General features: G+C 32.1%; 3 protein-coding genes across 3 annotated transcripts; all 3 read left to right on the top strand.

Annotated features, from left to right (window-relative positions):
- The first annotated feature begins 8,535 nt into the window (after positions 1–8,535).
- Positions 8,536–12,084, top strand: LOC122510597. The gene is made up of 5 exons (XM_043625369.1): positions 8,536–9,219; positions 9,293–9,489; positions 10,649–10,933; positions 11,251–11,443; positions 11,900–12,084. The coding sequence occupies exons 3-5, from the start codon at positions 10,857–10,859 to the stop codon at positions 12,038–12,040; spliced, it is 411 nt and encodes a 136-aa protein (XP_043481304.1). The 5' UTR covers positions 8,536–9,219; positions 9,293–9,489; positions 10,649–10,856; the 3' UTR covers positions 12,041–12,084.
- Positions 12,085–38,886: 26,802 nt separating this feature from the next.
- On the top strand, positions 38,887–54,996 carry LOC122510603. The gene is made up of 6 exons (XM_043625375.1): positions 38,887–39,739; positions 39,827–39,992; positions 40,557–41,154; positions 41,314–41,868; positions 42,767–44,542; positions 54,886–54,996. Exons 1-6 carry the CDS (start codon positions 38,887–38,889, stop codon positions 54,994–54,996), a joined length of 4,059 nt encoding a protein of 1,352 aa, XP_043481310.1.
- A 9,886-nt stretch (positions 54,997–64,882) lies between these two features.
- Positions 64,883–66,385, top strand: LOC122510602. Its single transcript, XM_043625374.1, has one exon. It carries the CDS (start codon positions 64,883–64,885, stop codon positions 66,383–66,385), a length of 1,503 nt encoding a protein of 500 aa, XP_043481309.1.
- The last annotated feature ends 5,704 nt before the right edge of the window (positions 66,386–72,089 follow it).

Here is a 72,089-nt window from a genome sequence, read left to right as displayed (position 1 = left end):
TTTTCTGAATTCACGTTCATACTTTTAGAAATGATAAGACTTCTTACAAAGTTTCAAATATTACGGAAGTTTAGAAAAATTATTCCAATTTTAATTTTATAATTAATGGTATTTTTTTATATTAAAAACAGTAATATTTTAAAAAGTAATATTTTTTTCGAAACGTTTAATATATAAAAAAAGCAGGCTTCGCACTGACGTACTAAAATCTATACTATTTACTCCTTTTTTTGTCAAATTTCTGACACTAAAAGCTACTTTTTTACAAATTACATTAGTTTCAATTCTCTAATATTTGAAAAAAAAATTATTCTCAATCAATTTTTTGTGATTCGAAAATGAAAATTTATAATTGTTATTGAAAATTCTTTTAAACAATTGTAAATTGAAGAATGTTCGCAATATTTTTAAAAGATTAAATTACCATGTATTGATGCGCAAAACTCCAAGGATTAATTAAAAAAAAGACAAATCAGTAATCTCCAATATTATAGAAATTGTGTAGAATTTTCTGCCAAAATGCAGCCGAAAATCGACTTTTAATCTGAAAAATCCGCTTGAAAGCGTGAAGTTTCTAACAAAACAAGAGAAGATCTTATTTATATATTCATTTGCAATTTTATTTTTCCTGGAACTCGAGTCGATTTTCGTCTGCATTTTGGCATTAAAATAATTTTTTTGCCAATAAATTTATATTCTTAATTTTATTACAATTTTTATACTCACTTTTTAATTTCTCTATAGTTATTAATATAATCTTTCTACAATTTTTCTATAATTTTTCTATAGAATAATGCAATTTGTAATTGTTTTTGTTTATTATTTTTGAGAGATAGGATAGATATTAATTTCGCAATAATAGAGGGGTAAATAATATTCAATACCATTGTCAAATAACACAGGCACACAAAAAAATAAAAAAGTCAAAACCCAGAGGTTACACCCCCCTATCCCCATGTTTTTGGGCTCGCTGAAACCGAATATGACCATGAAAAATTTTTTTCGTCGGCCATTTTCCCGCTACCACCCCCTTACACCTGCTCCCTGGGGTTGGAATTTCAGTTTTAAAAAAGTGGAGTAGGGTGTCTATTCCTATGTTTTTTGGGTCGCTAACACCAAAAAAGACTACCAAAAACAAATCCTTTACACCCTCAACCCCCTACTACTATCCCCTGCAATAATTTTTTTGAAATAAAGCGGACCGATTTATAGGAAATGGAGAATTAAATATTAATTATCAAAAATTATTGAAGGGGGTTGTAGAGGATTGAGGGTGGAAAGGATTTGGTTTTAGTAGTCTTTTTTGGTTTCAGCGACCCAAAAAACGTAGGTTTAGACACCGCAATCGGCTTTTCGCGAAAATTCGAATTTCGACCCCTCACCCTGGGGTTGTTAAGGGGGTTGTAGGGGGTTAAGGGAGGAAAGAATTTGTTTTTGGTAGTCTTTTTTGGTGTTGGCGACCCAAAAAACATAGGAATAGACACCCTACTCCACTTTTTTAAAACTGAAATTCCAACCCCAGGGAGCAGGTGTAAGGGGGTGGTAGCGGGAAAATGGCCGACGAAAAAAATTTTTCATGGTCATATTCGGTTTCAGCGAGCCCAAAAACATGGGGATAGGGGGGTGTAACCTCTGGGTTTTGACTTTTTTATTTTTTTGTGTGCCTGTGTTATTTGACAATGGTATTGAATATTATTTACCCCTCTATTATTGCGAAATTAATATCTATCCTATCTCTCAAAAATAATAAACAAAAACAATTACAAATTGCATTATTCTATAGAAAAATTATAGAAAAATTGTAGAAAGATTATATTAATAACTATAGAGAAATTAAAAAGTGAGTATAAAAATTGTAATAAAATTAAGAATATAAATTTATTGGCAAAAAAATTATTTTAATGCCAAAATGCAGACGAAAATCGACTCGAGTTCCAGGAAAAATAAAATTGCAAATGAATATATAAATAAGATCTTCTCTTGTTTTGTTAGAAACTTCACGCTTTCAAGCGGATTTTTCAGATTAAAAGTCGATTTTCGGCTGCATTTTGGCAGAAAATTCTACACAATTTCTATAATATTGGAGATTACTGATTTGTCTTTTTTTTAATTAATCCTTGGAGTTTTGCGCATCAATACATGGTAATTTAATCTTTTAAAAATATTGCGAACATTCTTCAATTTACAATTGTTTAAAAGAATTTTCAATAACAATTATAAATTTTCATTTTCGAATCACAAAAAATTGATTGAGAATAATTTTTTTTTCAAATATTAGAGAATTGAAACTAATGTAATTTGTAAAAAAGTAGCTTTTAGTGTCAGAAATTTGACAAAAAAAGGAGTAAATAGTATAGATTTTAGTACGTTAGTGCGAAGCCTGCTTTTTTTATATATTAAACGTTTCGAAAAAAATATTACTTTTTAAAATATTACTGTTTTTAATATAAAAAAATACCATTAATTATAAAATTAAAATTGGAATAATTTTTCTAAACTTCCGTAATATTTGAAACTTTGTAAGATGTCTTATCATTTCTAAAAGTATGAACGTGAATTCAGAAAAACTTTTACGTTATATAATTTAAAAAATTAATTAAACATGAAATTCATATTAGAAAATTATATTCAATATTACAATTGTTAATAAATTATATTTTATTAGTCTTTAAGAAAACTTAAGTACTTTCTAAATTTAAAATAAAGGCAATTAATTTATAATTAGGTAAGTAATATTAACTATAATACAACAAAGAATTCTTAATCTCGTTATTTAATTAAAATACATAATTCTATAAAAATAAAGATCTTTTGAAAATATCAAGAAATCTTATTATTAAATTAAAGCAATTATTAAATTATTCCAAAGAAAAAATATAAATAAAAACGATTTAAAAATAAAATGTTTCATAAATTAGTTATTTAAAAAAATTTCCACATTTCTTTAAACAATAATAATAATATTTATTATTATTATTATTAATATAAAATAAAAACAGCAACTTACTTAAAAAAATGTTATCCGCAATTGATATAGAACAATTAATTAATTTCCATTTAATTAACCATTCACTTAAATTTATTTTCACTATACGGAGCGAAATTGACAATAAATTGAATTCACTTGACAAATTTCTACACCAAGAACACCTAGCTCCATCTCTCGAACAAACTTTTCACTTTCCTCAAATATGACAAATGTGGGGCTTTTGTCCAGTGGCGCATTTGAGAAATTACCTTTAAAGTCTAACGCACAAAAGGTTGGTTCCAAAATGGACTTGATGCAAACGCAACGCAGACGCATTCCCATTTGATTAGCATTGGGATGAGTTGCGCCGACGTTGAGTTTTGCCTCATTCTGATCGTTTTAGAATGTGCCAAGACGCAACAAAGACGCGACGCGTCCCAATGCTAATCAAATGGGGACGCGTCGCATCTGCGTCGAGTCCATTCTGGAACCAACCATGGGGTCGTTCCAGAATGAGCCAACACGCAACGAAGACGCGACGCGTCCCCATTTGATTAGCATTGGGACGCGTCTCGTCTACGTTTGCGCCGAGTCCATTCTGGAACCAACCATAGTTTACGAAAGTCGTTCGTGAATAAGCTGGTGCATGAGATAGAAAATGACACAAATATGTCTCTGTCCTTTTCTAACTCATTGTTTGCTTTCGCGAAGCAGTTGCGCTTAGACCTTAAGGGTACATTTCTACAACTGTCGATAGAAAAAAAAATTTTCCAAAAAAGGTCAATATACATTAAACTGTAAACGTGTCTCTACTATAACTTAAAAATACTTTGTTTTGTCTGATTGTAAGTAATTGAATATTGTACATAGCCCCTCAAATTTCTTATGTAGGGGATAGTGGGGCAAAATGGGGTAGGCGGGTCAAATGGGGTATCTCTGTTTTTCCATGATAGGTACTTTTTTTTAATTTTTTTATCCTCGATATATAGCATTCATATTAATAAGAAAATGTTATTTATTATGAAGACACTCCAACAAAATTTTTTTTTTTGAAAGTTATACTACTTTAAAGTTTTAGGCAAAAAAAATATGAATATTTATCGAAATTAAAGTGCTTAAAAAACCTTTGGGATAATGCATTTAATTTGGCAAGTATGGGGTCTTTTTCAGCACTTATTCTAGAGTAATTTCCAATAGGATAGATTATTAAATTCTTTACTAAAACTTGGAAACATTGCATTTTGTTTTAATAGGCAGTGTGGGGCAAAATGGGGTACCTAAGTGTGGGGCATGCCAGGTGTTACGCCATTTCATTCAACTATTTAAAATAATATATTATGCATATTTAAAGGTTTCCTCTAGTGTTGCCGCGATACGAGACGAGGCGATAATTTCAACTGTCTCGTCTTGTCTCGTTATTATAGGGCAATTTATCGTCTCGTCTCGAGTGTCGAGAATGCTACACATTATCGTCTCGTCTCGAGTGTCGAGAATGCTACACATTCTAGTTTTCTCTCGTCTTTTTCAGCTTTTGTATAGAAGTATTGTAAAAAATTTGACGTGTTAATTTTTTTTAATGTTAATATTTATCTTAGATATACATATATGTCTGTAAAATTTTGTTCGCACATTACGAAAAAATGACTTGACGATTAAGGTGAGACTTGGTAGTCTCTCAGGTATTAGTCTGGTTTAAAATTTTAGCTATTTTATCGCTTGACGCAGCTAGTCAAAACAGTGACAAATATTTAATGATTTGACTCACTTGATAACGTAAAACGTTTGGCAACGCCGAATTATTTCTAACCTGTGATGAAAATTATCATTTAAATTTCGCGCTCAAATTTAATGTGTATAGTGCATGCAACGTCGATTTACAATAAATCAATTTGTAAACAAAATTTACGTTTCATCTGATAATATAAACAACACTTATAACGTTTGGCAAGGTTTCCAAACGTTTGGCAAGGTTTCCAAACGTTTGGCCAAACGTTATAAGTGTTGTTTATATTATCAGATGAAACGTAAATTTTGTTTACAAATTGATTTATTGTAAATCTCACAGGTACCTATTGACAATTGTTTTTACAGATATATAATTATTGCATATCGGTTTAGTATTTATAAAATTTAGAACAATATCTGTTCATTTAATACTTTGCAGTATGTAAATATATATGACAAATTACTCAATTTCCATAAGACTCAATGTTAAATGTTGAAAACCAAAAATGTTTATAACTTTTTTCATAGGTACCTAGAGGTCACAAAAATTTAACTACGCCTTTATATTAACTTTATCTAGCTGCTCATCAAGTTTTATCAAAATCTGTTCATTAAATCAACTATCGATAGAACCTCCTTAAGCTGAATAATAGTTACAATTTATTTTCAAATAATCAAAAATGCAAATTTTTTTATTTTTTGCATTAAAAAAATGTTTTTGTCTCCAATAACTGATTACTTGTTTTGTTTATTATCAAATAAATTTTATTTGATACAAATTCTGAATTCATTGGTTCAAAAATAATTTATTTTAGTAAAATAAAAATTATTTCATTCAAGTTCAAGTGAATATTTTCTTATTTAATTCAAATCAAATAATTTTTAAAAAGATAAATATAAAAGTTGCTAACTTTTTTAGCTAAATATAGAACCCATTTTCACAATAATATTTAAAAATAAGCAAAGAAACTGAATTTATGATCCAAACCCAAATTTTTTTTTCACAATTTTTTTAAATTTATTTTTCCGTTAAATAGGGTAAGTGTACAAATTGCCGAGGGTGTCCCATTTGTCGATGTTACCATGGTAATAACCAAAAAATATTGTCTAAAATGTCTTATTTGTTTGTGGATATAATATTAATATATTTTTTTCACATTTATAACGCATAAGAAAATTAATATTTATCACTTTTTTCCATTTACAATGTGCTCCAATGGTTAAATAAAATTCAAAGTTTGTTTACTCGACAACAGGAACCATCCTCGACAATTGATACGTTTACCCTATTGCTCATTAAAAAAAACACTGAAAAATGAATTAAATTTCAACTTTTAGTTAAAAAAGAATTTATTTACTAAATATTATGTATAAAAAAATATAATTTATATAAAATATTTATAATTTCTTATATTTTGTTTAAAAAGACTATTAAATGCAACGTAAACAATAAAAGATTTTAGTATACATATATCTATCATATTTTATATGTTAACCGTAACTATATATTTTCAGAATAAAACTTTGCAATTTAAAAAAAATTCTCGTCGAGAATTCTCGTCTCTCGTGACACCTCTCTCGTCTTGTATCGTTTTAGCGATAATTAAAAAAATACTGTCTCGTCTCGTCTCGAGTCAAAGTTCTCTCGTCTCGTCTCGCCTCTCGCCATTATCGCCGCAACACTACTATTTATTAAGATAGTCACTTCATAGATTGCCTTACATATCGATGACTGGGACATACTCACAAGGTATGATTGACCTAAAACCCTCTGATATGTCCCAGTGCCATAAAAAATTTATACAGCAAAAATTCGTAGTTCCCGTGGAATTGAGTTCACTTGTAGCCTAATTCTCATGTGTGGCGTTAAAGTTAATATCAAAAACTGAATCATATATTTACTCAATCGAAATAAATCTACGAATCTTTTGTCAGGAAGACTAAATGGATCGCTTTCGTGTCGTAAATGAACATGCAGCAAATGCAATTGGCGGTATTGTTCTCTTCGATTAATATCTTCTTCTTCATTTATTAAATTTAACAGCGCTAAATGAGCCGGAAACATCTGTAAGATAAAATATAGCCAATAAGCCTCAACTATGAGACAAAAATAGTAAAATTTCACTACTTGGATTATTAGTTACTACAAATTTCAGTCATTTTTACGTAACCTAAAAGTGAATTTAACCCTTAAACCGCACCCTGGGTGTGCGACACCCATATTCTAGCTTTTTACTCTAATATTTCGGTTAAATTCGTAAAAATTGAACATGTGTCGTTATTGGACGATACATTTTGTACTTAACTTTATCTTCCGTGAGGGACATATTAGTCTCCCAAGTGTCTTTGTGTATTTGATAACTTTATGAAGTTGTCGGCGAAAAATTTCTGCTTGTTTGACACCCAGTTTTTGGTTTAAGGTAATTTCAGTAGTTTTAAAAAACTCATTTTTAATTATTAAAATTAAATAAATCATTATGAAACCTATTTTCCTTCAAAATAGATGTACTGAGCTATATAAGATAATTTTACCAAAAGATAATATCCTATTCCAGCTTGGAGAACACACTTAAAAGTCCCCGGGTGTCGCACACCCAGTGTGCGGTTTAAGGATGGATTCGGCAGTGTGCGGTTTAAGGGTTAACTAATAATTACTGATTACTTGTTTATTATTAAATAAATATTTACTTCAATAAAGTAATTTTTATCTATAAATCAATTAAGGAAGTTGTTTACAGGTATTTAGATCTTCAGAAAAAATATTGAATTTACATTAAAGAATTTTTAATATTATTATTATTCGTATCTTCTGAAAGAAAAAAAATATCAATTTTTAAGAAAAAAATTTGAAAAGGTTAAAGTTTTTCAAAACAGATTCGATTTAAGTTAATGATATTCTAATTTTGTTGAGTTCAAAATTTCAAGATCTCAATAATTTGAAAACTCGAGTTTTGAAATTATTTATAAACTATAATCTTATAATAGTGACTTTATGAAAAAAAAGATGGAAAAATTATATATAAACTTTCTATTTTTTTAAAAATCTTTTCTACAATTTAATAAATATTTTAACAAGAAATATGAACAATTAATATTAAATAAATCTTACTCAATCACTGTGAAGTAATTGTGCTCTATGAGTTATTAACAGATAATATTTAACGATTTGATTTCAATACTTAGTTCCCTACGACTAATAATAAAAATAATGTATAAAATATAAAAAAAAATATGTTCAATCATTTAATGTAAACTATGTACATTGAACAATAATATTATTGTACGACTCGATCTAATACGATCTAATAACAAATAATAGACCACGAATAATTTTAACTTTTTGCAAAATATTAACAAATAATCATGTACTATGAATAATTAAATTTTTTTTTAACAAATAATATTCTACGAATAATTTAAAAATATTAACAAATATTATTAAACAAATTATTTTTAATTAACAATTACTAAACAACTTTATTTTACATAAAATATTTTTTCAAAAATTGTTCTATGATTTAAAAAAAAAAGTTTTTTTTTTCAAAAAAAATTGTTCTACGATTTAAACTAAATTCTACGATTTATACAAAATTTTTTTTTCAAAATAAAAATTTTTGTTCTACGATTTAAACAAAATTTTTCTTTTTATACAAAATGTTTTCAAAAATTGTTCTACGATTTAAACAAAATTTTTCTTTTAATACAAAATGTTTTCAAAAATTGTTCTACGATTCAAACAAAATTTTTTCTTTTTCTACGATTATTGTTCTACGATTTAAACAAAATTTTTCTTTTATACAAAATTTTTCAAAAATTGTTCTACGATTTATACAAAATTTTTCTATGACTTACTCAAAACTTTTTCAATTAACAAATAATGTTAAAACGATTTTACTCAATAATGTTAAACAAACATATTGTACTACGATTTACTAAAATATTTTGTTCTTCACAATGAACACTAGAATAATGTTTTCTTGGAATTCTTTTTCTACGATTCTTCGATTTAAAAGAAAGTTAATCTTATGCATTACGATATCGAGAATTTTAGACAAATCTTCTGCCGAAGCTTCAATCGCAAATTTTTAATTGTGCGATTGAATTAAGAGGGGAGGTGTCACATGCCACGTGTGTGACCTCTAAGTAACCTTAGACCAGACCTGTTACCAAGCAAACTTGACAAACACCCATCGATGAGCAATCTTTTTACAACCCTATTACGTCGATACACGGATGTGATCTGGGTATATAAGGCCCTAAATTTGGATCCAAAAGTCAGTATCTAGTCAGCATCCAGTCAGTATCTAATTTAAATCAAACCGATCGACATCATCTCTGTACCAGTAGTCAGTGCGAATCTATACTCGTTACCTACGATTATCCCAGTCTAAGTAATACCCATCTCGTGTGTGACCGAGCCATTGTCAAATCTCCAAGCAGTAAAAATTGGAAAGGCGGTGCATCTGAACTGACTGTGGACGCACGAGCGGAGAACGGGTTTTCAGCTTCGAATAGAAGCAATAAAGGTAATTAACTAAATCTTTTCATCATATCCATTCAATACAATTTCTATATCTAATAAACGCCTATTTGTTAAAGGTGTTTATTGGAAAAGGAACTGGTCTTCTCTCGGCAACATACAAATAACGAACTTCAAGAAATCATTATATACAATTTTATAATAAATTTCATTTTAACTAATTCTTAACTTTTATTCATTGATTCTTTTTTCCTCATTCCCAAATAAGATTTCTTCGGAATTTCTTATTTAAAACGAGGATAACAAATGTTAAGAGGTAAGTTACTTTTCATGTAACAGTTGGTTAAAAAATTGTATTCTAATTTTATTGAATTTAGTTAGAATTTTGAATACATACTTAATTGAAAAATCTATATTAATAATTGTGTTCCGGTAATCTGCTTGCAGTGTGAAGTTTGCTGTTATTTACTTTTTTATTTCCTAATCTTTATAATAATTTTTCTTTATCAATATTTTCAATTTAAAATTTAATTTTTTGAAAATCACTACATTCTTGCAAAAAAATTGAGAATAATTGGATTCCTTCAAAGAATTTTATTATTTATAAAAATAATTAAATTCTCGCTAAGAATTATTAGAGAATTTTTGAAAACCTTAATTAATTTTTTTTTGAAAAATTATTTTCAATTTTGGCAATTTTTTTGAATAATTAAGATTCTATAATAATTTTAATCAGAAATTTTGGAAGTAATTAAAATTTTTGAACAATCTCTTTCCACTTTTTAAAATAATTCTAGTTTTTCTAAAATAATATAATTTATTCATAGAATTTTATTAAAATATAAAAAATAATTCAAGTAATCGGATTTGTAAAAGATAGTAACAAAATAAAAAAATATTTAGTTGTGGTTTGGTTTGAATTTAATATTATTGTTGACTAAAATATTAAAAATAATTTAATTAAACAAAAAAATTTAATTTTAGGGGCAAAAAACCGTTTTTGAAAATTCATAAGACAGGAGTTAAAAATAATTGAAAATCCTAATTAATTTTTTTTTTGAAGAATTATTTTCAATTTTGTCAATTTATTTAAATAATTAAAATTCTTTACTAATTTTAATTGAAAATTTTGAAAGTAATTAAAATTTTTGTACAATTTCTTTCAAGTTTTTAAAATAATTCTAGTTTTTCTAAAATAATATAATTTATTCATGGAATTTTATTAAATTATAGAAAATAATTCAAGTAATCGGATTTGTAAAAGATAGTAACAAAATAAAAAAATATTTAGAAAAATAAAGAAAATTACAAGAGAAAAACGAAATAAAGTTTTATATAAATCCCGTAAAAAATTTCCCATTAAATGATTTAAAAGAATTAAGTATAACGTTATCTTGATAAAACAAGATAATTTCCCATAAAACTTTTTGATTTCTTTTTCAAATGAACTTTTCACAACTAATAAATTTTAACAGACCTTATCATCATGGATCGGAAAAACGAAGAAAAAAATTGAGCAGAAGGGAAATTTAAATCCATTTGAGGAGAGAATTTTGGCAATTGATGCCAAGGAAATGGACAAGGATGAAAAGAAATCCGAAACTGATGTATCAACAAAGTCACGTCAAGATCCACCAAAGTATTTGCCAAAATCAAACGATTGTTTTATAATATCCTCAGAAGATGAAGAAGGGGAAGCGGAAGATGATGAGGACGACGACGAATTCGAAATGGAAAATCTTCAATCAAATGAAACAAAGGTCTAAACAAATCTTTTTTTCGTTTTATAATATTCTTTTCCAATATTATTAATAATAAATAACTTGTAATTGAATTTTTATGTCTTAAAATATACAAATATTATTTTGATGCAGATTTTTTAATTGTTTAATTTATATTTTTACTCTTAAAATTATTTTTTTTTCATTGAAGACTATTCTGTAAAACCCTGAAAAAATAGTTTTGTTACTAAAATTTAAATCATTTTGATAAGAAGCAAAAATAAAATCCTTTTCCTTCCTGTTTTTAAACTTGTTCATCTATTTCTATTCTAAAAACCATTTTTGTCCCATTGCAGACTGTTTTGGAAGACCCCAAAAAAAGGTGTACCTGAAGGTAAACCCATTGTTGACGAGAAACCCAAACCAAATCCTTCTCCTTTCGAAGAAAGAAAAAGGAAGACGTCATCAAATCAAACTACGGGACCGCCTGCGAAAAAAATAAATTCCATTTCAATTTTAGAGAAATTCAAGAAATCTGCAAATCCTTTGGTATGCTTTTACATTATTAACTTAATCAAACTAAAAAATCATATTTTCCTATTCATTTTTCAATCTCTATTATTAAAATTCTTTTCTATTTTTCTACACTCCTTTCATTCTTTTAAATTTCCTTAATATTATTGCTAACTTATATAATTCAAGTAAATTTAAATATACAAAAGATGTACATTTTCAATAACATTTTAGTTAACTGTTTTAATTAATTAAATAATTTAACTAATGAATCAATAAAAACTTTAATGTCAGGAAATCAATTTTTGTCACTAAACTCTGTAAAGTCATATTTTTATAAATTTGTTGTCAATTTTCTTAAATTTCAATCAAAATTTTAATGTCAGCACTGGCTTATTCTTACACTACTTATATTATAGACTGCAATTAAAAAAATTAATTAAGAGAATTGTCAGCCTAATATAAAATTCTTTTTTCTATTTTTCTTTCTAGAAGGAGAACGTTGAAACAATGGGCAAACTCTACGAGGAATTAAATGAAGTTTTGCGTAACATAGCAGAAACGCTAGAAAATTTGTTACGTGTAACTATAGAGAGTTACGACTTGTTACACTCCATTATAAACCGCGATTGAATTTTTATAAAAAAATCTTTTTTCCATCTTTTTTTTATTAATTATCAATCAAATGTTTTAATTAAAAAAATCTAAAATTAAAATTTAAAATAAAAATGTTTGTCATGAAGATTTATGTTAAATTTAAAAAACAATTATTTGAATTTCTCTTTATTTACTAAAATCATTAATGTTAATAAGTAAATAAATAATACTGAGATCAGTTTTCTTGAATAAATGTTGTTTTATCTTTTTCTTGTCTAATCTTAATAAAATTCTTATTCAAGTACCCTCTTTTATGATAGACACATTAAATATATATAAAGTTTTTTTCAATAGGTAGTAATTTTTTATTTAATTATAATTCAATTTTCTTGAAGTTTGATATTCGAGGGTTTAAAGGCTCCATTACGTTCTTTATTCGGGGTTTTAATAAGTCAGGGATAAGTTAGATTTTTATTAAAAGCGCTGGAAAAAATTAAAATTTTAGAATTCATAAGAAAATTCTGAATTTTTATCGTCTTTTTTGTTTGCCTCATAAATTATGAATTTACCACGAATTCTAATATAAAACCTTCAACATTTGAATAACTTTGCTAAAGAATAAAATTATCTTTATAAACAACAAAATTCTTCCCATAAAATCAATTATTTAAAGAAATTTTAATAAAATTCTTTTCCAAAATTCAATTAAATTTAATAAATTTTAAAATTCGAATAAATTCAATTATTTTGAAAAATTTTTTAATATAATAAATTTCTGTAAAATTTTACTTAAATTCCTTTAAAAAAATTAATTAGGGGAAGTGCGCCGGTTGTGGGCACCCTCCGGTTGTGGGCACCCCTACGTAAACTTCGACGGCAAGCAGACTTTACTGAACTAAGTATTGCAAGTCGTGTTCGTTGACAATACGGACTTTTCGTATTGATAACGAAACAAATATATGCATTTGTGTAATAGCTGTGAGCATAATAAAGAAAATTTGCATTAAATAAATAAAAAAGTAATTTTGTATTGTTTTCGAAGAGCAACATATGGGTGTAGATTCGTTCAGAAAAAAAGGGTTTAATTTTTTTTTTGCAGTGTTGTCATTATATTTTGTGATTTACCTTCGTGTTTAACCAAAATCCTGCATCACAAAATGTGTTGGTCTTTTTAAAAAATGACTGTCATTCCCGGTTGTGGGCACCTTTATGTTAAGGAGGCTCTACCATCTGACAATGATGAGGACTACTGTCTCATCTATCTAAACTTTCTGCCAAGGAAAGTGACAGCCGCAAACTCCATTAAATGCGATGAATATAGTCGTTCAGTGCATTAGAAGTGCGTTATGGTATGCGTACTAGCTACTTCACATGCAAGCATTATGCTTTTGTTAGCGATGAGCATAGTGTGAAAACGTGTCATCATTTTTGTTCTTTATCCCGGCAAATTCTCTTAAAATAAAGAAACTTTCATTTCTTCTTTATTTGTGTTGGTTTCCTTTAATATTTTTCCATTTTTAGCGGATTTTTCAAGGGTGCCCACAACCGGGTACAAAATTTTTTTTGTCAAAAAATTCCCATTTCACTAAATTTCTAATAAAACTTTTTTATTTAAAGGAATCAATTTAATTCCTTCACTGACAGTCACCTTAGACCTCTAGCTTTAAATTCGTACACATATATTTGTATAATATGCACATGGACAAATGTTATGAGGCAAAAACAAAAGGGTGCCCACAACCGGAACACTTCCCTTATTTTCAAAAGTTGTTATTAAAATTTTTCGTAAAAATTCAATGTTAAGAAACATATATATTGTTTATACTCCTGCCCTATTGGCCTTACGCACTTCGACAAGAGTCCCCGAGAAATACTTTTTTGGATTAAGCATAACCATTCTACTTTAGAAATTTTTCTATATATTAACCTAATTTTGCGTCTACAGCCGACTTTATTAGGAGTACTCGCATTACGCCTGGACCACCCGTCAATGGGTTTTCTCGCCAGAGAAGAGGGAAACTGTAGAAAACCTCTCTGAGTACAACCGGTTTATCGACAGTCGAGTTCTAATGGTGTGTACCGGACAATAATCGACGGTGCACATCATTATACCTCGACGTCAAACCTCCCGCTCACATTGTCTCACGTGCCGGAAAAATACCAAGCCAAGTGGGCGCGAACCAAGGGTACTTATACCCTTGGTCCTTAAACGACCACCAACGCCAGGCATCCATCCGACTAAGCCAATCTGTCGGTTAATGTTAAGAAACATTCAATTATTAAAGAAATTATTAATTTTAATTAATAATTTAATATTAAAAGCATTATTCCATGAACTTTTAGAGATAATTAAATTTAAAAAAATAATAAAAAATAATGAAAATAAATAAAAATAAATAAATAATAATAAATAAATCATGAAAATAATTTCCTCAAAATAAAAATAAATCGTCATTTCTATGGAAAAATAGTAATGATTAAAATAATATTTATTTAAAAATGTAGTTATTGTTCTTTTTGAATAATTTTTCAATTAAAAAAATTCATAAATAAATGAATTGGAACATTTTATCGAATTATTATTTATAGTATCCAATTATTATTTTTAAAATAAATAAGTATATCTTTAGGGTCAAAAAAAGTCAAAATTCTGTCTTTAAATCAGGAAAAAAGAAAGTTGAATTTTTGTGGCAACTCTGTTTATTTTGGATTTTGATTTTTAAAATTAAAATTGTATAAAATATAAAATATGTTAAAAACATTTTTACAAAAGTCTGAAAATTTATTTGTATTTTTAAATTTTTCCAAAATTATGTCTGTATAAAAAATCTCTTATAAAAATATATTAAAGATATATATACAATATATGTAGATGCCAATGCCTCACAGTATTTTACGTTTTTGTAGCTTAATTATAATGTACTATACAAAGGGCATTTATCCCATTTATATTGTTAATAAATAAATTAATTAAAAACATTTTTACAAAAGTCTGCAAAATTTGTTGTATTTTTAAACTTTTTTGAAATTATTTCTATCGAAAAAAATTTCTTTGTACAAAGTTTGTTTTAAATTGATTGTTAAAATTTTTGTATTTAAATGAAAACATGTTTTTGAAAGTTATAAAAACGTTTATGTTCAACGCAAAAATTGAATTATAATAACAATTTATTGCTTGGTTGAAAATAAGTATATTATAAACTCAAAATTATTAACACTTCACAAACTCTTTATTAATATAATTTAATATGTAATGAAAATATTACAATAATAATTTATACAATTTTTTATCAATTCCAATAATTTTTTTTGAAAACATACAATTATACAGTTTAAGTTCTTTGTTAATAGATTTTAATTGATTTGATTTGACAATATTCTTTAGCTGTTACTAATTTTTAAACAAATTAGTTATTAAAAAATATTAAAATAATTTAAAAATTAACGTTAACAACATTTTAAAATTTAGAAAAGAATAAACACTATAAAACGAATAAAAATAAAATAAATGGATTTTATTAAAACATTTCTTATAATTATTAACTAAATAAATCGAAACGTTTACGGTAATTGAATGTTTATATTTCACAAAACCCTTATCACAATGTACGATAGATTATTATTTATCTTTTCAACTCATTCTATCTGATCTAAGTCATCATCTTAAAATATTTTTTATCAATAGTGAGGCCAATGGATTTATTTCAAATAAAGTCAAAGTAAGCACATAGTTTTTCTTGATAAAATCAACATTTTAATAGAAAATAATTTTCTTCAAATTAATTATTTAAGAGACAAAATTATCAACATACATGTATTAATATTTTGCAAATAAGCATTATTTCTAAGACTACCGTGTATATGATTTTCAGAAAAAAGTTTTATTTAAAATTAATCTTTCAATTGTTTTAACCCTGCCGGAAGAATGGACTGAAAAAGTACTGAAATTGTACTGGCCTCCAGTACAATTTCAGTCCGTTTTTTGAAATGTTTCGGTAGACATTTTTAAAGTCCTTTAACAATAGTTTCAAATGTAGGTTATGTCAACAAACCATTGTTAACAGTTTAGAAGTGAAAATAAAAAAAGGTTAACAAAATTTTCAACGAAATTCCCGTTAAATTCTAAACTTATATTGCAACCCCTGCTTTAACAATAGACCCGAAAGCCTATTGTTGTATGGGATTATAATTTTATGGCTTAAAAAGTTCACAATTTAAATAACTCAATTTTCAAAACAAAAAAATTTAAATCTGTGATGTTTTATGATTACAAATATCTAAAATTTATTTTAAAAAATGTTTAATTAAAAAAGTTATAAACTATCTCGCAAACTTTAATTGTTACGTAAAAACGGATATTATTTTTGAATTTAGATTAACATGAATATTTAGCATACATAATAATTACTTGTAAAGAATCTGAGTTCATGAAAAACAAATATAATGTTGAAATATGAATAAAAATTATTTTTAACATTAACAAAGAAAGATTTGTCCTTCAACTTAATGACGGTTAGGCCATAAACATCACCGATAGCGACCCTTTTGCAGGTAATTTTTCCCAGTACAATTTCAGTGCTGAAACGCAGCAAATTTTCACTGAAATAGCACTGATCTCTCAGTACTAATTCCCCAGTACAATTTCAGTCCATTCTTCCGGCAGGGAAATACTATGCAAAAATTAGCTCTATAAAGCGTAGCATTTTGACAAAACTGTCATGTCAAAATGCTAACTATGAGGGTTATATTTATTTTCTTTTTATTATTCCAACTTGTATTTATAATTTTTTTTAGAAAATAGCAAATGAATATGATTATTAATTATATTAGCAACAAAAATTAATATTTAAATTTTAGTTTTAAGCTCTAAATAGTGAAATTCTCTATTTAGTGCCAGTGCTAAGCATAATCCCACTACAGATTTTCAAAACTTAAAATGTTGGATCCAATATGGCGATCGACTTTTAAAAATCGATTCAATTTGCCTGAAACTCGTTACTCGAGGGGTTTCGGGGTCGCTGATTAGGAATCTGTCCACAGATTTTTTTTATTTTGACATCATATTCGCAATCAGCGACCCCGAAACCCCTAAGTAACAAATTTTAAACCAATCCAATCATTTTTTAAAACAGTTGTATTTACAAAAACTAAAAAGTAATTTTTGGGACTTATAGGGGAGAGTGAGGCAAGACGGGGTACCGGCCCTATTTAACAAACGAATTAACCAATCGCGATTATATTTGACATAATACTGCACCGAGACTACAGCTTCTTGTTTACAAAACCTAAAAGCGGTAATATACCGTTTGCACCACTGGACAAATGTACCACCGGAAGTGACGTCATGTTTTTGTCGAGAAAAATGTCTGTTGTTAAATCCTCCGAGAGATGGCGCTAGTGGTTTTTTTTTAGTGGAATTGTTGTATAGAAACTTTATGATTTGTGAAATGTGAAAATAAGAAATGTCATAATGAGTGAAAATAAATTAAACTCAAGTGATAATGAAATGGTAATTAATTAATTAATTAGTTAATTAATTAATTAAATTAATAAATTCCTTGAATTAATTAATAAATTGTTCAGTTGCGGAGATTTTGGATAACATTTTTGAGGTTAGTTGTTTTTATTTTACATTGTGTGTTCCGCGTCGTCTATTTCAGCGCCGCAATACACACATTTCGCCTCTTCTCTGATCTTAAATCTATGAAGGTACTGACCGAAGCAGCCGTGACCAGTCATCGCCTGCGTAAGGTAATAGCCAACCTCACCGTGCTTTCTTTCTAACCAGGTGGCGAGGTGGGGAATCAGGCGGTATGTCCACCTTCCTTTGGATTCCCCATCCCATCTTGCTTGCCAACTATCGACCAGTCTGATTCTTGCCGATTTGCGGATAGCCATCTTTAGGCTACCGCCGCTCTGTTGTTCCTGCGAGACAACTCGTTCTTTATTGAGCTGAAAGACTTCCTGTCTTTCTTTTGCCAACAAATCTGTTGGCGGTGTACTCGCAAGAACTAGAGCAGCGCAATCAGACACCGTCCTGTAGGCTGAGATTACTCTTCGTGCGCTCCCTGTCTGCACAGAGAGCAATCTGTCCAAGATGGCGTGGGTCTTAAGGGCATCAGCCCATACAGGGGCAGCATAAAGCTGCTTTGCTAGACCCACGGTCGCCACCAAGCGCCGCTTCTTTTCCCTGGGACCACCAATGTTGGTCATTAACCTAGATAGTTTACCCATACATTCGGCGGCCTTGAGTGCTGTGATGTTCACGTGAGGACCGAAGCTTAACCTTCGGTCTAACGTCACTCCCAGGTACTTAAGTTGATTTCCCCATGAGAATTCAGTTCCACCTATTTTTACCTTTGGGGCTTCAAAAACTCGCCGGACTGTAACAAGCAGAGCCTCGGTCTTCTCTAAGGCCATTTGCAGGCCATGACGAGACAACCAACGCTCTACTCGTCGCAGTCCTTCATCGAGTTTTATCTCGAGGAATTTGGTTTCCTGCGCTGTACACACCAGAAGTACGTCATCCGCAAAGGCTTTCAGGATCGTGTCTTCGGGCAGCTCCATTCTCAGAAGATCGTCGTACATGACGTTCCATATGAATGGACCCACCTTAGACCCCTGTGGTGCCCCGCAGGTCATCTCTTCCTTGAGATGGAACACATTGCAACAGATAAGTCGGCACTCCTTTGCGTCTCATTGACTCAATGCAGATGTCCCATCTCGCGGAATTGAACGCATTCCGGATGTCGATGGAAACAAGAGCACAGAAACCTTTCCTCTTCCCCTGATTGACTTCCTTTGCCAGTTTCACAACAGAGAGTATTGCATCAACTGTTGACCGGCCTTTCCGGAAGCCAAACTGGTTCTCTGATAGGCTATTTTCGCCTACCAGGATTCCCTAAAGTCTTTCTAGAACCATCCCCTCTAGAAGTTTGCCCATCGTGTCCAATAAACAAATTGGTCTGAACGATGAGACTTTATCCAGGGGTTTATCGCCTTTCCTAAGGAGAACCAACTTTTGCACTTTCCAGTCACTGAGGAACTCTCCGGCTTTTAAACACGCATTAAAGACGTTGAGAAGCAACTCTGGGTATACCGCGACGACCTCTTTTAGGATCTCGCTTGGTATTCCATCCCTGCCTGGCGCCTTGCCATTTTTCAACGCCCTTGCCGCCTTTTTTAGTTCTTCAAGCGTGAAGAGCTCCTCCATCTGTACTACGCAAGTATAGTCCTCCCTGGGGCTCGGTTCCACATGGGGAAACAGCGCTCTTATGATTTTTTGGACCCAAATCGGATTCCCTAGACCCGGGGTTTTTTGTCTTGAAACTAATTTCTTAGTAACAATTTTAAACGCCAAACCCCATGGATCATTCTCGGTCTTCCCGATTAGGTCCTTCCAGCTACGGCGTCGCGACTTGCGGATCTCTTTCTTGAGGTCCTTTTTCGCCTCCTTAAAAGCCTCTTTCAGCAAGGGATCTCCATTAGATCGGGTATATGTCCTTTTTGCTTTGAGGCATTCCTTTCTCAAGGAGGCCAGCTTTTCTGACCACCAGTGCAAGGATTTTTTCCTTGGAAAGGCTCCTTTGCGACGTGGCATCGACGCATTGCAAGCGGTGAAGATTATATTTCGCACCGCTCGCACCTCTCCATTTAGACTTTTCGGCCTCCTCACCCAACCAGAATCCTCAATTAAGATAGATTTTTCTAGGGACCGGCTGAACTTCTCCTTGTTGAGTTTCTTAATGTTCCACGAGGAGGTTTTGCGACTAGAAGCATCCTGTCTTTTTCCTCCTCGTGTGTCTCCCATCGAGACTGAGAACTCAATGTACTGGTGGTCGTTTTCATCTCCTTGCCTTTGGATCTTTTAGGAGGTCCCTCCTCCCTTTTCCTTTTTGGATCCTTCGCAAGCTCAGGATCACTTCTCTTTCGCTTCTGAGCATCCAAGACGACGTTTCTTAACACGATCGCGTTACAGCGATCTCGTCTAACTCTACGATCTTGTCTGGCCTCTTCCGACCAAGTCAATCCCTGGTAGAGACTCTCATCCTTTTTCGTAGCTGCTACGTGCTTCTCCTTGATCTCCTGTATGAGCGATTTCATGCTTTTGAGTCCGTCCTTGATTGTCATATTGACATTCTTCTGGACCTCGCAGGACTTCATCATCTTGTTAACCTCTTCCTCCATTGCTAGAATGCATGTTGCCTCTTCCTCCCGCAGCTTAATGCATTCATCTCGATCTTGGTTGCAGCTTGCAATGTCCTTTGCCGAGGCATTACTGAAGACAGAAATGCAGCTGGCTTGACTCGTCACGCTGCTCGTACTCCCTCGTCTCTCCGACCTGTCCACGATGATCTGTGGCACTACCAACGCGTTGTTGCCCTCCTGCATCCTTGGGCCACTGGCCACCGCCCTCACGCTCGAAAGCGCTTGACGATCGGAACCAGTGAGGGATTCAGCCGTAGCATTACCCCGCAGGTACTCTTCCTCGTTTTTACAATCGCTCATGATGGATGTTTCTTGTTTGCTGGTTTTGGTCCGCGTCGAGTATTTGATTTCCTCGATACCACCTATTTCTAGGAAGCTAACCTATCCGCCACCTAGCACGCGTCCGATAGAGGACCAGCAAACCCGCGCAAAAGAACAGGTTCTAATGTGTCCCGGGTAGAACAAAAGCTCCAATTAGAACAAAAGTTCCAACCGGGCACGGAATTATTATTATTATTATTATTATTATTATTTTTGTAGTCGGAAGTGGAAAATCTGTGAATTCAGATACCTGGTTACTGAATTCCAGGTTATGTGGGGGTGACCGCTCTTGTTCTGGTCTACCCACTAAAAACCACTCCCGTCTTAATTTGGGACACTTGATCCACCTGCGGAACTACCGTCAGGCCTTCAACTTCGCAAGTGGGGTCCCCTTACCGTGTTCCTTAACGTGCTTTTAATCCGCCCATACAATGTGGGAGCGTGGGTGGGAGAAAAACTAAGTGATTTCCTCCCCCCCACGCTCACACACAGCTGAGCACTGGATTCCTTCGGTCAACCTCGTCTTCCGTCTCTATCTTTTTCTTTCATTACTTTAATAATGAAGGATTCAATATGCCTCCACGAGTCCACGTTCTGAACCATGGTAGACACCATGTTATCGGCGTTGATTTCAAAGCCAACTGCCGTAAACATGGCCATTCTATCATATCGCTCCAGTGCCCGCAATAAAAGAGAGTATGCTCCGCGTCATCTACTGCAGCGTCACAGTAGGCGCATTTTGCTACTCTCTTAATCTTAAACCTATGAAGGTACTGTCGGAAACATCCGTGACCTGACAACACTTGTGTCAGGTAGTAGCCAACTTCACCGTGCTTTCTTCCTATCCAAGTGGCGAGGTTGGGGATCAGGCGATATGTCCACCTTCCTTTAAGATCCCCATCCCATCTCTCTTGCCATTGTTCAAGGAGTCTACATCTCGCCTCTTTGCGGATAGCCGCTTTGGCGAGATTTCTACTCTGCTCTTGCGAGGTAACTAGATCTTTGTTACGCTGAAAGACTTCCTGTCTTTCCCTCGCCAGTAAGACCACTGGCGGGAGACTCGCAAGAACTAAAGCAGCGCTCGTTGAAACTGTTCTGTAGGCTGAAACCACTCTCCGCGCACAACCACCCTGTGCGGAGAGTAGCTCGTCAGAGATGCCGCGGTTCTTTAGGGACTCAGCCCATGCAGGGGCAGCATAGAGCTGCTTTGCTTGAACCACGGTCGCCACTAATCGGCGTTTCTTTTCCCTGGGGCCACCGACATTGGGCATCATCCTAGAAAGGTTTCCCATGCAGTCGGCGGCATTCAGTGACGTGATCTTAGAATGTTGGTCGAACTTTAATTTTCGATCCAACGTCACTCCCAGGTACTTTAAACTGTTTCCCCAGGAGACTTCAGTCTGTCCTATTCGAATCTTCGGGACCTCAAAGGATCTTTTACCTGTGACAAGCAAAGCTTCTGTCTTCTCTGTAGCCATTTGTAGGCCGTTGAGATCTAACCAGAGCTTTGCTCGTCTCAAGCTTTCGTTGACCCTTATTTCTAGAATCCGAGAAGTCCGCGCGCCACACACTATAATGACGTCATCCGCAAAGCCGACCATTATCGTATCTTCAGGTAACTCAATTCTAAGGAAGTCATCGTACATGACGTTCCATAAAAATGGACCTACCTTTGATCCTTGGGGAGCTCCGCATGTCATTTCATGTTTGAGATGACATGCATCGCTCTTGTATTCAACCCATCTGTCGCTGAGATAGTTGTCTATCATTCGCAACAGATAGGTTGGTACCCCTTTACGACGCATCGCCTTGATGCAATTGTCCCACTTTGCGGAGTTAAATGCATTACGTATGTCGATGGAAATAAGCGCGCAGAATCCCTTCTTCTTGTCCTCTTTGACTTTCTTCGCATGGTTTACAACAGTGAGTATTGCGTCGACTGTTGACCGGCCTTTACGAAAGCCAAATTGATTCTCCGATAGGCTATTTTTGCCTATCAGAATTTCCTGAAGTCTCTGCAGAACCATTCCTTCTAGAAATTTTCCCATCGCATCCAATAAACAAATTGGTCTGAACGATGTGACCTTATCCAGAGGTTTATCGCCTTTCCTGAGAAGGACCAACTTCTGCGTTTTCCAGTCACCGAAGAACTCTCCGGCTGTCAAGCACGTATTAAAGACGTCAAGAAGCAACTCAGGATCCACTGCGACAATCTCTTTTAAGATTTCGCTCGGTATCCCATCATTGCCCGGCGCTTTACCGTTTCTTAACGTCCTTGCCACCTTTTTTAATTCCTCAATCGTGAAGAGCTCCTTGTCTCCTACTACGCAGTGAGTATAGTCCTCTCTGGGGCTAGGTTCCACATAGGGAAACAGTGTCTTTATGATTTTCAGGACCTAAATCGGATCATCCAAACCAGGCGTGATTTGTCTCCTTTATCCCTTTATCCTCACAAGTTGTGCAGTGAAATTCCTTCGCACAATTCTTGTGAGAATGGTCTGAAGATCCACACTTCCAGCAGTCTTTACTCCTATTGGGTCCTTTACAGACCCTTGCCAGATGTCCGTAGCTCAGGCATCTGTGACATCTGTCCACTTCAACTCTACTGCGAATCCTGCAGTTTATCCAGCATACCCTTACCTTACCGGCCTTAAGCAGAGCATCAGCATCTGCTTCTGGTAGTTGGACTACTGCCATCTTTACGGCTCCGCGCAGAGTCAAAAGTCTGCAGGACACCTCCAATTCGGTTCTATCTAAAGCCTTTTTTAAAGCCTCAGTCACACCTTCAATCTCTGTTGTCTCGTCCAGATCTCTAATTTCTAGTGACCTTTTTGTCACCAGGGGTGAGACACTAGCTTTCCCTTTCAGGGCCTTGGTCATTTTATTGCTGAACGTCGAGAAGCTCTGTCCCTTCTTAAGAACGAAAAGCAAATCTTGCTTCTTCGTTCTTCTAATGGACAGAACTTCTGTTTTTGTTTCTGCAGGGTTGACCGTCTTAAAAAGCTCGTCTATAATTTCTGTCGGCGGCGCTCTTCCGTCTTCCATAGACACTCTGATTGCGTCAGTGTTCCTCTTCTTTTTCCCTGGGCCACTTCGTTCCTTTCTTGTTGCCTGATTGTTTTTATCTTTTTTCTTTCTCTTCTTTTTCTCCTTTTCCGAGACAACCTCGTTCCAACAACCGTCGGGATTCTTTTCCCCTGTCGGAATGTCGGATGACTTTGCTGTCATCTGAGTTATTTCAGAAGCCAGCTTCTTTGGCTGTCGGTCTTCTGGTGATGTTGATGCTCCTCTCTTTGTGCTCGTAGAAGAGGGAGTTTTACAAACTTCAGTTTGTTTCGGTGTGCTCAAAGGCGTTTTCGAGTGTGCCATTTGCGTCACACCTACATTTCTGGTCATTGGTCTTTCCATTGACTTCTGAAGCCTATCCGCTGAGGATCGGAGGGCAAGACCCGCACTCCTAACACCAGAGAAGATTTCCTTTGCCTCTGACATGAATTCCCTTACCTCAGTCGGTGTATTCTTTCTGAAGGAATTCTCCATTGCCAAGAGGGTCTTTTCTAGGGCTTCGTTCTGGAGTCTCTGTTCCGCCATGATGCCAAGCATTATTTTCCAAACATCGGCCCACGGCGGGGCCGGAGGAAAACCTTGTCTTTTGGTACTCATCTCCTTGTGTTGCTTCTCTTTACCAAGTGTCACTGAATCATTGTCAGCCACGATATCTAGAGATTCCGTTTCTCCAGTTTCCATTTCCTCGTTTTCAACATTTTTCATAATTTCATTCTCCATGTAATAGTTTAACCAGTGCATCGTCTGTGGAGGGGCGGGTTGGTATAGTTGGGAACGGGTGTACCCTCGGACGTATCCTACCCCAGTTCCCTGAGGCCCAACCACCGCTTAGCCGGTCCCGGAATACACGGACGGACCGGACTCGCCCGGAGCAATATGGATTCCGACCTCCATATTCACCACAGACTCTCCTGATCAGGGTCCCGAAGGGGCTGGCTCCTGATTCCTTACCTCGGATGACACATCGGCAGAGCGAGCTCACATCAACCCCTACGCACCGCCCACCGAAAACAAATGAACGAAGTTTCGGGGTACTCCCAGTGGTCCGAGGAAGAAAACAATCATATGGGTGTGATAAGTGTATTGTGAATATGTGTGAATAGATGTATAAGTGATGTAATTGTGTGTAACCCATATATGTGTAGAGAGGTGTATGTGTAGAGTGTACTGTTTGGTTGCCCTTTGGTGGAAAGCCCCGCCACCACTGCAAGGTCCACCGAACATATCCAAAATGACACTCGAGTCTGGCAGCGGACAGGCATCCCACCCCGGTGACCAACGCCGTCAAGAATGGCAGTAATGTCTGGACTAAGGATATGCATCCAGACCCAGCACACCCATGCCATCAAAGACGGCAGCCGCGCCCGGGAGAGGATAATCATCCGCTTCTCCCAGAACATCAAAGACATCACCGATGCTCGGCAGTGGACAACCAGCGGCGGAGTTATTATTATTATTATTATTTTTTTTTTATTTTTTTTTTTGCTTTGGGACTTCTGGGAAATCTGCCTACAGATACCTTGGATTCCACACTCCAAGGTTATGTGGGGTTGGTGCGCTCCTCCTGCGTTAATAGTTAAAAATTTAAAACCATTTCAATATAAAGCGGAATTAACAGCACAACAATAATTAAAAATAACAAATGTGTAATTCAGTAAAAAAAGTCAGAAGATAAAGTTATAAACGGATATATAAAAAAAAGAAAAAATAAACGCGTATAAAAAATTGAAAACATAAAACTGTACAAAGATAAAAAAAAAAAAGTATAAGGACAAATAAATCACAAAATAAATTAATAAAAAACAAACGAATAAATTAAAAGCTGTTTAAATTACGCTTTTTGGCGGCCGTCGAGATCCTTCCTCGACATAACCGAGATTATGAAGTTCTCGACTTGCCGCCAATTCTCCTCTGACTGGGTCATCAGCGATACCATGTTCTCCGGTGTAACTTGACTGTTTACACCTTCGAACATGGCCTGCCTCTCCAAGTCCCATTTCTTGCATGAGAAGAGGGTGTGCTCCGCGTTGTCCTCAGGGAACTGGCAATATGCACACACCTCGTTCTCGCGTAATTTAAAGCGACACAGGTACGAGTTAAAACACCCGTGACCTGTGAACGCCTGAGTCAAGTAATAGGAAACCTGACCGTGTTTCCTATTTATCCAGGTGGCGAGTGCCGGGATAAGGCGATAAGTCCATCGACCTTTCTCCTCACCATCCCATCTTTCTTGCCATCTTTCTATGAGCCTGTGCCTTGCTTCTTTGCGGATCAGGCCCTTGCTTGGTCTTAATTCCTCATCCAAGGAACTTCTTTCTTTAGAAAAGAGAAACATTTCTTCCCTTTCCCTCGCCAAAAGATCTGCTGGCGGGACACTTGCAAGGACCTGCACAGCACTCGTAGATACCGTCTTATATGCAGAGATGATACGCGTTGTTATCGATCTCTGCGCCGACAGTATCTTTTCACAGATGGTAACACATCTTTTGCTACTCAGGGATGGGGCCCATGCTGGTGCTGCGTAGAGCATTTTAGCATGGGCGACACTCGCCACCAGTCTTCTTTTTTGTTCACGGGGTCCGCCAACATTTGGCATTAACCGTGAAAGATTAGCCGCACACTCGATCGCCTTATTTGACGCCGTAGCCATGTGGTGGTGGAAGTTTAACCTTCCATCCAACTCCACACCAAGGTATTTAATTTGTTTACTCCACTTGACCTCGAATCCGTCTATCACGATTCGTGGGAGCTCATAACCACGTCTGTCTGTGACCAGCAGTGCCTCGGTATTTTCCAGGGATTATTATTATTATTATTATTATTATTATTATTATTATTATTATTATTATTATTATTATTATTATTATTATTATTATTATTATTATTATTATTACATGGCCTGCCTCTCCAAGTCCCATTTCTTGCATGAGAAGAGGGTGTGCTCCGCGTTGTCCTCAGGGAACTGGCAATATGCACACACCTCGTCCTCGCGTAATATAAAGCGGCACAGGTACGAGTTAAAACACCCGTGACCTGTGAGCGCCTGAGTCAGATAATAGGAGACTTCTCCATGCTTTCGGTTTATCCAGGTGGTGAGTGTTGGAATCAGACGATAGGTCCATCTGTCCTTATCCTCCCCATCCCATCTGTCCTGCCATGTCTCGATAAGTCTGTTTCTCGCGTATTTGCGGATGCGGTCCTTGCTAGGTCTTTCTTTCTCTGGGTACTCGGGATTATTTCTTCTTTTTAAAAGAAGAAATACTTCCTCCCTTTCCCTTGCCATAAAATCTGCCGGCGGGACACTTGCAAGGACTTGCACAGCACTCGTCGAGACCGTCTTATACGCAGAGACGATACGGGTAGTAACACATCTTTGCGCAGACAGCATATTATCGCAAATGGTTTTGCTTCTTGTTTTAAGTGAGGGAGCCCACGCTGCTGCTGCGTACAACAGCTTAGCGTGGGCAACACTAACCACCAGTCTCCTTTTCCTTTCACGTGGTCCGCGAACGTTTGGCATAAGTCGTGCCAAGTTTGACGCACACTCTATCGCCTTGTTCAAGGCCGTTGCTATATGGTGATGGAAGTTCAACCTTCCATCGAGCTCCACTCCTAAATACTTAATATGCTTACTCCACTTGACCTCGAATTCGTCTATCACGATTCGTGGGAAACTATAACCACGTCTGTCTGTGACGAGCAGAGCTTCGGTTTTCTCCAAGGCCATTTGAAGACCTCTCGCATCCAGCCAGCTTTTAACTCGACGCAGACATTCGTTCACCAATGTCCCAAGGGCTTCCTCGCTTTTGGCTGAGCACACGACCAACGCATCGTCCGCAAAGCCGATGATGACCGCGCCTTCAGGTAGACCCATTCGCAGGAAGTTATCATAGGATACATTCCACACGAATGGTCCCACCCTTGAGCCTTGGGGGGCACCACTTTGCATCTCTTCCTTCAGAGTCCAGTTGTCCCCCTCATAGATTACCCACCTGTCGCTAAGATAATCATTCATTATCCGCAACAAGTAGGGCGGTATTCTCTTCTCCATCATCGACTGGATGAGATCTTTCCATCGTGCGGAGTTAAACGCGTTACGTATGTCAATAGCCACCAATGCGCAGAAGCCCTTCTTCTTCTTTGGTCCCAATTTGTTTTTTCCCGCTTTGGCTATGTCCACAACTGCCTGAATGGCATCAACCGTGGACCTGCCTTTGCGGAAACCAAATTGGTAATCGGATAGACTATTCTCGCCGGTCTATTCTCGCGGGTTTGCATTCTTTGCAGAACCATGTCCTCCAACAGTTTACCCATCGTATCTAGTAGGCATATAGGCCTATACGACGAAACACTGTCTAGAGGTTTAGCGCCTTTCCTTAAGAGGACTAGCCTCTGTCTTTTCCAGTCACGGAAGAACTCTCCTCTCTCCAGGCAAAGATTGAAGCATCTAAGCAGAATCCGGGGTGAAGTGTCGATTACCAGTTTTAGGATCTCGTTACTTATTCCATCGATTCCAGGCGCCTTGCCCGTTTTCAATCTTTTACCTGCATTTCTCAATTCTGTAAGAGTAAAGAGTTCCTCCTCACAGACTCTACAGGCACTCCAGTCCTTCCTAACCCATGGTTCTGCAGAAGGGAATAAAGCTTTTATAATCCTTCTGACCCAATCGGGATTGTCCAGGCCGGGGGTCTTTTGCCTCGTTCCTAATTTCTTAGTAACGATTTTAAAAGCCAGACCCCATGGATCCTTCTCGACATCATCAATTAGGTCTTTCCAGCAGTGCACCGAGCTTTTCCGTGAAGGGGTGCGCTTACGACGCGGCATAGATGTATCGCAAGCTGTGGTGATGATTTTCCTCACCGCTCGCACCTCGGCATCCAGGGTATTTGGCCTCTTCACCCATCCCGATTCCTTAATAAGGCGGGCTTCTTTTAGGGAACGGACAAATTTCTCCTTATCGATTTTCTTCACATTCCATGAGGGGCACTTTCGACACGGAACTTCCTGTCTTTTGCCTCCTCCTATGTCTCCCACTGAGACCGAAAACTCGATATACTGATGGTCATTCGCGGTATACTCCTCAGAGACTCGCCAGTCGCTTATGCGCTTGAATAAGGGAGTTGATGCTATCGTAAGATCAATGATGGATCCGATTGCACCCCTCCTGAACGTCCAAGTTCTTCCCCGGTTCACAGTAATTAAACTGTTCCTGGAGACCATTTCTCCGATCACTTTGCCTCTTTTATCGAACCTTGACTCGCCCCACTCCGGCGACTTAGCATTAAAATCGCCAGTGACAAGTACATCCAACCTGGATTCTCTAAGGCTCGATTCGAGTTCTTCCATGTCGGCTTCGAAGTCCGTCAGTGGATCATTAGGCGAAAAGTAGTAGCTATACATTCGTATGTCTCCAACTTCCACCCAGACAAATCCACTGCTCGTCTCCAGGTATCTGTCAACCCTCAGTTCGGAATTGCACACCTGGACAGCTGCCCTACCCGACTTATCTTGATACCAGGAACCTAGGTCGATTTTTCTGTATTGCTCGCTGCAGAACAGAATGTCGATACCCTTTTCCCTGGCCGTCTGCGTCAGAAGGGCCTGTGCCTCTCTGCACGTGTGCAGGTTGACCTGCAGAAGTTTTAAGGATTTGCCTTTTTAAGTCTCTGCAACTCCTCTCTGTAAACCGGACAAGAACCTTTTCCGGCGACATGAAGTACGTCTGTCTTAGCCAAGTCAGAGCATGTCAAACACTTAGGCTGTTTGACAGAGCAATTCTTTGCGATATGACCCTCACCGCCGCATCTCCGACAGCTTTTAGTTCTGTCGGGGCCCTTGCAGTTTCGAGTCACGTGTCCGAAAACAAGACACTTTTGACATCTTGCTACCTCTAAATGCTTTCTGACTGCAGCATTTATCCATCCTACTTTTATTTTGCCCACTTTTAGCAGAGAATCGCTCTCCGCTTCAGTCAGGCGGACCAACGACACTTTTGTGCCACTAAAACGTGGCTAAAGTCTGCACTCTATGTCCAGGTCAGGCTTTTCCAGCTTTGTCCTCACGGCAGAAACAACGTCTTCACTTGTCGCTGTTTCGTCAAGTCCTTTTATCTCGAGAGTTCTTTTATTCACAAGAGGCATAACCTCGGCTTCAGTTTTTAAAACTGAAGCAAGAGCTCCTGCAAATTTCAAGATCTCTCCTCCTTTTTTTACCACGATCAGGGCCTCCTGATTAAAAGTTCTCCTGATCTGAAAGACCTCGTTTCCAGATTCTTCTGGTTTTACGGCTGCAAACGCCTTTTTTAGGATTTCGTTGTAAGCCTTTGGGTCTTTCGCTGAAATCTTAATTGCTTCCGTTGTCCTAAGCTTCAAATGATGTTTGGGGAGCTCATTTTTCTTTCCTGCATGCTTCTTCTTTGGAGGTCCTTTGTTTCCTCTGCTGACTACTTTAAATTCGTCAGATTCTGCCGATGCATTCCTTGAGGTGACTGAACCATAAGTCTCCCCTGAGGCCATCTTTTCACTTCCCTTTGGAAGTATAGGGTTTTGCGCTGGAGCTTCCTTGCACTTAACCCTCTTTTCCACTGGAGTTTCCTTCTGAAGACTTGCCTCCGGACTTCCGTTCTCTCTAGGCCGCTTTCTACCATCAGTCTTTTCCTTTCCTTGATTTTTGTTCTTTGGCGTACCAGGGTTTGAACTTAGCGTATCCATATTTAGAGCATGCGGCTCAGGTTTTTTAAATGGCTCGGGGATAAAACGCAGGTTACTGCGAATCACCGCGTGCGCCTTCCCCAAAGCCACCATACCGTCTTGAACATCCTTACTAATGTTCCTCTGCTTCTTGCAGGCACGCCACATGCTCTTCAATATTTTCGGGATCAAGTCAAGCTGCTCAACAACATTTCTTTCGAAGCTGCTGAGCTCCCCATCCCCGCAATTTGTGCTTTGGCCCCCCCAAAATCCGTGGGGCCTGCGGCGGTGTCTGAAAAAACACCGTCGGGAGTATTATTCCCTTTCGGGGTTCCTCCTTGGGGTAATTCAATAATCTCCTTACTCATATTCATATTTTTTATTGTATTGTGTGTCCCGTATCGAGGGAACGATCGAGCCTAAACAGGGTACTACCATCTGGCCAAGATGGACCCTGAACCGCCTCCGTTAGTTACATAGACGTTATAGCATTGCCGGAGCAGTGATGCGACGTCTATGATATCCAAGGGCACGTGAACATGTATGTTCGGACGTGGAGGTCGATGTGTCTCTCCAAGATAGCAGGAAGTTTCCGCAAAGGGAGTGCATCCTGGTACCTCTTCACAGAGTTTACCCTCATTATTATTATTATTATTATTATTATTATTATTATTATTATTATTATTTTTTTTTTTTTTGCTTAGGGACTTTTAGGAAATCTGCCTACAGATACCTTGGATTCCGCACTCCAAGGTTATGTGGGGTTGGTATGATAAAACAAAAGGAAATATAAAAAAAGAAAAAAAATATATATATTATAGTAAATTTAATAAACTGGCGACCTACTACCAGCCCGACCTACTAAAACCCGTAACCCTTCTTCTGGAGCCCTTTACCCTCCCTCGGAACTGTCGTAAGACTTTAGCCTTCGAGGGTGGCGCTCCAACTCTGTCGCTAATGCGACTTTCTGCTTTTCTCTGCGGTTATCCTGCGTTAATAGTTAAAAATTTAAAACTATTTCAATATAAAGCGAAATTAACAGCACAACAATAATTAAAAATAACAAATGTGTAATTCAGTAAAAAAAGTCAGAAGATAAAGTTATAAACGGATATATAAAAAAAAGAAAAAATAAACGCGTATAAAAAATTGAAAACATAAAACTGTACAAAGATGAAAAAAAAAAAATGTATAAGGACAAATAAATCACAAAATAAATTAATAAAAAACAAACGAATAAATTAAAAGCTGTTTAAATTACTCTTTTGGCGGCCGTCGAGATCCTTCCTCGACATAACCGAGATTATGAAGTTCTCGACTTGCCGCCAATTCTCCTCTGACTGGGTCATCAGCGATACCATGTTCTCCGGTGTAACTTGACTGTTTACACCTTCGAACATGGCCTGCCTCTCCAAGTCCCATTTCTTGCATGAGAAGAGGGTGTGCTCCGCGTTGTCCTCAGGGAACTGGCAATATGCACACACCTCGTCCTCGCGTAATTTAAAGCGGCACAGGTACGAGTTAAAACACCCGTGACCTGTGAGCGCCTGAGTCAGATAATAGGAGACTTCTCCATGCTTTCGGTTTATCCAGGTGGTGAGTGTTGGAATCAGACGATAGGTCCATCTGTCCTTATCCTCCCCATCCCATCTGTCCTGCCATGTCTCGATAAGTCTGTTTCTCGCGTATTTGCGGATGCGGTCCTTGCTAGGTCTTTCTTTCTCTGGGTACTCGGGATTATTTCTTCTTTTTAAAAGAAGAAATACTTCCTCCCTTTCCCTTGCCATAAAATCTGCCGGCGGGACACTTGCAAGGACTTGCACAGCACTCGTCGAGACCGTCTTATACGCAGAGACGATACGGGTAGTAACACATCTTTGCGCAGACAGCATATTATCGCAAATGGTTTTGCTTCTTGTTTTAAGTGAGGGAGCCCACGCTGCTGCTGCGTACAACAGCTTAGCGTGGGCAACACTAACCACCAGTCTCCTTTTCCTTTCACGTGGTCCGCGAACGTTTGGCATAAGTCGTGCCAAGTCTGACGCACACTTTATCGCCTTATTCAAGGCCGTCGCTATATGGTAATGGAAGTTTAACCTTCCATCGAGCTCCACTCCTAAATACTTAATATGTTTACTCCACTTGACCTCGAATTCGTCTATCACGATTCGTGGGAAACTATAACCACGTCTGTCTGTGACGAGCAGAGCTTCGGTTTTTTCCAAGGCCATTTGAAGACCTCTGGCATCCAACCAGCTTTTAACTCGCCGCAGACATTCGTTCACCAATGTCATTTTTAAACATTTTTAAAAAGGTTTGAGGAGGGAGCAAAGAAATTTAAAGATTTTCTGAAAAAATTTTGACGTTCAAAGAAATTAGCCAAAAAAAATAGGAAAATTCAAAATTTTTAAACACAGGAAATTTTTTTCTTCGTTACCTAAGTTTTCCTAGTTTCCTTTCGAGGAGAAAAACATTTTTAAAAAGGTTTAAGAAGGGTGCAAACAATTTCAAAGATTTTCTGAAAGAATTTTGACATTCGATGAAATTAGCCAAAAAAAATAGGACAATTGCACATTTTTAAAGACAGGAAATTTTTTTCTTCGTCAACTAAAGTTTTCCTAGTTTCCTTTGAAGGAGAAAAACATTTTTAAAAAGGTTTAAGGAGGGAGCAAACAATTTCAAAGATTTTCTGAAATAATTTTGACATTCGATGAAATTAGCCAAAAAAAATAGGAAAATTGCACATTTTTAAAAAAACAGGAAATTTTTTTCTTCGTCAACTAAAGTTTTCCTAGTTTCCTTTCGAGGAGAAAAACATTTTTAAAAAGTTTTGAGAAGGGAGCAAACAATTTCAAAGATTTTCTGAAAAAATTTTGACGTTCGAAGAAATTAGCCAAAAAAAATAGAAAAATTCAAAATTTTTAAGCACAGGAAATTTTTTTCTTCGTTACCTAAGTTTTCCTAGTTTCCTTTCGAGGAGAAAAACATTTTTAAAAAGGTTCAAGAATGGTGCAAACAATTTCAAAGATTTTCTGAATAAATTTTGACATTCGATGAAATTAGCCAAAAAAAATAGGAAAGTTCAAAATTTTTAAATACAGGAAATTTTTTTCTTTGTTAACAAAAGTTTTCCTAGTTTTTTTTCGAGGAGAAAAACATTTTTAAAAAAGTTTGAGGAGGGAGCAAAGAAATTTAAAGATTTTCTGAAAAAAATTTTTTTTTGGCTAATTTCATCGAATGTCAAAATTTATTCAGAAAATCTTTGAAATTGTTTGCACCCTTCTTAAACCTTTTTAAAAATGTTTTTCTCCTCGAAAGGAAACTAGGAAAACTTAGGTAACAAAGAAAAAAATTTCCTGTGCTTAAAAATTTTGAATTTTTCTAATTTTTTTTGGCTAATTTCTTCGAACGTCAAAATTTTGTTTAGAAAATCTTTGAAATTGTTTGCTCTTTTCTCAAAACTTTTTAAAAATGTTTTTCTTCTTGAAAGGAAGCTAGGAAAACTTTAGTTGACGAAGAAAAAAATTTCCTATCTTTAAAACTTTGCAATTTTCCTATTTTTTTTGGCTAATTTCATCGAATGTCAAAAACCTTTTAAGAAAATCTTTAAAATTGTTTGCTCCCTCCTCAAACCTTTTTAAAAATGTTTTTCTCCTTAAATAAAAACTTGGAAAACTTTAGTTGACTAAGAAAAAAATTTCCTGTTTTAAAAAAGTTCGACTTTTCTTATTTTTTTTGGCTAATTTCATCGAATGTCAGAATTTTTTCAGAAAATTTTTGGATTTCTTTGCTTCCTCCCCTAACCTTTTGGGAAATCTTTCTATACTCGATACAAAGCTAGAAAAACTTTCGTTGATCGAGAAAAAAATTTCCTGACTTTAAAAATTTGGAATTTTCTATTTTTTTGGCTAAGTTCATCGAATGCCAAAATTTTTTCAGTAAATTTTCGGATTTCTTTGCTTCCTCCCTAAACCTTTCGAGAAATCTTTTAATACTTGATACGAAGCTAGAAAAACTTTATTTGATCGAGAAAAAAATTTCCTGACTTTAAAAATTTGGAATTTTCTATTTTTTTTTGGCTAAGTTCATCGAATGTCAAAATTTTTGCAGAAAATTTTTGGATTTCTTTGCTCCCTCATCAAACCTTTTGAGAAATCTTTTAATACTCGATACGAAGCTGGAAAAAGTTTAGTTGATCGAGAAAAAAATTTCCTGACTTTAAGATTTTGGAATATTTTTTTTTTTGGCTAAGTTCATCGAATGTCAAAATTTTTTCAGAAAATCTTTGAAATTGTTTGCTCCCTCCTCAAACCTTTTTAAAAATGTTTTTCTTTTCGAAAGGAAACTAGGAAAACTTTAGTTGACTAAGAAAAAAATTTCTTGTCTTTAAAAATTTTGAATTTTCCTATTTTTTTGTCTAATTTCATCAAATGTCAAAATTTTTTCAGAAAATCTTTGAAATTGTTTGCTCCCTCCTAAAACATTTTTAAAAATGTTTTTCTCCTTCAAAAGAAAATAGAAAAACTTTAGTTGACGAAGAAAAAAATTTCCTGTCTTTAAAAATTTGCAATTTTTCTATTTTTATTTGGCTAATTTCATCAAATGTAAAAAATTTTTTCAGAAAATCTTTGTAATTGTTTGCTCCCTCCTCAAACCTTTTTAAAAATGTTTTTCTCTTCGAAAGGAAACTAGGAAAACTTTAGTTGACTAAGAAAAAAATTTCCTGTCTTAAAAAATTTTGAATTTTCTTTTTTTTTGGCTAATTTCATCGAATGTCAAAATTTTTTCCGAAAATATTTGAAATTGTTTGCTCCCTCCTTAAACCTTTTTAAAAATGTTTTTCTTCTTGAAAGGAAACTAGAAAGACTTTAGTTGATGAAGAAAAAAATTCCCTGTCTTTAAAAATTTGCAATTTTCCTATTTTTTTGGTCAAAGTTTCTTTGAACGTCAAAATTTTTGCCATAAATCTCTGGATTTGTCTGCTCTTTCCTTAAACCTTTTAAAAAATGTTTTTCTTCTTGAAAGGAAACTAGAAAAACTTTAGTTGATGAAGAACAAAATTTCCTGTCTTTAAAAATTTGCAATTTTCCTATTTTTTTGGTCAAAGTTTCTTTGAACGTCAAAATGTTTTCCATAAATCTCTGGATTTGTCTGCTCCTTCCTCAAACCTTTTAAAAAATGTTTTTCTCCTTGAAAGGTAACTAGAAAAACTTTAGTTGATGAAGAAAAAAATTTCCTGTCTTTAAAAATTTGCAATTTTCCTATTTTTTTGGCTAATTTTATTGAATGTCAAAATTTATTCTGACTATCTTTGGATTTCTTTGTTTCCTCCTGAAATTTTTTGGAAAGTCTTTTTATTCTTGAAACTAATTTAGAAAAACTTTAGTTGCTTGAGAAGAAAATTTCCTGTCTTTAAAAATTTTAAATTTTGTACTTTTTTTCTGTATATGTTCTTCGAATGTCAAAATTTTTTCCGAAAATTGCAGGATTTCTTTGCTCCCTCCTTAAACCTTTTGAGAAATCTTTTAATACTTGATACGAAACTTGAAAAACTTTAGTTGCTCGAGAAAAAAATTTCCTGTCTTGAAAAATTTAGAATTTTGTTCCTTTTTTCTGGATAAGTTCATTGAATGTCAAAATATTTTCGGAAAATTTTCGGATTTCCTTGCACCCTTCTCAAACCTTTTTAAAAATCTTTTTGTACATGAGACGAAGCTGGAAAAAAGTTTAGTTGATGGTCATAAAAATTTCCTGTTTTTAAAGATTTGGAATTTTCTTTTTTTTGGCTACGTTTATAAATTTTCAAAATTTTTTAAGAAAATTTTCGGATTTCTTTGCTCCCTCATCTAACCTTTCAAAAAATCTTTTTGTACATAAGACGAAGCTGGAAAATCTTTAGTTGATCGTCAAAAAATTTTCCTGTCTTTAAAAATTTGAAATTTTCATATTTTTTTGGGCTAAGTTTATTGAAAGTCAAAATTTTTGCAGAAAATCTTCGGATTTCTTTGCTCCCTCTTCTAACCTTTTGAAAAATCTTTTCACACTTGATACGAAACTGGAAAAACCTTTAATGATGGAGAAAAAAATTTCCTTTCTTTAAAAATTTGGAATTTTCATATTTTTTTGGCTAAGTACATTGAATGTCAAAATTTTTTCAGAAAATCTTTGGATTTCTTGGCTTCCTCCTCAAACAATGAAAACTGTGGTAAAGAGATTTAGTAATTTTTAAACAATTGAAAAATACAATTCTGGCATATAATTAATGAAGAAAAATTATAAATTAAGTTATAAAAATTATAATTAAATAAACAACGTAACTTTATTCTCAATTATTGTCTATTAGATAAAATGAAATTTTTATCTAAGTAGATCAATGAAAAGTGTTGTAAATAAATTTTCTAATTTTCTAACAATTGGATAATACAATTTAATTAAAAAATAATTTTTTATTGGTGATCGTTTTTTTTGTTTATGGTTTTTGTGAGATAGGATAGATATTACTTTCGAAATAATAAAGGAGTAAATAAGGTTTTTTTTTAAAATAAATTTAATTGACGAATAATGTTACAATTTTTTTTTGTTCGATTTTGAGATTCAATTTTAACATACACGAATTTTTAAAATTGTTACAGTCTTTGATACCTCAATATTTATAACTTCTTTTTATCGTCACCACATATTTATGTTAGATTGTAATCGTCGGCTTCACTTTGATCAGAATCTGAAAGAAAAAAGAAGTAACATATTTTAAGAGTTTAAAATAATGAAATATTTGTAGGATATTATAATTCAATACCATTGTCAAATAATTAATAAATTATTACTTTTTCAGGCTTCGCACTCGACAATTGCTTTTAAAAAAGTAGCAAAAACTAGCTTTAAGACTGAAAATAGTAGTGAGAAGTAGCTATCGAAAAATTAAAATTTGAGGATTAAAAAAATCTCGTTTTAATCGAATAACAAAAAATTGATTAAGAATAATTTTTTCAATTATTAGAGAATTTCAAATAATGTAATTTGTGAAAAAAGTAGCTTTTTGTGTCAGCAATTTGACAGAAAAGGAGTAAATTGTATATTTTAGTAGATGAGTTCGAAGCCTGTTTTTTATTTATTACGTTAACAAAAAAAATATTTTTTTCTTAAATATTACTGTTTTTAAATAAATATTACTGTTTTTAAATAAATATTATTAATTATAAAATAAAAATTGTAATCATTTTTATAAACTTTCGTAATTCTTGACACTTTGTAAGAAGTCTTATAATTTTTAAAAGTCTGAACGTCAATTCAGAAAAACTGTTTTACGTTAGACAATTTAAAAAATTAATTAAATAAAATTCAAATTAGAAAATATAATTTTATTAAATCTTACAATTGTTAATAAATTATATTTTATTTGTTTTTAAAAAAAGTTATGTACTTTTTAAATTAAAAATAAATGCAATTATTTTATAATTAGGTAAGTACAATTAAGTAATTAACTATAATAATCTTCGAATTCATTTATTCAGTCTGTCCAGATCGTGTACATTCTGTCCACAGTGAGAGAGAAGGGTTGATAGAGAGAAAGAGAGGGAGGGAGGTATTGTCTCTCCTTTTAGTTTAGAGTAGGAGCGAAAGAGAGACGAATAGTTAAGAAAGTAATGCCCACTTTTTGGGTTTAGAAGGGGGTATCATGTTTTCTCCATTTTTCGGGTCAGGTAGAAAGAGAGGAACAGAATTTGATGGAGGCAGGAAAAGAGGGGAATTTGACTTTCAAGCCAAAATACGAAATGGGCGTCTTATTTCCTTATTGGCTAATTATTTTTCTTTTCTCACTCACAGATAGATTAATGAGTGAAAAAGAGGGCGATTGAGAACGAGGTATATGTTTTTGAAAATAACTCTACTTTAAAAAAAATTGAATTCAATAATTTTGTTATTGAGTAAATACATTTATTTATTTTTGTTAATTTTGTTTTGGGTAAGTTTTGATTAAAAAGTTTTGGAATTATAATAGGTAAGATATTGCAATTTTTAATATATTTATTTGTACTTATGTGCCTATGATTTATATGAGATTATGTGCTTATGATTTATATCAGCTTTATGAATTATATGTGTTTATGATTCATTTGAGATTCACGAGTTATATGTGCTTATGTGACTTCACTGTAAATAAATGGTTCTAAATTAGAGCTGATTTTTGGTATTAAAATAGAACAAAATTAAGATTCAGTACCAAAATTTGTACTAAATTAGTACCATTCTTTTTACAGTAATTATGAAAATTATTTGATTTATATAGGACAAAAATGAGATTTATGTGACTTATGTTATTTATGCGAATTTGTGATTTATGAGATAAATATGAGATTTATAAGAAGTTAGATGACTATTTATTATTAAAATATATATTAAATAAAATAAATTTAAATTTAAATCTAAAAAAATGTTTATATAAAAAATAAAATATAACATAAATTATAAAAATTTATTTATATTCATTCATTATTTTCATTTCTTTATTTATGATTTAGAAGTTTTAAGTTTAAACCTGTTTTCTAAAAATAAGTTTTTGAAAAATATTCTATTATTTGTTCATTTTATTAAAAAATCATGTCTAACAAAGAAGAAAAGGTTTATTTAAGTGATAAAGATCATACAGTTCTACATACTGAAGGAGAAATGTTAAATGACAATCATATTACTAAATTTGAAAAGTTGTTAAGAAGAGAATCAAATTTAGCATTTAACATGCAAAGTACTTTATATTTAATTACGCCTGAATTCATTATTCCGATTGATAAAAATCAGAAGCACATTCAAATACTTTTTAGTGGTGCTTGCAAATCTGGTCAATGGATTTGTACTTATTATGATGGATTAAGGCTATATATTTATAACAGTCTTAATAAGGGATACTTAAATGAAGATCAAAAAAAATATTTACTTAGATTATATCCTTTCAAACCACCGGTAGTTTTTTCAACTGTTAATCTACAGCCGAATGGAATTGACTGTGGCATATATGCAATAGCGTTTGCAACATCTTTATATTACAATGAATTGCCAAATACTGTTAATTATATTCATAGTGAAATAAGACGACATCTAATTTTTATGTTTGAAAATAATCGTTTAATTTCATTTCCTTCCGTGGAATTGACAAATGTTATTAGACCTTTTTTTGTTGAGTATGATTGGAAATGTCTTTTAACGGATGGAGCTACAAAACTCATAGAAATACCAAACTTGTCTTCCATTTGTGAAACTAGTATCAGTATTAGTAATAATAATGTGAATAGAGGTATATCTACAGAATATTCAGAGGAGAAGCTTAATAAAAATGAAAACGATGAGAAAAAGAGACATCGAGCAATAAAAGATAAGGAGAGGAAAAGGGAGGAAAGGCTCAAAGAAACAGATGAACAGAAAATAATCAGACTAGAAAATGATAGACTGAGAAAACGTAATTACCAAAAAACTAGAAATATAGATAAAGAGAAAGTAATGAAGCAAAACAATTTAAAAGGTAAAAAAATTAAAGTAGCTCTAGAAATAGAAAATGAAACAAAAGATCCACAAAATTTAAGTGATGAAGATTATAAAATTTTAAATACTGAAGGAAAAAAGTTAAATGACAATCATATTACTGAATTTGAAAAATTGCTGAGAAAGGAATCAGACAAGGACAAGGACAAGGAGAGGAAAAGGAAGGCAAGGTTTGAAGAAACAGATGAACAGAAAAAATAAGACTAGAGAATGATAGATTGAGAAAACATAATTACAGAAAAGCGAAAAATGTAGATGAAAAACAAATAATGAAACAAAACAATTTAAATCATAAAAGAAAAGAATTATCTTTGGAAACGGACGATGATAAAAAAAACGACAAAATAATAATTTAGAAAGTAAAAAAAGAAATTGTTATTGGAAACAAAATTAGAAAAAGAGCAGCGCCAAAAAAAGAATTTAACAATTAAAATTGATAAAAAAAATGGAAAAATGCTGGAAACTTTAGGAGTTGGAATTATCTTGTCTGAAGATTTTGATAAAAATAGAGTTTCCCAAAATTATTTAGGTTTAATGAATGTTAAATGTATATTTTGTGACGCGTTACATTTTTTGTGTGAAAGGCCACCGGATAAAAAATTTAGTAGTTGTTGTCATAAAGGAAAAGTAAAATTGTATGATTTAAATCCTTATCCTTTGTATTTGAAAAATTTATTATTTGATAATAATTTTGAAAGTAAGAATTATAAAGAAAATATTCGTTCTTATAATAGTTCGTGTGCATTTGCTAGCATGGGAGCTAAATTAGAAGTTCCAAAAGGATATGGTCCTTATGTTTTTCGTATACATGGACAAGTGTATCATAATACATACACTCTTCATCCTGATGATGGAGATAATCGAAAATATGGTCAATTGTATATTCTTGATACTGACGAAGCGGTGATGGAACGATTGAATAATGAATGTAATAAAAAGTGTTTGCAATTACTAATGACTGAAATAGATATTTTACTAGGAGATATTAATATTTATGCAAAGTCATTTAAAATGATGAAAGAATTTGAATTGGAAGAAGAAGCAAGGGCAAAATTAATGAATGAGTGTCCGAGAAGTATTCAAATGTGGTTTAAACGTGATAGAAAATTTTCTCAAAGCAAATATAATGTTCCGTCTTGCAATGAAGTAGCAGTCATATTTGTTAGCGAAAATGGTGAACCTCCAATTGAACGTGATATATGTATTCACCCAAGGGGTTCTAAAAGTATTCCAATTAGTAGTCTTAGCACACATGCTGATCCTATGACATATCCTTTAATGTTTCCGTCAGGTGATCCAGGATGGACTGTAAATATGAAACATACTGATGGTGTTCGTAATATTACTCCTTTACAATTTTATATGTATCGCTTGTCTTATAGAGGAACATTTAATCCATGTTTACAAATGGGTTAATTAACTCAACAATTTATTGTTGATAGTTGGTCAAAAGAAGAAGGTGAGCGTTTAAAATATATTCGTTATGAACAGAAAAAACTGCAAGCAGAAATGTACTGTGGATTAATGGATTATATCAATAATAAAGCAACAGAAGAAAATATTCGACCAGGAAAAATGATTATTTTACCTTCTACATTTACTGGAGGACCACGTGCTTATCAACAATGTTTTATGGACGCTATGCGATTAGTTCAAGAATTTGGAAAACCAGATTTATTTATTACAATGACATGTAATCCAAAATGGCCTGAGATTATGGAAAATTTGTTGGATTCGGAAACTGCATCTGACCGACCAGATATTGTTGCCCGAGTTTTCCAAAAGAAAGTAAAAGAATTAATGTGTGAATTAAAAGATAAACAAATTTTTGGTCCAGTCATTGCTTATGTATATGTAATAGAATTTCAAAAGCGTGGATTGCCTCATGTACATTCAATAATTTTTTTAGATAAAAAGTTTGCTATTCGTGATGCAGAAACTGCAGATAAAATAATATGTGCAGAAATTCCTGATGAGAAAAAGAATCCAGAACTTTATAAAATTGTGAAACAGTTTCAAGTTCATGGACCTTGTGGAAAGCAAAATGTATATTCTCTAGAGTTGTGCAAAAAGCTCGAGGCTCGAGGCTCGAGCGAGCTTTTTCGAGCTTTTCATTTTTCGGGCCGAGCCGAGCCGAGCCTAATCAGTTCGAGCTCGAGCCGAGTTCGAGCCGAGCCGAGCTGTGTAAAAAGCTCGAATAGTTTCGAGTACTCGAGTTAATTCGAGTACTCGAATTTTTCGAGCACTCGAGGGAATTCGAGTACTCGAATTTTTTCGAGCTCTGAGTAAATTCGAGTTCTAGAGAAAATTCATAGAATTTTCGCATTTATTATATTTAGCAAATAGAAATATTGATTCAGTAATTCAAAAAAATTCGAAATTTTTTACTTATTAATAGTTTTTTTAGTAAGTCAAAAGCTCGAATCCATTCGAGTACTCGAAAAATTCGAGTACTCGAATTCACTCGAGTGCTCGAATTTAATCGAGTACTCGAATTTACCCGAGTACTCGAATTTTTCGAGTACTCGAAGTCACTCGAGTACTCGAAAATTTCGAGTACTCGATACATCGAGCCGGCTCGGGCTCGGCTCGGCTCGGCCCGAAAAAATTTCGGCTCGGCTCGGCTCGACTTTTCGAGCTTTTTGCACATCTCTAATATTCTCCTTGTATGAATCCTGAAACAAAATTATGCACGAAAAATTATCCTAAACCATTTTCTCCAAAAACAAATTATGAATCAAAAAATTATCCGGAGTATAGACGGAGAAATGATGGCAAAAAAATTATTTTTTATAATAGAGACGGGTCAATTAAATGCACTGCTGACAATTCGATGATTGTATCATATAATCCGTATTTAAGTACAAAATTTGCATGTCATATTAACTTAGTAGCATGTGGTAGTACAGGTGGTATTAAGTATTTATTTAAATATTGTTATAAGGGACATGATTATGCAATAGTTGGTTATAAAGATGATAATCAAGTAATCCATTATGATGAAATTCAAAATTATTTAAATACACGGTATGTGTGTCCACCAGAAGCAATGCATAGACTTTATGAATTTAATATGCACGAGCAATCACATGCAACATATAGACTAGCTGTACATTTGCCTAATCAACAATCAATATGTTTTCAAGAAGGAATGGAACAAACTGCAATTGAGAAATTTAAAAATACAATGTTGACAGCATGGTTTCAGTTAAATAGACAAGATCCTGAGGCACGCAAATATTTGTACTCTGAAATACCACATAAGTATGTTTTTGTTGAGTCAACTAAAACTTGGAAAAAACGAGAACGAATTACAAAACCTATAATTTGTCGAATGTATTTTGTAAGTCCAAAAGACATTGAAAGATATTTTTTGAGAATTTTACTACTTTATGTACGCGGTGCTAAATCGTTTGAAGATGTGAGAACATATGAAGGTATTACATATAATACTTATATAGAAGCAGCACGTGCAAGAAATTTGATGGTAGACGATAACGAGTGGGATAATTGTTTGACTGAAGCTGTGAGTATGAAATTTCCTAAAGAACTATGTCGTTTATTCGCATATATATGTGTGTTTGGTTTGCCTGTAAATGCTGTTGATTTATGGAATAAGTTTAAAGAACACATGGTTTTCGATAATAATTTACCTGTGGAAATATCGCTTCAAAAATCATTACTTTTAATTAATGAAGTATTTAATTTTCATGGATTTACATTACATCAATTTGGTTTACCAAACATCGATCTGAAAATTCTTGAAGATTATAGTTCTGTTGATAAGGAAGATAATGCGTTAACATTACAATTGCTAAAAGAAGAAGCTAATAATCTTATTGAAAGTTTGAATGATGAACAACGGCAAGTTTTTAATGATGTTATGACGGCCGTACATAATGATGAATATGATAGTAGATATTTTTTTCTTGATGGGCCTGGAGGAAGTGGTAAAAGCTATTTACACAATACTATTATTACTACAGTCGAAAGTGAGGAAATAGTAGTTTTATCAGTTGCTTGGACTGGTATAGCGGCTAATCTTCTAAAAGGAGGACGAACGTCACATTCTATGTTTAAATTCCCTATACCAATCAATGAAGATTCAACATGTAATATAAGTGGAATGTCGAAACATGCTGAACTTTTAAAGAGTGCAAAAATTATTATTTGGGATGAAATTTCAATGACCCCAAAATATGCTTTACAAGCAATGGAATCCATGTTAAGAGATATTACAAAATGTAATAAACCGTTTGGAGGTAAAGTTATTTTGCTTTCAGGTGATTTTAGGCAAACTTTGCCAATTGTTCCGCATGGTAGTCGCACTCATATTGTTGAGGTTTGTGTAAAAAATAGTAAATTGTGGCAATACTTTGAAACTAGATCTTTAAATGTTAACGTTAGATTACATGATAATCAAGTAGAGTTTTCAAATTGGTTATTGAATGTTGGTGATGGCAAACCTCAAAGTACGTTTGAAAAAGAAAATGATGTATTAGAAATTCCACAAGATTTGATATCGAATGGAAATTTAATTGATGAAATATATGGATCATCGATAAATCCAAATGATGTGAATGTTTATTCTTCTTGTATTCTTTCATTGACTAATTCAGAAGTATTAGACATGAATGATCGTATTTTGTCAAAACTAGAAGGAGAAGAAGTAATTTATTACAGTGTTGATTCACATATAGCTGATGATGATGAAAAAAATGTAAATAATATTGTTCCAGTAGAATTTTTAAATAGTTTAACACCAGATGGTATGCCTCCCCTTAAATTATCATTGAAGATAGGGTGTGTAATTATGCTTTTAAGAAATATGAATTTGGTTCAAGAATTATGTAATGGGACTCGATTAGTTGTAAAATCTTTATTGAAATACGTTATTGCTGCAGAAATAATTACTGGAAAATCGAAAGGTGAAATAGTTTTTATTCCTCGTATTGATTTATCTCCTTCAGAAGATACATTTCCTTTTAAAATGGTAAGAAGACAATTTCCAATCAGACTTGCTTATGCAATGACTATCAATAAATCTCAAGGACAGTCTTTTGATAAAGTAGGAATATTTCTACCTATTTCTGCATTTGGTCATGGTCAAATTTATGTTGGTTGTTCTAGAGTCAAATCTAAAGAAAATTTAAAAATTTATGTCCTAGATAATGCTGTATTCAAGAACTTAAAATATCCACAAAAATTATACATTAAAAATATTGTTTTTCATGAAATACTTTAATAATATGATTCAGTCATAATATTACATTATTATGTTATTTATTTTAGATTGAGAAAGAAGGAAAAAAGTTAAATTTTAGCATTGTTTTATTTTCGTTATTCCGATTGATAAAAATTGCCATTATCGTTTTCCAAGAATGAGGTTATGATTATACATTGAGAACTTCTGTGTGTGAAACTCGTGAGACTGTACGTGTACAAAAGTTTTTATGATACTCGTATTCAAAATCGTTTCAAAAGTACAGTCGTCGGATACAAACTTTTGAGAGTGACCAGTCGCGAGACAAATATCTTAATAATTAGTCTAAAAGATATTCTGTTCAATAATAAAAATTCGTTTAAATGAAAATTATAGTAAATAAAATTTCACAAAAAGAAATTTCAGTTATACGAAACTTTAAACATATAAAATTTTGTATTACAAATATATTTATAATTATAAATTATAATTAAAAGTTTTTTTATTAATTAGAAAATAAAAAGAATTATATTAAATTAAAAAAATAATATAATATCTATTAAAACAGGAAAAAAACCTTCACAAAAATTCAAATTTTTTTAATGTGTGTAGACATCCCACACTTGAATTTTATTTAAAAAAGTTTCTATTGGCAATGAAAATTACCACCGCGGGCTCGGTGTCGCTAGTGTTTTACACCAAAAATGGACGAAATGGGTGTACAAATTTAAAAAAATATAAACTTATATTGTGACTTTTCTGTTTTAATTTTAAGTAGTTTTTCAATAAAAAGATAAATAATGACCAACTATCTTAACAAATATTTCTTAAACATTAGAATACTTTAAATATTAACATTTTTTGCAACCTTGTACACCCACAGTAACCATTTTTTTTAGTTCACGTTATGGTCACTATGTGTCGCATTGCAATTTTAAATCCCCAATTTGACGTAAAAACAATTAAGGATAGTGAAACAAATATCCCTTTAATTAATTATTTTGTAATGCTCTAAAACAAAAAACTAAAAAAAATTCTTAATTATTAAAGGCTTTGCTATGGTCGATACCTTGGAAAAGAAAAAATAATTTTTTTTAGCAAAATGGCGACGATTTAAAAAAATAGTGTTTTTTGATTCTGTTATTAATCTTTTTTTTAATTTTTTAAAAATAGTAAAAAAAATATTTTTCAAAATCCAAGGTTGCGACCATAAAGAGATATACAAAGAACATTTCTGCAAAATTTGAAGTAAATCGTTTGAGTAGATTTTGAGTTATCGTGTCAACAAGAATTTCTTTCAATTCACACTTTACCAGTTCATAACTTTTAAAATTTTTGATTTTTTTCCCCAATTTTTTTTGAATTCTTTGAACATTAATAAACAACTTGCAAAAAAAGTAAATATAAAAAATGTTAAACTTTCTTTTTCATCCCACTCGGAAAAACGCCTTAAAATTGAGGCCTCTAGACCAGAATACCCCCTTAATTATTTCAAATAACCGATTAATTGTCTATTCTCAATTAAATATTTACTTGAATCAAATAATATTTATTGGAGTCAATTAAATGGTATTTGAACCAAAAATTTTAGTATTAAAAGCAAATACCATTTATTTGACTTACAAAGGTTAATTATGTTTAAAATTTAAAAAAATATCCTAAAAACCACAATTATCTTTATAAGTAACAAAATTCTTATGAAAAATTCAATTATATTTAAAAAAATTCCCATTTCAATGATTTTCAATAGGTGTTTACAAGATGTTGGTCCCAGGGCGCCCCGGGGCGACCAAAGGTTTTCAAACTTAGTTTATTATCGTTTGTTATCATATAAATAAACTGTAATAAACTGAATTTGAGAACCTTTGGTCGCCCCGGGACGCCCTAAGGCGAACATCTCGTAATTAAGTATTTATTTTAATAAATTTTCCAAGAATTCATTTATTTAAAAACAATTTAATAAAATTGTACTCAAACACCTAATTATTTTCTTAAAATCCGAGTCCTTTTTGAAATTCACGATTTAAACAAATTTTAAAAAACATTTAATTGTTCAATAAAATTATTTATTTTTGTATTTAAATAATTGAATAATTTTGAAAAGGTTTCAAATTAAAATGTGTGAAAATTTGAATTTTCTACACTTTTAATTATCAATTCAGAAGAATTAATTTTTTTGAAAAAGTTTAGTTTAATTTTTTAAAAATAATTTGAAGTTTCTATATTCCATTATATATTTAATAGGAAAATTTACGAATAATCAAAATTTCGTAAAAATTTATTTTAAACAGATTTATTTCAAAATATTTAAAGAACTTTTTCAAAAATTATGAAAAACTGATGATTTAGAGAGGAATTTGAGTTAAAAATTCTAGAAAAAAATAATTGAATTGAAATAATGAAAATAATTTTTAAGAGGTTACAGTAAAAATATTCTTAATATAAAATAATAATACTTTGTATTTATGTTGTTTAATTTCAAAAAGGTTTGAATTTTAAATTCCTGTGTAAAAATAACCTATTGTATTTAAAAAAGGAGTTATTGTTGTTTTCGAATAATTTTACCATTAAAAAAAATTGTTTTCCTGTATTTTTTAAAAACTTAAATTTTATTAAAGCAATTCTAATTAAAAAATAGAAATGATACAAATTATTTCCTTATGAAAATTGTGAATTTCCTACAAAAGTATTAAGAAATGGGAATAGGTAATGTTTTTTTCCAAATGAAAACAATGAGTTTATAAACAATATTGTTATTGAGAAATAAAAATGATACATAAAATAAATATATTTCTTATTTCTTAATCATAATCTTTTAACAATTTTCTAATACTTTTATGAATAATAAATAAGAAGGAAAAAAATTTACATAATTTAGATTAGTCAAACGAAATTTGTTTTAAAAAAGCATATAAAAAATCATAATTTTTTGTGCTAATGAACTAAAAGTTTTAACATTTTTTAAGATACATTTTTTAAAACAGTTTTAAGTTAAACATACCATTTAATCAAAGTTTTTCCTTTCTTTCGAAAAAAATCTTATAATTTCTTTAATTATTTAAATATAAACAATATAATTATTTAAATATCTTTAATTATAATTTAATAACAATTTTTATTAAAACGCATAATTCAGTAAAAGTTCATTATTTTATTTAGAAAAAATGATTATATTTTTTTAAGAAATTTTGATTTAAACGAATAATTAAGTAAAAGGATTTCGTATTGCAATATTTCAAACCTTTAAGTGGAACATTTTTAAAATATTTAGAAAATATATCAAAGTGTTGATTTCTTAACATTAATTAGTCTAAAAATTTAATTTTTGAACAAAACATTTTTAAATATCAAATGCAATTAAAATATTTGTTTTAGTATTTTCACACGTATAAAATTTTCTTCTTACAATATTTAGACATTTTAAACTAAACTAGATCGATAATTTGTAACTTCTGTATAAAATAATTTCCAGAAAGTGATTCAATAACGTGTTTGATGAACATAACATATATATGTATAGTATACAAAATTCTTTGAAATAAGACATACCAGAAGGTACAAAAAGATATATATTATATATATGTGTGTGTGTAGTACATATATAGATGCCATTAGGGTTTTTGTAAATAGCCATGTTATGGTTGTTACTTATTTCGTATTGAGAGCTCAAACAGTGAAGTTCGTGCTACTTTTCGTCTCTAAGAGAAAATTAATTTAAAATTCGAAATTTGGCAATATTTAATTCAACTTGGATAAAATAGGTAAGTTAGAAAATAGATTTCTTTATTATTTAGTAAGTCAATATATTATGTAAATGTTTAAGTTTTTTCTAAATATTATAATTTTTTCTTAACCCTCACAGCACCGGGATATTCAGGATATCCTAGAGACGTCCTGGGGATATCGATTTGTTTTCGGAAGTTTGGATATCCCTGGATTATCCTCTGGATATCCATGGACGTCCCTAGGATATCCCAGAGATATCCAAACTTCCGAAAACAAATCGATATCCCCAGGACGTCTCTGGGATATCCTGAATATCCCGGTGCTGTGAGGGAATTTATTATAAGAATAACATGTGGATAATGTCTATTAGCTATATATTTCATATTCAGAATGATTTTTTTAAATTTTAAATAAAAGATTTTAATTCATTAAAGTTATTTATTTCAATTTTTAAACACAAAAAAAAATAAAATTTTCAGTTTTTTTCTAATTTTAAAATTATTATTATTCTGTTATTTAATATGTTACAATTATTAATTTATTTATAGTTAATAAATATAAGATAAATACATAACTAAAAATCAATAATTTTTCTAAAAAATTTTTGTGCACTCGCAGAATCATCGACAATCCCTGGAGAAAATTCGCCTTTGAAGCCTGGAATGATTCAAATGTTGAAAAGATTGTCCACTTCTGGTAAACATAAAATATTCTTAATTTTTTTCTCATATTTTTAAAACACCATTTTTTGAATATTGTACTAACAATATGTATAAAATTAAAATTTTTAATTTATGTTCTTATTCATCTTTATATCTATAAACGATTTTTTCTTAACTTTCAAATGTAGAAAACAGTTTTTTTATAAAAATAATTTTACCACCTCTTTTTTAGAAAATAGACATTTTTTTTAATTTTGACAAATTTGCAAATTCTATTTTTCTTTCTTTATATTTGCATTAAAAATATGAGATTTTTTTATCATAAAAGTAGGTAGTAATGGAATTAGAGAAGTTATAAGTTTTTAAAAATTGAAAAAAGGATAAATTTTTATACAGGTTAGGATTACAGGTTGTGCCACTTGCGTTACTCTTTATTCTACAAGTGGCATAATTAAAATACACACACAATTGAAGAGCTACATAAAATAAGGGGACGAACGCGAGGCTTGGAAGGGATACTGCCAGTCGGGTAACAGTGACAAGCCTTCAGCCGCTCGCTGCTACCTGACTGATATTATCCCTTTCAACCATGCTATTATATTATAATAATAACCACCATATTATTATAAATTTTTCAAGGTGTGTAATCTGCACGCTTAAATTTTGTAACCCTGATATTACATTATTTTTAAAATTTTATGTAAAAATTTAATTTTTTGCCAATTTACATTATCTATGGGTCAAATTTGTAGCTTTGTAGGTTCCCTTTGTGATGGTAAGTTCATGTAAATTAATTTTCTTTTTTTTATTAATTATGAGCAAAAAATCTTAGATGCGGCAATCTGTAAGTCTTTCCCTTAATTAAAAATAGTATGTAATTTGTCAAAATTTATAAATAAAGTTTATTTTTTTAAAAATTATTTCCTGCATTTGAAAGTTTGTGTAAATTAAAATTTACATTATTTATTAAGTATTCCTAATTTTTATTATTCTTGCAAGTTTTTAATGTTTTGAAATTAAAGATTCAGAATTTTTATAATAAATAGAAATATTTGTTTTCTTTAAACTTAGTTAATTTTTTTTGTTTATGCGTAATGTTATTTTGCTTTATTTATTTTAATTGTGTTTTTTACATTAATTTTTATCTTTAAATACTCGACAACTTAAATATTTTCTGTTTTTGAAAAAAATAATTAGTTCGCCTTTTTTATTTGATATGTTGCAATAATATTTTTAGACCCTAAAGATGGAGAAAACAATGAAACTAATGAAGAAAGTTCTACTGATTCTAATCTAGAGGATAATGATGTTGATATGGAAGATGATTATTATTATTATTATTATTATTATTATTATTATTATTATTTTATTATTATTTTTTTTTATTACAAAAAAGTATGACCCCTACAGACTATCAAAAAAGAACAAACCGAGTGATAATATCATATAATAATTTTATAAAAAAGAACAAAACTTTACTTAATCTGAAATGTGTAAAAGTGCTAACTGCAAATTTTTGTAATTACGAAATCCATATTTTTAATATAAATTAAAAAATTAGAAATGTCCACTAAAAAATATTTAATACAACTAAACCGCTTAAAAATAATTACACAGAATCATTTAGGATACTGAATCTAAATATTTGATTAAAAATTAAAAAATTTAAATATTGAATTTAAAGTGGTTAGTAAAAAATTTTTAAGTAAACTAATATGGCTAAAAATAGTTATTCAGTGTTTGTCGTATTAGTGTATTTAATTAAAATTTTAAAATTAAAAATAGCGGTTTTAATGTAGTAAACAAAAACTTTAAAATCCAACTAAAGTTTCATTATATTTAGCTTAATTTACAATTTAAATTGAAAGTAGTTTTTTCTCAAGATTAGATTTATTTATAATTTTGCGTTCGGCATTTTGAAGTTGCCATTTAAAATTGTTTAGTTTTGACTAGAGATTTGTATTCAACGATACCAAAAAATATTAAATTGAAACTAACCTTCTTCCAAAACTTTTAAAATAAAATGTCAAAAAATATTCAATACTATAATTTCTTTTTTCAATTAAAATAATTTAACAGTTTCAAAGAAATTTTTAATTTAATGTAATGTTTTTTAACTTTTTTCTAGATGGAAAATATTTTCTGCAAGTGACCGATGCTAGACTTATTACAAAAACTAATGAAAAACGAATGAAGCCATCAGTTGTTCTTGGAGGAAATTTATCAATGAAAAGAAAAGTTAATGAGGTTTCAAATGAAACAGAATCGAAAAAGTTAAAATTAAAATGAATTTACATTTTCTGTACCAAATGTTTAAAATAATTGACGTAAATAAAACTTAAATACTTCAATTTAAAAAATGATTCAAAAAAATTTTATTTATCTTCCGTGTAAAAATTTCTTAAGTTTTTTCGATCACACTAAAAAGAAAAAAACCGCTGCCAAGTTAAAAGATGAATATATTGTATTCATTTCATGAAGACTTTAAATAATATAAAAGTAATAGAATATGTTGTATTCATTTCATGAAGACTTTAAATAATATAAAAATAATAGAATATGTTGTATTTATTTCATTAAGACTTTAAATAATATAAAAATAATAATAAAATATAAATTTTATTACATTAAACATTTCTGCTTTTATAAAATTCTTTTTATTAAAATATTTGAAAATAATATTTTTTATAATTTTTATTTTTTCAAATAACAATGTATTTCTTATCGAATTAAATTAAAAATACTTGGATCAAAGCAATTTTTAAAGTTCTACAAGTTATTTATATGAGAATTTAAAATTTATTTCAACTTTTTTTTAGAATTTAAAAAATAAGATTTTCTTTAATATTTTTGGTTGTTAAAATACCAATAATTTCGTAATTTCTAATCTAATTAGATTTAAAAATAGTCCAATCAAAGCGATTTTTAGTGCTTTTTGTAAGGGTCATAAAACATTAACAAATAGAGATTGAAAAATTTTACTATAATAATACTTTCTCATGACGAAGCAAAATTATTAAACTTTGAAAATTAAATTTTTTTAATTTATTTACGTGATCGTTTTAAGAAATACTGACCCATAATCTTTATTTCAAAATGCCTAAATCACAAAACGAAGTATTAGACGCGCGCGTTAGATTGCTAGTACAACAAATAATTCTCAAATAACAAATAACAAATAATCTCATTTTTTATTTAAAATAAAAAATAATTCTATAAAAATAAAGAGCTTTTAAAAATATCAAGAAATCTTATTATTAAATTATTCCAAAGAAAAAATATAAATAAAAACGATTTAAAAATAAAATGTTTTATAAATTAGTTATTAAAAAAAATTTCGACATTTCTTTAAACTATTATTATTATTTTTCATTATTTATTATATTATTTATGTTATTATTATACATTTTTCTTTCTTTTTCTTATATTAGTACTTTGTACGAAAGGGCGTTTTATATTTTGTAAGCCCGTTGATACATGAAATAAATAAATAAATTATTATTAAGAAGAAAACTATCAATAATCCGAATCAAATTTATACAAACCAATTAAATATCTTAAATAAATCTCTATAAGCTCTTAGATTTCATATGTATTGACAGCACAACTGCCTGAATACAGAAACCTGCTTAATCTGAAAAATATTTTCGAAATTAATTAATAATTTCAAAATTATCAAAGAATCCAGAAAAAACGGTAGCATGGTGGGATACGAGCCCACGACCTTTCTATTGCCAGTAGACTGCTCTGACCACTGAGCATATGTGTCGATACATATGAAATCTAAGAGCTTATAGAGATTTATTTAAGATATTTAATTTGTTTGTATAAATTTGATTCGGATTATTGATAGTTTTCTTCTTAATATTTAACTGCCGAATGATAAATTCACTTTCTATAATTATAATTATTATTATTATTAATATTATTTATTATTAATATAAAATAAAAACATCAACCAACCTCAAAAATGTTATCCACAATCTCTGCAACTGAACACTAAATTATTTAATTCAATTAATTAATTAATTAATCAGATAATTAATTAACTAATTAATTCATTTTTCAATTTAATTAACACTTCACATTAAAGAAAGCGATATTGTATTTTTGTATTTCACTTGACATTCGACAATTCCTTCAAGAATATACCCACTAAAAAAACCACTAGCGCCATCTCTCGGAAGATTTAACAACAGACATTTTTCTCGACAAAAACATGACGTCACTTCCGGTGGTACATTTGTCCAGTGGTGCAAACGGTATAGTACCAGCTTGTCAGGTTAAGTCAATAATTAGCGATGGTAAAGTGGAAAATACACCTTGTCTCTATAAATTGTAATGGTTATTATTTAGACTCAAATGAAGGCTGGGCTGCTTGTTCTGTCTGCGGTCAATGGACTTTGTGCAGTTGTGCTGGTGTCGATGACGAAGATAAAGCTTTACTTGTAAAATTTGTCGACTGAAATAGGTTGCTTTTTTAGTACCGTGCCAGTGGGGCAAGATGGGGAGATTTGCAATTTGTTCCATATTATTAATTTTATGATTTTTTAAGAAACAGATGGCCTTTGTACGCCTTTATTACTAAAGACTGATTCCCAAAGATGGTTATTAAATAAAATAATAAAATATATATTCGATAATTTTTATTTTTTTGCGATTTAAACTTTAAGTACCCCGTCTTGCACCACTCTCCCCTACCCCCACTTTTCTCAAAATCATCATCTATAAAATCTTTGTCTACAAAATTTTTAGTAACGAAAAATCAGCAGTCTTCTGAATCAAAGCTTCCACATTAAGATAATAAATTTTTTAAGTTTCCGACTATCTGTATAAGAGATAATTCGAAAAAAGGATCAGGTACGATTTATCGCTTTGAAAATTTGGAATCTGGAAGTCATTTGGTACAACTCCCTACCAAGTTTGTAGCGTTACATTTTAGAATAACCTGCCCACCTCTGAGGAGACCTGTGTATGTATATATTTTTTATCAATTTAAAATATATAATTAAAACTTATGTCAAAATAAAGCTTAAGTATTCTAGTTCCATTCCCGGTAAACATTATAATGGACAATTAATGAGAATTTGAAAAATGAAAAAAATTTACAAAGATTTCAAAACATTTATTATATGTTATTATATTTGTAATATTATAATTTATTTGTTTTCTCAATATTTTACCCAGCTTAAACTTTGACATCTTTGTGAAATTTAATTAATTTTTTAAATTCCCCTAAATTGTACATTATAATGTCCACATGCAACGGACCTGCTATGAGATATTCAAAAGGTTATATTTCAAACCTAATTTTTTTTAAATTTCACTTAATTTGCAAACTTTAGGCGTACTTTTTCTAAGATTTTAATTTTTAAGTTGAATGTTGGGTCAGAAAATGTAAAATTAAATAAAAAAAATTTAATTCTGGATGCCAGAATATACATGCAACTGAATTTAAAATCTGACATTTAGGCTCGGGAAGCAGTTCCTATGCCACTATTAAGTGTGTTGGTTGTGACCCGTGAGGTGAAACGGGCTAATGATGGACAGATTCATCAGGAGGACATTGAAGAGGAAGTATAGATGATAATAGTAACAACACTACACGCAATATGTGATTAATTTTTTATTTAGTAATTAATCAAAAAAAATTTTATTTACTTTGACGAATTTAGTATTTAAAAAATACTCTATTTGAAGTATTATTGTTTTTATTCAACGATAATTGTCACTATTTCGAAATACGTTAAAATATCTGTTTTGTTGTCTTGAAAAAAATAGTTCTATTCATCAGGACGATATTGATGATAAAAAAATCTGATAATAGTAACAACACATTACACTACACGCAATAAGTAATACATTTTTTATTTAGTAATTAATGAAAATAATTTTTATTTTGTTTGACGAAATTAAGTATTTAAAAAAATACTTTAATTGTAGTATTATCGTTTCTGTTAAACCATAATTTTCATTATTTTTAAATGTGGTAAAATATATATTTTGTTGTCTTGAAAAAAATGTTCTATTAATCAGGATGACATTGATGGTAAAGAAAAACTGATAATAGTAACAACACATTATACTACACGCAATATGTGATAAATTTTTTATTTAGTAATTACATAATGAAAATAGTTTGTATTTAGTTTGACGAAATTAGTATTTAAAAAATACTTTAATTGTAGTATTATTGTTTCTGTTCAACGAAATATGTAATACATATGGGCAATTCCACGTGAGATTTAAGTCGACCTCTTAAAATCGGCCAAAAATATTTTTTTAAATTCTGTATCGAAAAAAAACAGATACGTATTTTTTTATTTATGTTTAATTGTCCAAATTTTCGAGTTATGAATTTTTGAAAATTATTTTTTTATAAACAAATTAATTTTTTTAACTTTGGGCCGGAATTTTTTTTAATTATTTTTTTATTTTTTTGTACCTTATAATATAGAGAAAATTTTTCAAAAAGTCCTAAAATGGGCCTGATGTGTTAAATGAGTTTTAAAATATTTTAAAAAATCACTTGCAAGCATCACAGTGGGATTTTTTTACAATTAACTTTCTAAAACTGTCTACAAGGTATAATTTTTAATATATTTAAGTGTTCTTTGTTTTAAATGAAAGGGTATACAATTTAAACAGTTTTAAAAAGTTAAATGTTAAATCCCACTGTGATGCTGGCAAGTGATTTTTTTAAATATTTTAAGAAAAATTAATTTTTCAATAATAATTTGTTTAAACAATAATTTTTTATTGTTAAAAAAAGGGCAAATGACATCATGGAATTAAGAAATTATTTTCTTAAAATTTAAACCTTCCTTAATAAGTATAAATGCAGGCTACTTGTTTATAACATTTTTTAAACAATATGTCTATTTTTAAAAATTATGTAATATACGTTCTCGTAGTAGTTTTTTGCGTCGAATTGAATAGCGCTATCAGTTTTTTATGAAAATCAATTTTTCTTCATTTGTTTATAACAAATTGTTTAAAATTTTTTTTTTTAATTTTTAACGTCAAAAATTATTATTATGATCCTATGCTAGGATCCCAATAGTTACTTTTTAAACCTGCGTTCCTGTGCCCATGACTATTAATGGGTTAAAAAAGGAAAATAATGTTTATAAAAAAGTTAAAAATATATTGTTAAACTGTTTATAATAATAACATATACGTATATAATTAGTAAATAATGTATTAGGTGCGAGCAGTAAAGGTCAAATCATCTTTTAAGATACACTGATATAGGCGCTGCTTAGTTAGCGCAACGCACAAAAACTCGTAGCGCAAACTTCAAAAATTTTTTTCTCAAAAATATCAAAAATCACTTCTTTAAAAATTTAACCACTTATTAAGGAAGGTTCAAATTTTAAAAAAATAATTTTTCTAGAAAATTCCAAGATGTCCTTTGCTCTTTTTTTAACAATAAAAAATTATTGTTTAAACAAATTATTGAAAAATAAATTTTTCTTAACTTTCTTTCAATATTATAAAAAATTGATATTTTCTCCACAATTTTAAATAAATAACTTTTTCTTGTAGAATCCGAAATAAAAATTCTCAAAAAAGTCATTTTTTCAGTTTCCGATTTTTCAAATCTAAATATCTTGCAAAAAAATTTTTTTTTGCAAAACTGTTTGGTACAGTTATTTAGTACCATAAGTACTACAAAGCTACAAACTTTAAGAAAAATTGGTGATCCACCATTTGCTTTTCGTATTAAACTGCCCAATAGCAAAATTCATTGTAAAATTCAATTATTTTCATAAATAACAAAATTCATCACAAGAATTTAATTATTTTCAAAATTAATAAAATTCTTTCAACAAGTAACACTACCCAAGTGTCATACGCCGATTTTTTTGAAACTTGGTTTTACTACTAAAACATCGAAAAATATTTGACACGTATTTCTTTATATCGGCCTCTTTTGAGTTTTAAGGGTAGAAACCCCCCTTTTAATTTTTAAGGGATGAAATTATTATCTCAGAGAATACTTTTTAGATTTCAATGAAACTTGTTACTCGGGGGTTTTGGGTCGCTGATTACAAAAATAAAGTCAGATTTTTAAAATTCAAAATGGCGGATCTAATATGGCGGCCATTAAAGTTAAAAATCAATCAGATTTGCTTAAAAATCACCACTTGGGGATTTCGAGGTCACTGATTACAAAAATGAAGTCAGATTTAAAAATTCAAAATGGCGGATCCAATATGGCGGCCATTACAATTAAAAATCAATCAGATTTGCTTGAAAATCACCACTTGGGGGTTTTCGAGGTCGCTGGTTACTATTTTGATGTCACTTACTTTATTCTTTAATTACTGACAAAAGTTGAAGTTTATCCTTTCTATTCTTTTGGTTGAAATTATACTGCACAAGTTTGGTAGTTTGCTTTTCTCATCGATTAAAGAATTTTGTCTTTGGTTAGTGTTTAGAAAAATCTCTATATGTTTAAAATGTTCACGATTATTACAAACAGTTTTGATAGACTAGAATAATGAAAAATTTCCTGCAAAGTGTCAATAATTTAATTGAGAAATCCATAAATACAAAAATATCAGTAATTGATCTGTATCATATTTATTGCTACAATAATAGAAGTGTGTATCCCGCTACAATCATTCCTAATTCTGACATTGATATTATTTGAGAATGTTTTAAAATTGACGTAATAAATTGAAAATTGTCGTAGATATTATATAAAAAATGCTGTAGAATTTTAGCGTTTAGGTAAGGCTGACATGGGCGAATTTCCCTTTTTTACGGTTAGGGAAATTCTCGTCAAATTTGTTTACAAAAAGATGCTGTGAAACTCTTAAAAGGGCAGATTGAAATTTTTGTACTTAAGGGTGTCCGGTTGACCCGCGAGAATTTAGAAAAAATTAAAATTAACCCTTATGGTGAACTGCATGGGGAACCAACGTAACCTTCAATGCTGCGGTATCGTCGTTGAGCGGGGGGGGGTTGGTACGTGGCAGTGAGGCGGACGATGAGGGCCTTTGAGCTGGCATCGTGGTTAGGAGGGAATTGGCAGGCAGGCGGTGGGGGACCCAGGGAGGCTGGAGAATAGCTTTCTTCCTTCCTTCTCCTTCTTCCTCTCCTTCTTCCTTCTTCTTCTTCTCAACCTGGAGCGGTGAGGAGGACTTCCCTCGACGGACTGGGACCATTCACTTCGGTCGCCTCTACTCAACCAGGAGTGGTGAGGAGGTCTTCCCTCGATGTCGTTACAGTAGAATTTTCTCTAGTTTTTCCTCGTCGGCGAATCGGAGGATTACTAGACTGATTCACTGGACCGATTACTGATTTTTCCTTGGGCATTTTCTTCGGCGGATCGGGGTGAAATAAACTGTTATAGTGTTGACCGTCTGGTTCAACGGAGTTTTTGTGGTCTACCTCTTCGGAGAATCAGAGGGATGCGAACAATTGTAGTGTTGACCATCTGGTTCAACTGGGGCTCTTCGTGGTCTACATCGTCGGCGAAATCGAAGGGACACGAACTGGATCCTCTGGAGTGGTCACTATCTTTTTCCTCAGTCATCCTCGTCGGCGAATCAGATGCGCTGCAGGATAGATGTGGGTCACTATGGGATTTGAAGGAGGCCTACTCTTAGGCCGTTCTCGACATCTAGTAATTGTTGGAGAGTGGGGGCAATTGTTTCTGATCTCCTGATCGGTTAGAGTGACTGTCCGGGGTCTCGTTGGCCATAATTGTGACGCGTGAGCTTTTGTTGTTCGGATGAACAGGTTTAGTTCATACTGTGTGAGACCGGTAGCTGCATTTGTTTTCTTCACAGCAGTAGTAAGAACGAATGTTAAACGGCTTATGAAGTAATAATTTGATTTCGTGGACCATACAATTGGTTTGAGTCAGGGGACTCACAGGGTTAACGGTTTCCCGAAATCAAGACGAAACATTTAAAATTAATGTTCGGTAATCTGTCGGAATGTCAGATACCGTCTTAATAAACTATAATCAAGATTCTCTACCGAAAAGGGGGGAGTGTGATTTCCGAAATACTTGGTACCTCGGTTTTGTTTTCCAATATGGATACATCGGCGGGATCGGTCGTAGACTACTTGGTGCTCTTCTATCCATGGGATTGGAAATTTATTCCGAGATTAGAAACATCTCTTCTTTAGAATTTGTAATCTAGATTACCCGAGAATATTTAGGGCAACTCCTTTTTACTTATTCCACTCTCACGGTAACTGGTTAATTTATTTAACTTAATTTATTTAATTTTATTTATTTAATTATTATTTTATTTTATTTAATTTATTTAATTTATTTAATTTATTTAATTTATTTAAGGGAAAGAGAGGTAAGTCGGTAAAGGCCAAATCAAAAAGAACTGAACTTATTTAGTCGTTAAATTCGAACGTAACAAAAATTGAAACGGATGTTTGTAGAGTAGATATACTCGAAGATAAACTAATGGGTGGACAGCAGAGCCTCGAGTTGCCTTTTTTTGCTAGTTTCCCTGTTGGTCGGACGAAGTCTGCTGTTTAGGGAAAGCTCGTTTGGGGCAATCACGGGTTTACCGAATGTGAAGTCCCACCCAAGGGAAGTTGATTTCGAAGACTGCCTGATGTATGCCTTGAGAATCCAGGGATGAGATCATTTTATGCTAGCGGTGAAGTTCTCTCAGCTGCAGGTGGACGGTATCTAGGAGGCTGAGTTCCGGACGGGCCTGGTGTCGGTTCTTCCGTTCACCGAGACATCGTAGAATGAGGAGGGGGGTATTTACAAATCCCGCAAAATCGGATTGATCAAGAAGAGAATTTGAAATTTAGGTATTAGTAGGAGGTGTTCGTTCAACAGGCATTATTTTTCACCTTTGAAACGAAAAAAGAAAAATTGTTATCATTAATTTTGACAATCTGACTTCAATTTTGTAATCAGCGACCTCGAAAACCCCCAAGTGATTATTTTTAAGCAAATCTGACTGATTTTTAATTGTAATGGCCGCCATATTGGATCCGCCATTTTGAATTTTTAAATCTGACTTCATTTTTGTAATCAGTGACCTCGAAATCCCCAAGTGGTGATTTTTAAGCAAATCTGATTGATTTTTAACTTTAATGGCCGCCATATTGGATCCGACATTTTGAATTTTAAAAATCTGACTTTATTTTTGTAATCAGCGACCCAAAACCCCCGAGTAACAAGTTTCATTGAAATCTAAAAAGTATTCTCTGAGATAATAATTTCATCCCTTAAAAATTAAAAGGGGGGTTTCTACCCTTAAAACTCAAAAGAGGCCGATATAAAGAAATACGTGTCAAATATTTTTCGATGTTTTAGTAGTAAAACCAAGTTTCCAAAAAATCGGCGTATGACACTTGGGTAGTGTTACTTGTAAGAAATTAATTTATTTTCAGAAATTTTAAAAAAATTCTTTGCAAAATACAATTATTTTTTAAAGTAATAAAATTCTTCGCATAAATTCAATTATTTTTAGAAATTTTAATAAAACTTTTAGACAGAATTCAATTATTTTCAAAAATATAGTCAAATTCTTTGTTAAATTCAATTATTTTTAAAAGTAGGAAAATTCTTTACAGAAATTAAATTATTTTCGAAAGTAATAAAATTCTTCTCAGAAATTTTAATATAATTTTTCGAAAGAATTCAATTCTTTTCCAAAATAAAAAAATTCTTTATTAAATTCAGTTATTGTCAAAATTAATAGAATTCTTTGCAGAAATTCAATTCTGTGAAAATTATTTACAAAATTCTTGTCAAAATTTCAATTATCCTTATAAATAATAGAATTCCTCTCGAAAATTTAGCTATTTTCAAAAATTTTAATAAACTTCTTTTTAATTTTGAATTATGTTTACATACAACAAAATTTGTCCCAGAAATTTAATTATAAAATTAAAAAAATTAATTCAATTATTTCCAAAAATTTTAATAAAATTCTTCGCAGAAATTCAATTATTTTCAGAAATTTTAATTAAACTCTTAGAAAGAATTCAATTATTTTCAAAAATAGTCAAATTCTTTGTTAAATTCAATTATTTTTAAAAGTAGGAAAATTCTTTACAGAAATTAAATTATTTTCGAATTTTTAAAAAAATCTTTGCAGAAATTCAATTATTTTCAGAAATTTTAATTAAATTCTTTGAAAGTATTTAATTAGTTTCCAAAATAGAAAAAAATTTTTGTTAAATTTAATTATTTTCAAAAGGAATAAAATTCGTAGCAGAAATTCAATTATGTTCAAATTTTTCTACAAAATTCTCGTCAAAATTTTAATTATCCTTATAAATAATAAAATTCTTCTCCAAAATTCAATTATTTTTAAAAATTTTAACGCAATTATGTGAAAGAATTCAATTATCCTAATTAATATTAAACTTTTTTCCAGAAATTAAATTATTCTCAAAAATGTTTAAAAAAAACTGTCTTCAACATTTTAATTATCTTCATAAATAGCAAAATTCATTGAAAAATTCAATTATTTTCATAAATAACAATATTCATCACAAAAATTTAATTATTTTCAAAATTAATAAAGTTCTTCTCAGAAATTCTATTATTTTCAAAGAGCCCAAAAAAATTGTCAATATTTAAATTGCTTATCTTTATAAACATATATAGCAAAATTCTTCGACAAAATTCAATTATTTTCAGGAATTTTGATAAAATTCATTTCAAAATTTAAATACTTTCATGAATAATAGTATTCGTTAAAAGAATTCAATTATTCTAAAAATTTTTAATAAAATTCATGGCAAAATATCAATTATTCAAAAAAAAATTTATTAATTTAAATATTAAAAATAGAATTTGCATAAATGTTTTTGAAAAAAACTAATTGTTTAAAACTTTTTTTATAAAATTCTTCGCTATAAATTAATTATTTTCATAAATAATAAAATTCATTGCTAAATTTTAGTTATTTTTAATAAAATTTTAATCGAATTCCTTAAAAACTGTAATTATTTTTAAAATGTTATTAAAATTCGTCGAAAGAATTCAATTATTTAAAAAAAATTTGATGGAATTATGTATAAGAATTCAAGTTTAAGAAACATTTAATTATTTGATAAATTATTCATTTGTACTTTATTTGTATTTAAATAATTGAATTATCATATAATTTTTTTATTAAAAATTGATTCAAAAATGACTTTTAGTTCAGATTTTACATAAAAATGGAATATTAAAAGACATTTAAACCTGAATATTTAGAAATAATTCAATTTTGAAAAGGTTTTTTTTCAAAATTTGACAAAATTTTAATTTTTTTGAAAAATGTTCTCCAATTTAATGATTTTTAATATTTACACGAAGAGAAAATATATGTGACGCGACACGAGAAAAGGGACCTATCGTTAAAAAAATCGATTTTGAGATTATGGTGCTATTCGATAGATTATTCTTTGCTCTTACACGTGAAAAAATCAAAAGTTGAAAAACTTAAATAGTGTTAATAATATAAAGCCCGAAAGTTAAGCATGTACGCGTAAATACACGGGTTTTCTGCGCATGGCGTCGCTTTAAACGCTCTCCCTGTAAAATTCTCTTTTGCGGCGATAGGTCCCTTTTCTCGTGTCGCGTCACATATTATATATTTTGTAAAACTATTTTACAATTTGGGGAAAAAGTGCAACAAACCGAAATCTTGGCATAGAAAATACTTAACAGTGAAAGAAATAATATGAAATTTAGTATTGTTATACTAAATTTCATATTATTTCTTTCACTGTTTAGTATTTTTTATATCAAGATTTCGGTTTGTTTCACTTTTTCCCCAAATTGTGAAATACTTTTACAAAATTTAATATATAATTTTCTTTCCGTATACTATTTTCATAAAATTTTCTAAAAAAATTTAATTATTTGGAATAAATTTTAATAAAATAAATTCAATTAATGTGCCAAAGAAACAGAAGCTAAAGATCTTGGAACGGTCAAGGAGACCGATAAAGAACCCTGGGTTAAAGTTGTAAAAGGAGGGAAAAAAATAAGAATGAAAAAGAAAAGGGTAGGAAAAAAATCAGGCAGAGAAGCAGGCACAATGCGACTACATCATAGGGTTTCGTGACCTAAAATGACAAAAATGATGATAATGATAATGAATGAATAAAAAAAAAATAAATAATAATTTATTTAGAAATTTTTTTTTTGAATTAATTGTTTAAAAATTTTAATGAAGTAATTGGTTCTTTTAGTACTTTCGAGTATTTTCATGTCGCATATGTTTTCAATGAAGATATGGAATAGGAGTGATTGAAAATATATTATCAAAAAGTAAAACTTTAACAAATTAAGAATTTAATAATTTATTTTTAGCAATATACAAAAATTCTAGAACTATGTAAAAGTTAATTTTAATCTTTTTTTTGTTTTTTGTCCCTAAGACTGTAAATTTTTTATTTGGAATCAATTGTCCTTTTTTTAAAAATTGTAATGAACCATGGTAACCATGGCAACGGTTGTTATGGCAAACATTAACATTAACTTATGTCTTAGGACATAAGACCTTCTTATACCGAAGTTAAGTCTTAAGTCTTAGGACTTAAGACCTTCTTATGCCGAAGTCTCGGTATAAGACTTAAGACTTAAGACGTAAAAACTACGGACGGACACCGAAGTCTCGCTATAAGGGTTTTGGCCCTTGGCCACGAAACCCTAAAAATAACCCCGCGGGGAAGTCAAAGGGAAAAAAGAAAAAAAAGAAGAGGGATACGGACGCGATTAAGATACCCGCGGTCGAAGATCAAAATGTTGATCACGTTATCGATGATATGTTTGCGGAAGTTAGACCCGATGAAACAAAAACAGAGATCCTGTCTGTCCGTAGAACTAGAAAGAACGACATCCTTCTGGTTTTAAAAAAGGGACAGGATCTCAAAGAGTTTAGTGACATCCTAACAACGGCCCTTGAAGGGAAAGCTGAGGTTACGACAATGGTTTCATTGAGGTCAGTTGAAATTGTGGACCTCGACGAGACCATAGGGGTTTCTGGAGTAGTCCAGGTAGTCCAGGGTTTACTGGGCAAGCCCAATTTAGTGATTCCATGCCAACTGTTTACTCGGTATGGTAACACGAAAATAGACCGCTATTTTCGCGTCTTCCAGTAAAAGACGCAGAGTCCCTTATTCAGATTGGGCGAGTAAAGAGTGGCTAGGTCAATTGCAGGGTCCGTGTCAGGGTGGAGGTAGAGAGATGTTTTAGATGCCTCTGCTACGGTCACCTGGCACGCGGCTGCAGTGTTCCAGACAGGAAAAATGCTTGTTGGCGGTGCGGTAGCCCTGATCATAAGAGCAAGGATTGTAAAGGCATAGCTCGTTGTATGACGCGTGGATAAATGGAGGGATGAGGTAAAACACGTTCCAGGGAGTAAGGCTTGCCCAGTGTATTGGGAAATCCTGAAAGGGCTGAAATCCAGAGCTCAGGTTTCTCCAGATTAACCTCGGTAAAAGTAAGATAGCGCAGGACCTCCTGATGCAGACTGCCAGACAGAGAGGGGCCGATGTACTCCTCATTTGTGAGCAGTATAAGAAGCCAGAGTTCTCTGACTGGTTTCAGGATGCATCAAGGAGGTCTGGAATTAACATATTTAACCCGAATCTCACCGTCGGTAACTTTCTGGAGACAGATAAGGGGTTTGTTTGGGCAGAGGTGGCGGGTGTACGTATTGACAGCTCCTACTTCTCCCTGAACGATCCCTTTGAAAAATTCGATTCCGAGATCCGCTCTCTTAAGGAAAGTCTTAGAACTTTCGGCGGGGACGTCCTTATTGCGGGAGACTTTAATAGTAAGTCTCCAGAATGGGGAGAGACCCGTCGGGACAGGAGGGGGATCTTGGTCAGCGATATGGTCTCGGCAGGTCAGTTGGCGGTGTTGAATCGGGGTAATAAGTTCACTTTCAGGCGGGGAATATCAGGATCTATTCTTGATTTAACAATAGCTTCTCCCTGCCTTGCCCGTAGAGTAAAAGAATGGAAGGTGTTGGACGAGGTAACCATGAGTGACCACCAGTACATTGAGTTTTTGGTCTCTGAGGAAAATTCAAAAGGGTCTAGCGGTCCTTATATAAAGGACAAGAAGAGACCCTCCAGGAACCTTAAGAGACTAAATAGGGAGAGGCTGGCGCAGTCCTTGGTCGAGTCTCGGTGTTTTAGAGAACTCGGCTGGGTAGCTGGGCCAGTTACTCTAAAGGGGATAGTGCGAGAGGCGAGGCAAATTATTGTGGATGCTTGCAACTACTCTATGCCTCGCCAACAACATAGAAGAACTAGAAAGGGTGTTCTGTACTGGTGGGACAATGAACTCGCCCGCTTGAGAAAAGAATGCAATGCATCGAGGAGGAGATATACTTACTCTAAGGGTGACCTCTTGCTTCAAGAGGAATGGCATACAGCCAGACGAATTTTTAAGCGGGCGATAAGGAGTAGTCAACAAAGGTGCTGGAAGGACCTAATAGGAAAGTCCAAAAAGGATCTATGGGGTTTGGCGTTTAAAATTGTGACTAAGAAATTAGTTTCAAAGCAGAAAACCCCTGGCCTAGACGATCCACATTGGGTCCGTAAGATCATAAAAGCGCTGTTTTGCCAAGTGGAACCTGCCCCTAGAGAGGATCACACTCTCTGTGTAGTTCAAGAGGAGGAGCTCTTCACGCTTGATGAACTCAGAAGGGTATCGAAGGGGTTGAGGAGCGGCAAAGCTCCAGGTAGGGACGGGATACCCAGCGAAATCCTCAAAGAGGTTATCAGACCAATTTGTTTATTGGATACAATGGGTAAGTTTCTAGAGAGACTTCAAAAATTCCTGGTAGGCGAAAATAGCCTATCTGAAAACCAGTTTGGCTTTCGGAAAGGCCGGTCAACAGTGGATGCAATTCTTACTGTGGTTAACCAGGCGAAGAAAGCCAAAGAGGGCAAGAAGAAAGGATTTTGTGCTCTTGTGTCCATCGACATACGGAATGCGTTTAATTCCGCGAGATAGGACAACTGCATCAAGGCGCTAAAACGTAAAGGGGTACCCACCTATCTGTTGCGAATGATAGACAACTATCTTAGCGACATATGGGTTATACGAGAGCAATGCATGTCATCTCAAGGAAGAAATGACATGCGGAGCTCCCTAAGGATCAAAGGTAGGTCCATTCATATGGAACGTTATGTATGACGATTTCCTGAGAATGGAGTTACCCGAGGATGCTTTTTTGGTCGGCTTCGCGGATGACGTAATTCTAGTGTGTTATGCACTGGAGACCAAAGTCCTTAAGATAAAGCTCACCGATGGTCTGCGGCGGGCGGAGCGTTAGCTTAAAAAGCACAGCCTGCAAATGGCTTTGGAAAAGACCGAAGCCTTGCTCGTCACAGATCGGAGAGTTTTTGATGCTCCAAAGGTAAAAGTGGGAGGAATAGAAGTCTCATGGGGAAAAAATTTTAAGTACCTGGGAGTGCTGTTGGATAAAAGGTTAAACTTTAGTTAACATACTAACATCATAGCACTCAAGGCTGCCGAATGTATGCGCAGCCTATCACGGCTAATGCCTAATATCGGTGGTCCCAGGGAAAAGTAACGGCGCTTGGTGGCGACCGTGGGTCTATCAAAGCAGCTTTATGCTGACCCTGCATGGGTTGAAGCCCTTAAGACTCGCGGCATCTTGGACGAATTAATCTCTGTGCAAATTACTTCGGCACGGAGAGTAGTCTCGGCCTATAGAACGGTGTCTGCTTGCGCTGTTCTAGTTTTCGCGAGCCTTCCGCCAACAGACTTGTTGGCGAGAGAAAGACAGGAAGTCTTTCTACTCAACAAAGACCGAGATAACTTGCAGGAACAAAGAAACAGCGGTAGCCGAAAAAGGGCTATCCGAAAAGCGGCAAGAAGCAGACTCATTGAAAGTTGGCAAGAAAGATGGGATGGGGAATCCAAAGGAAGGTGGTCATACCGCCTGATTTCTCACCTCGCCACCTGGTTACAAAGAAAGCACGGAGAAGTTGGCTATTACCTTACACAAGCAATGTCATGGCATGGTTGCTTCGGTCAATACCTCCATAGATTCAAGATCAGAGAAAAGACAAAATGTGTGTATTGCGACGCTGAAATTGACGACGCGGAACACACTCTCTTCTTCTGCGGGCAATGGAGTGAACTTAGAAGAGCCATGTTTGACGCGGTGAAAACTCAATTCATAGATGACAACATGGTCTCTATTATGTGGAAAAGCGCTAAATCCTGTCACCATATCGAGTCATTCATTAATTTAATAATGAGGACTAAAGATGTGGATGGCAGGAAAAAGTAGTAACGGAGAATCCTGAAGCTCAGCTAGGGCGCGCGATGGCGGGAGGAGACAAATTTTTAGTCTCTTCCCTCCCTCGCGTGCCTCCAGTTTATAGGACTCTGGAAATGGAAGAAACTTTTTTTCTTAAAAGGGGACCACTGCTTGCGAAGTTAAAAGCCAAAAGTTAGTTCCGCAAGTGGATGCTATGGTCTGGAGTAAGGGTGTGGTTTTTAGTGGGTCAGCGTGAGCTGCCATCCCCACATAACCAAGAAGTACGGGCTTCTTGGTATCTGTTTGCAGATTTTCCACTTCCCTCAAAAAAAATTATTTTTAATAAAATTTCAATTGAATTCCTTAAAAACAGTAAAATTATTCGTAAAAATGTTATTAAAATTCGTCGAAAGAATACAATTATTTAAAAATTTGTTGATAGAATTATGTATAAGAATTCAATTTTAAGAAACATTTAATTATTCACTAAATTATCTATGTTTGTTTTTAAATAATTTAATTCTCATAGAATTTTCTAATAATAGGGTAATGTCACCTTGAGTGGACCGCCTAAGCTTTTTTTCGAAAAAATTCTTTATGAAAGCAAATTAATCGGAGGTTTCTATTCCATGCTTTAGTTTAGATCCCTAGGTAAGTGTTTACACTATAATAGCTTTGTTTAATTTTTATTTGGAAAAAACAATTGACTTTTAAAAAATAGCTAATTTTTAAGGAATGAAAAAAGTGTAACCTTGAGTGGACCACTCCTAAAAAATTGTAAAAGTTATTATATTTTCTTTAATTAATTTAATATTTCTGATATATTAAAACAAAATTTATGCTTATGCAGCTTTAGACCATGATTGTGTCGCAATGTTTACAAGTGAAACCACTTTTAATAATTTTGGCACATATCACATCAATATCACAAAAAAATTAATAAAGAACATAAAACATAGTTTCAAACCAATTTATTGTCAATTTATTTCCTTAAAAATTGTAAACTGACATTAAAAATTTAAAAAACAGGAAGTCCTCTCATGGTTATAAACAGTGGTCCACTCATAGTCAAATACAACTTTTTATAGCAGCCACCACAATTTTTTTTTGAGTCAAAATTATCACTTAATTAAACTAAGACAATCAATTTCAATGTCCAAAGTAGTAGGAAAAAAATAAGTTACCTTTTAAAACTTAAATTTTACACTACTTTTACACTTCTGAATCACTTTACTCATTGTAAGAGCGACTTCTTTTTTTGATTTGTATTCTTAAAAATGCGTTACATCAAACAATAACGTACATGTTTATCGCGAAACTTAATTTCTTACGGTTTCTAGGTGCGGTGCTGCTATTCGTTTTATTTATTTTATGTTTCCGCTGTCAGATAACTTAAAAGCTCAGGTGGTCCACTCAAAGTGGCGGTCCACTCAATGTGACATTACCCTAATTGATTTATAAATAAATTTCAGTTAAAGTTTTAGATAGGTTATAACTGAATTTTAGAGAAGTTACTAATAATTGCAATTTTTTAGAAATAATTGAATTTTGTGAAAGTTTTGAATTAAAATCTTTGAAAATTTGAATTTTTTATACTTTTAATCAAAAATTCTATGGAACTAATTTTATTTTCAAAAAGCTTAATTGCAATTTAAAAATGATTTCATGTTTTTATTTTCTAATGTATATAATTGAAGAACTTCCGAATACTTAAAATTTCACGTATAATAGAATTGTAGTAAAATGGATTTAAAAATTCTCAAAGAAGAAGTATTTTAAAAATTATTAAAACTTGATTTAAAGTAGAATTTTATTTTGAATTTTTTGGAAAATAATAATTAAACTAGCTTAAACAAACGCGCGTGAATACTTGCTAAGCGCAACTGCCATAACATAAGAAGCCTGATTACATTTAATATAATGTAGGAAAATAAATAAATTTTGTAATAATTTTAATTAATTGTGCCAAATTTATTCAATGTCATTTAAAAAAAGACTAACAAATTATGCATAATTTTTACATAGTCTTATCTAATAATTACTTAACAATTATTGGCAGATTTTCTGTCTACTTTGTGAATTAAACAAATCATAACATTGAATACTATTTCTCATAAAACTTTTTTTTAAATTGGTTTGTATCATATTTCCAAATAGTAAAGTTATCGTCAAACAGAAGCAATAATACTTCAATAAAGTATTTTTCACACTAATTTCATTCTTTTTAGTAATATTTAGAAAATTTAATGTGATATCGTACCACAAATGTAAGAATGGATGAACCGACAGATTAGCTCAGTCGGATAGATGCCTCGCTTGGCGGACTTTTAAGGGCCAAGGTTAAGTACCCTTGGTTCGCGCCCATTTGGCTTATTATTTTTCCGGTACGTGAGATAATCTGAGCGGGTGTGTCCGGTACACACCTGTCGACTGTCAATAAACCGGTTGTACTCAGAAGAGGTTTTCTACAGTTTCTTTTTCTACTGGCGAGAAAACCCATTAGACGGCTGGTCCAGGCAAATGCGAGTACTCCTAATTCTCAAGTCGTTCTGTAGGCGCAAAAATTTAGAATAAGTTCATGGTATGTAAGAAAATTTCCTCGGGGACACTTGTAAACACTAGTATTAAGGCAAAAAGATGAGTGTATAAATAAATATATGTAAGAATGGATGTCGAAATTTTAACAATTCTAAGAAATATGTAAAACGTTAAATCAATTGCAATACTTAAAACACACATTCGCTCTTTTAGTTTTGTTTTTACATTTGTTTTGTATTGTGTATTCTCACTTTCAAGCAAAAAAAAATAACTTCTTTAACTTTAAACACGTTTTCCAATGGTTTTTACCGTCTTGTTCCTAATAGCCCCATTTTGTAATTTCGAAAAAATGCGTCTCTTTCGTCTTTTTTGCTTAAAATTCCAGCTTTGATCAAGACAATTATTTAACCCTTCAACGTGCTCGCCAAGATCAAGAAAAGAAATGTTGTAAATATTGTTAAAGAAAATTAATTTAAATTAATATTCTCTTCTTCGGAGTCACAACAACTGATCAAGGTTTAAATTGATCTTATTTTATGTGGGTCGTTCACTTAGTCGCAATAGCGTCTCGTCAGGTAAATTGTAGGTAGCGTAGAAATAATTTATGATACTTTTAATTAAACTTGATATTCTTTTATTTTATATATAAATGAATAAGAATTAATTGTGGTTACAATGTAGCTTACCAATTAGAGTACTTCGGTAGATTATTGTTCGAAGATACACTTCTCAGTCCTTACACATTCACATGAATATAAAACAAGGCTTTTCCTCTTTGAACACTACGAAATATATGTATATTATCTTAAAAAAAAAACTTGAGTACACTGGAATTTCGAAATTAATAATTTTGATTCAACGCGTGGATTCTTTTTTTTTTTTTTTTTTAACTTTATAAAATCACCCTTCGATCGAATTAACTCCGAATATTCAATAGCTAATTAATGACGAGCGATTCACGAGTTTTAATTAGCAACTGAAGACAGCGGGTATATTTCGCGGCGAAGACTGTCGATTATTAAATACAATAATTCAGCGCGTAGACTTCTTTATGCTGACCCAAGACTGCGAATTATTGGCGCTTCCTTTGGTTTATATAGAACCATTTTTTAAGGAGTCAGCACGGTCATTGGACTGTTGTGACATTCCTTGATTGTGGAAATTTCTTTAATATTTGAAAGAGGTGATTGAACTCTCTTAGGCAATAATCCTCTTTTAGTTGGTATGTGAATACCATACCCTTGAATATTAGTCAATAATCGTTGGTAAATGTGCAGTGAGGGTTGATGAACCTCCCTACCCATTTCGCAACATTATCACTAATCTAGTTTTTACATTTTTGTGAGGTTATTGCCATTGTTGGATGGCTCAATATTTATTACAAATTCCACATTCTTTGATTCTATATTCCAAAGAAAAGCGGTTCAATAAACTAATCGGAATTATTTTTATTAATAATTCGGATTAGTAATTGTGTAATTAATGTCTTGATTACACACAATTATTTAGAATTTAAATTTAAGAATTTTGAAGCAGAATAAAAAAAAATAAAATGAACTTATGGTTCATTACAAACCACCTTCGGATCATACAAATTATCGTCCCGAGAATTCCGTGCTCAATATGCCTAAATTTAATTGAATATAATAATATAGCCTTTTCTATTTTAAATTTTCTTTCAAAAATGCATTTGTTCAACACACGCTCATTCATACTATTTAACAATGTAGATTAATTATAAGCCAGCTACCTAAGAATTTCGGAGAAGCGAGAAACTTTGTGGTTGTCTGGTTGTATGTAGTCTCTCCTCCCACCATCTTCTGTTAATGCAGCAGTGTTCTCCAGATATGACATAATATCCAGTGTTAGTTCGTCGCTCTTGACCGC

This window comes from Leptopilina heterotoma, unplaced genomic scaffold, assembly GCF_015476425.1.
Source record: "Leptopilina heterotoma isolate Lh14 unplaced genomic scaffold, ASM1547642v1 Lhet_708, whole genome shotgun sequence".
Classification (NCBI taxonomy): domain Eukaryota; kingdom Metazoa; phylum Arthropoda; class Insecta; order Hymenoptera; family Figitidae; genus Leptopilina; species Leptopilina heterotoma.
Note: the sequence above shows the minus strand (reverse complement) of the source record. Positions and strands in the feature narration are given on the sequence as shown.

What these genes read in the sequence shown, in the direction of transcription:
- LOC122510597 (XM_043625369.1), top strand. Translation starts at nt 10,857, where the DNA reads ATGAAGAAGGGGAAGCGGAAGATGATGAGGACGACGACGAATTCGAAA. An exon ending in TTCAATCAAATGAAACAAAG is followed by an intron (nt 10,934 to 11,250) that starts GTCTAAACAAAT and finishes GTCCCATTGCAG; the next exon opens with ACTGTTTTGGAAGACCCCAA. An exon ending in AGAAATCTGCAAATCCTTTG is followed by an intron (nt 11,444 to 11,899) that starts GTATGCTTTTAC and finishes TTTTCTTTCTAG; the next exon opens with AAGGAGAACGTTGAAACAAT.
- LOC122510603 (XM_043625375.1), top strand. Translation starts at nt 38,887, where the DNA reads ATGTCTAACAAAGAAGAAAAGGTTTATTTAAGTGATAAAGATCATACA. An exon ending in GAGAGGAAAAGGAAGGCAAG is followed by an intron (nt 39,993 to 40,556) that starts GTTTGAAGAAAC and finishes TTCTTATAATAG; the next exon opens with TTCGTGTGCATTTGCTAGCA. An exon ending in CTGATGATGATGAAAAAAAT is followed by an intron (nt 44,543 to 54,885) that starts GTAAATAATATT and finishes TCTGACATTTAG; the next exon opens with GCTCGGGAAGCAGTTCCTAT.
- LOC122510602 (XM_043625374.1), top strand. Translation starts at nt 64,883, where the DNA reads ATGCAGACTGCCAGACAGAGAGGGGCCGATGTACTCCTCATTTGTGAG.